General features: G+C 46.0%; 1 protein-coding gene across 1 annotated transcript; it reads right to left on the reverse strand.

The window, feature by feature from the left end:
* Nucleotides 1–31,007: 31,007 nt before the first annotated feature.
* prdm14 (PR domain containing 14) lies at nt 31,008–38,368 on the reverse strand. The gene is made up of 7 exons (XM_082965517.1): nt 37,699–38,368; nt 36,342–36,425; nt 35,841–36,111; nt 35,347–35,549; nt 34,684–34,785; nt 32,107–32,326; nt 31,008–31,888 (listed from the first exon to the last, which is right to left on the reverse strand). The coding sequence occupies exons 1-7, from the start codon at nt 38,305–38,307 to the stop codon at nt 31,707–31,709; spliced, it is 1,671 nt and encodes a 556-aa protein (XP_082821643.1). The 5' UTR covers nt 38,308–38,368; the 3' UTR covers nt 31,008–31,706.
* Between the last annotated feature and the right edge of the window lie 33,721 nt (nt 38,369–72,089).

A 72,089-nucleotide genomic window follows, 5' to 3' on the forward strand; every position in this document is an offset into this window, starting at 1 on the left:
GTAGTGCTGTAATGTACCAGTATATCTCAGTGTTGCTGTAATGTACCAGTATATCTCAGTGTTGCTGTAATGTACCAGTATATCTCAGTGTTGCTGTAATGTACCAGTATATCTCAGTGTTGCTGTAATGTACCAGTATATCTCAGTAGTGCTGTAATGTACCAGTATATCTCAGTGTTGCTGTAATGTACCAGTATATCTCAGTGTTGCTGTAATGTACCAGTATATCTCAGTGTTGCTGTAATGTACCAGTATATCTCAGTGTTGCTGTAATGTACCAGTATATCTCAGTGTTGCTGTAATGTACCAGTATATCTCAGTAGTGCTGTAATGTACCAGTATATCTCAGTGTTGCTGTAATGTACCAGTATATCTCAGTGTTGCTGTAATGTACCAGTGTATCTCAGTAGTGCTGTAATGTACCAGTATATCTCAGTGTTGCTGTAATGTACCAGTGTATCTCAGTAGTGCTGTAATGTACCAGTATATCTCAGTGTTGCCAGTCTTGTTGGTCTCCTCAGATATTCCGTTCTCAACACATCATCTATCAATCACCAAAGTCAGCCCAGTGTTTATCATTTCATACAGGTGTTATGACATCTGAAGATCTCTTTCAGAGGAGAGACATAACTAACTAATAAACCACTGTAGCCATCCTCTCCTGGCCCCTCTGCTGTAAACTAGTTTGGTAAATGTGAGCGACAGATATTATTGAGTGTGTTGCCGTCCAGAGGCCTTCTGTCCATCATATAGGTGTGTGTTTGTATGTTGAGGGGTTAAGAGGTTAATGCGGTACCATGCAGCTCTCTCATGCTCGCTCATCCCCCAGATCAGCCATGAGGGAATTGCTTATTATTCCTGAGTGGCTGGCTAGCGGCCCTGCAGCTTGAGGGGATAGGAGGAGAGGAAAGAAAGCAGAGTGCTTATTAGCTAATCCAGTACAGAGGCCTCAGTCTTCTATAGCTTCTCTCTCCCCCTGTTCTCTTTCCCCCCTCTCCCTCCTCTCCCTCTCACCCCTCTCCCCTTCTCTTCTTTCCCCCTTCCCCTCCTCTCCTCTCACCCCTCTCCACCCTCTCCCCCTCCCTCTCACCCTCTCCCACTCTCCCTCTCTTCCCTTTCCCCTTCCTCTCTTCCCCTCCCTCTCTTCCCCTCTCTTCCCTTTCCCCCTCCCTCTCTTCCCCTCCCTCTCTTCCTCCTCTCTTCCCTTTCCCCCTCCCTCTCTTCCCCCTCCCTCACTTCCCCCTCTTTTCCCTTTCCCCCTCCCTCTCTTCCCCCTCCCTCTCTTCCCCCTCTCTTCCCTTTCCCCCTCCCTCTCCTCCCTCTCCCTTTCTCCCCTCTAACTCTTCTACGCGTTCCTCCCTCTCCCTCTCTCCCCTCTCTCCCCCTTATCTCTCTCTCCCCTCTCCCCTCATCGCTCTCTTCCCTCTCCCTTTCCCCCCTTTCCCCTCTCTCACCTCTCCCCCTTCCCCTTCCCCTCTCTTCAACAGTAGCAGAGACTGCAAACACAACCCTGTTTGACTAGTGAGGGGGCTGAGAGGCGGACAGAGAGACACCATCCTTCTCCAGTATTAGTACTGCTACCTCTAAGTGTTGGTCTATGTGGACAGCTTTAGGGATTAGTAGTGGAAACAGAAGACCTGATCTCTTCCAGCCAGGACCAGGGCTGTACTGTCATTGGGTATGAGGCTGCACGCATGAGACGGACAGACGGACGGACGGACGGACGGACGGACGGACGGACGGACGGACGGACGGACGGACGAGACAGACAGACAGACAGACAGACAGACAGACAGACAGACAGACAGACAGACAGACAGACAGACAGACAGACAGACAGACAGACAGACAGACAGACAGAGGGATGGGGCTAGAGAAATGTAACAAATGTAGGACAAAGTTACCATTCTTTCAAGATACATGTGAAGTAGAGATACCCATGGGGGGTAGACAGGACATGCAAACAGTTTGAGCTCATTAGCTACAGCACAACATGATCTAAAAGAGAAAGGAAACTTCCTGTCTCTGATCTCTCCTGACTCCTCCCTAACCCTGATCTCTCCTGACCCCTCCCCAACCCTGATCTCTCCTGACTCCTCCCCAACCCTGATCTCTGATCTCTCCTGACCCCTCCCCAACCCTGATCTCTCCTGACTCCTCCCCAACCCTGATCTCTGATCTCTCCTGACTCCTCCCTAACCCTGATCTCTCCTGACTCCTCCCCAACCCTGATCTCTGATCTCTCCTGACTCCTCCCTAACCCTGATCTCTCCTGACCCCTCCCCAACCCTGATCTCTCCTGACCCCTCCCTAACCCTGATCTCTCCTGACCCCTCCCCAACCCTGATCTCTCCTGACCCCTCCCTAACCCTGATCTCTCCTGACCCCTCCCCAACCCTGATCTCTCCTGACCCCTCCCCAACCCTGATCTCTCCTGACCCCTCCCTAACCCTGATCTCTCCTGACACCTCCCTAACCCTGATCTCTCCTGACTCCTCCCTAACCCTGAAATCTCCTGCCCCTCCCTAACCCTGATCTCTCCTGACCCCTCCCTAACCCTGATGTCTCCTGACCCCTCCCTAACCCTGATCTCTCCTGACCCCTCCCTAACCCTGTCTCTGATCTCTGACAGTCCCCCCAGTACAGTAACCAGTCCCTACTGTCCCCCCAGTACAGTAACCAGTCCCTACTGTCCCCCCCAGTACAGTAACCAGTCCCTACTGTCCCCCCAGTACAGTAACCAGTCCCTACTGTCCCCCCAGTACAGTAACCAGTCCCTACTGTCCCCCCAGTACAGTAACCAGTCCCTACTGTCCCCCCAGTACAGTAACCAGTCCCTACTGTCCTCCCCAGTACAGTAACCAGTCCCTACTGTCCCCCCAGTACAGTAACCAGTCCCTACTGTCCCCCCAGTACAGTAACCAGTCCCTACTGTCCCCCCCAGTACAGTAACCAGTCCCTACTGTCCCCCCCAGTACAGTAACCAGTCCCTACTGTCCCCCCCAGTACAGTAACCAGTCCCTACTGTCCCCCCAGTACAGTAACCAGTCCCTACTGTCCCCCCAGTACAGTAACCAGTCCCTACTGTCCCCCCCAGTACAGTAACCAGTCCCTACTGTCCCCCCCAGTACAGTAACCACAGTCCCTACTGTCCCCCCCAGTACAGTAACCAGTCCCTACTGTCCCCCCAGTACAGTAACCAGTCCCTACTGTCCCCCCAGTACAGTAACCAGTCCCTACTGTCCCCCCAGTACAGTAACCAGTCCCTACTGTCCCCCCAGTACAGTAACCAGTCCCTACTGTCCTCCCCCAGTACAGTAACCACAGTCCCAACTGTCCCCCCCAGTACAGTAACCAGTCCCTACTGTCCCCCCCAGTACAGTAACCAGTCCCTACTCTCCCCCCCAGTACAGTAACCAGTCCCTACTGTCCCCCCCAGCACAGTAACCAGTCCCTACTGTCCCCCCAGTACAGTAACCAGTCCCTACTGTCCCCCCAGTACAGTAACCAGTCCCTACTGTCCCTCCCAGTACAGTAACCAGTCCCTACTGTCCCCCCAGTACAGTAACCACAGTCCCTACTGTCCCCCCCAGTACAGTAACCACAGTCCCTACTGTCCCCCCAGTACAGTAACCACAGTCCCTACTGTCCCCCCCAGTACAGTAACCAGTCCCTACTGTCCCCCCCAGTACAGTAACCACAGTCCCTACTGTCCCCCCCAGTACAGTAACCAGTCCCTACTGTCCCCCCCAGTACAGTAACCAGTCCCTACTGTCCCCCCAGTACAGTAACCAGTCCCTACTGTCCCCCCCAGTACAGTAACCAGTCCCTACTGTCCCCCCCAGTACAGTAACCACAGTCCCTACTGTCCCCCCCAGTACAGTAACCAGTCCCTACTGTCCCCCCAGTACAGTAACCAGTCCCTACTGTCCCCCCAGTACAGTAACCAGTCCCTACTGTCCCCCCAGTACAGTAACCAGTCCCTACTGTCCCCCCCCCAGTACAGTAACCAGTCCCTACTGTCCTCCCCCCCAGTACAGTAACCAGTCCCTACTGTCCCCCCAGTACAGTAACCAGTCCCTACTGTCCCTCCCAGTACAGTAACCAGTCCCTACTGTCCCCCCAGTACAGTAACCAGTCCCTACTGTCCCCCCAGTACAGTAACCAGTCCCTACTGTCCCCCCAGTACAGTAACCAGTCCCTACTGTCCCCCCCAGTACAGTAACCAGTCCCTACTGTCCCCCCCAGTACAGTAACCAGTCCCTACTGTCCCCCCAGTACAGTAACCAGTCCCTACTGTCCCCCCCAGTACAGTAACCAGTCCCTACTGTCCCCCCAGTACAGTAACCAGTCCCTACTGTCCCTCCCAGTACAGTAACCAGTCCCTACTGTCCCCCCAGTACAGTAACCAGTCCCTACTGTCCCCCCAGTACAGTAACCAGTCCCTACTGTCCCCCCAGTACAGTAACCAGTCCCTACTGTCCCCCCAGTACAGTAACCAGTCCCTACTGTCCCCCCAGTACAGTAACCAGTCCCTACTGTCCCCCCAGTACAGTAACCAGTCCCTACTGTCCCTCCCAGTACAGTAACCAGTCCCTACTGTCCCCCCAGTACAGTAACCAGTCCCTACTGTCCCCCCAGTACAGTAACCAGTCCCTACTGTCCCTCCCAGTACAGTAACCAGTCCCTACTGTCCCCCCAGTACAGTAACCAGTCCCTACTGTCCCCCCAGTACAGTAACCAGTCCCTACTGTCCCCCCAGTACAGTAACCAGTCCCTACTGTCCCCCCAGTACAGTAACCAGTCCCTACTGTCCCTCCCAGTACAGTAACCAGTCCCTACTGTCCCTCCCCCCAGTACAGTAACCAGTCCCTACTGTCCCCCCAGTACAGTAACCAGTCCTTACTGTCCCCCCAGTACAGTAACCAGTCCCTACTGTCCCTCCCAGTACAGTAACCAGTCCCTACTGTCCCCCCCCAGTACAGTAACCAGTCCCTACTGTCCCCCCAGTACAGTAACCAGTCCCTACTGTCCCCCCAGTACAGTAACCAGTCCCTACTGTCCCCCCAGTACAGTAACCAGTCCTTACTGTCCCCCCAGTACAGTAACCAGTCCCTACTGTCCCTCCCAGTACAGTAACCAGTCCCTACTGTCCCTCCCAGTACAGTAACCAGTCCCTACTGTCCCCCCAGTACAGTAACCAGTCCTTACTGTCCCCCCAGTACAGTAACCAGTCCCTACTGTCCCTCCCAGTACAGTAACCAGTCCCTACTGTCCCCCCCAGTACAGTAACCAGTCCCTACTGTCCCCCCAGTACAGTAACCAGTCCCTACTGTCCCCCCAGTACAGTAACCAGTCCCTACTGTCCCCCCAGTACAGTAACCAGTCCCTACTGTCCCCCCAGTACAGTAACCAGTCCCTACTGTCCCCCCAGTACAGTAACCAGTCCCTACTGTCCCCCCAGTACAGTAACCAGTCCCTACTGTCCCCCCCCTAGTTATCTGTCCTGCTGCTCATTTTATCACACACTGGAATAACAGAGGAGAGTTGACAATGGCTTTGTGCATAGCGACACACAGAGAGGGCCAATAGCAAGCCAGAAGTCTTTTGTTTTGGGGGGGGTGATGCACGGGGAAGGAAACCGACTTACACTTTCTAACGTCACCAATCACAGCACGGCATGGGAACCGACAACATCTGAATCGACCACAGAAAACGACTCAGTGGTTTAACCTTTACTGTTTTGATTGGCTGAAACTAAATTAATGAAACTTAAAACAGAAGTTTGCAGGGAATGTCCTGTAATTGAGCATCAAAATCATGAATCATTCATTTGTGTCATAATAAATCAAACCCTTAAGGAAAAGTCCTCTCTCTCCTTGTTCTGTCCTCCTCTCTCTCCTTGTTCTGTCCTCCTCTCTCTCTCTCCTTGTTCTGTCCTCTCTCTCTCTCCTTGTTCTGTCCTCTCTCTCTCCTTGTTCTGTCCTCTCTCTCTCCTTGTTCTGTCCTCTCTCTCTCCTTGTTCTGTCCTCTCTCTCTCCTTGTTCTGTCCTCTCTCTCTCCTTGTTCTGTCCTCTCTCTCTCCTTGTTCTGTCCTCCTCTCTCTCCTTGTTCTGTCCTCTCTCTCTCCTTGTTCTGTCCTCTCTCTCTCCTTGTTCTGTCCTCTCTCTCTCTCTCCTTGTTCTGTCCTCTCTCTCTCCTTGTTCTGTCCTCCTCTCTCTCTCTCCTTGTTCTGTCCTCTCTCTCTCCTTGTTCTGTCCTCTCTCTCTCCTTGTTCTGTCCTCTCTCTCTCTCCTTGTTCTGTCCTCCTCTCTCTCTCTCCTTGTTCTGTCCTCTCTCTCTCCTTGTTCTGTCCTCTCTCTCTCTCCTTGTTCTGTCCTCCTCTCTCTCTCTCCTTGTTCTGTCCTCTCTCTCTCCTTGTTCTGTCCTCTCTCTCTCCTTGTTCTGTCCTCCTCTCTCTCCTTGTTCTGTCCTCTCTCTCTCCTTGTTCTGTCCTCTCTCTCTCCTTGTTCTGTCCTCTCTCTCTCTCCTTGTTCTGTCCTCTCTCTCTCCTTGTTCTGTCCTCCTCTCTCATCTTGTTCTGAGAAGATCGGTGAAACTCTTAGGAGATTTTTTATGTTTAATATAACCTTTATTTAACTGCGCAAGTCAGTTAAGATTTTTTTTTTATTTACAGTTACAACCGACGCTGGACCAATTGTGCACCGCCCTATGGGACTCCCAATCACTGACGGTTGTGATACAGCCTAGAATCAAACCAGGGTCTGTAGTGATGCCTCTAGCACTAAGATGCGGTGCCTTAGACCGATGTGCCGCTCGGGAGGCCAAGAAAAGAAAAGATACTAATTGAATAGACATTTCAAGCTGGGAAGTGAGGTTGAGGTTCGATCAAAACTCTGCTACGCTGGTTGCTTTTACATTGGCCCAGCCTCTGTGATTTGATTCAGACTTTAGCTGAGGTTTCTGGGAAGGGGGGTAAGGGAGGTGGTGGTGAGAGTCTGAAGTGTGTTGTCCCATGGGAGAGGCTAACAGTGGAACCCCACACCAGCCCCAATGGAGAAGGGTGTGACCATCTGCCTCCCTGGCTGGCTGTAACACACACACACACACACACACACACACACACACACACACACACACACTCCCCCCTAGTCTGATCATCTGGGCTCTCCTTCTCTTCTAGCTCTACAATGTGGAGGGGCTTTCCCCCTTGTTTGATCTGCCTGCTATTCATCCATCCTGTCAGCTGTATGCAGGCTGTGTTCAGGCCATTGAGGCTGGATGTGTCTCTGGGATTACTGTGGTGTGCTCCTCTCTACTGTCTACCGTCCCTGTGGAAATCACCAGCAGATAACAGCCCCAAACCGCCAGCCTGAGCCCTCAGAGACTTAGGCTGCGGACCAAACGGCTCCCTATTCTCTATATACAGACCCTTATTGGCCCTGGTTAAATGTAGTGCACTACATAGGGAATAGGGAGCCATTTGGTACACTTAACAGTCTGTTCCCAAGCTGTTCATCCACCTGAAGAGATGGAGGGTTAGGGTTAGGGTTAGGGTTAGCCTGAAGAGATGGAGGGTTAGGGTTAGGGTTAGGGTTAGCCTGAAGAGATGGAGGGTTAGGGTTAGGGTTAGGGTTAGCCTGAAGAGATGGAGGGTTGGGGTTAGGGTTAGGGTTAGCCTGAAGAGATGGAGGGTTGGGGTTACCCTGAAGAGATGGAGGGTTAGGGTTACCCTGAAGAGATGGAGGGTTAGGGTTAGGGTTAGGGTTACCCTGAAGCGATGGAGGGTTAGGGTTAGGGTTACCCTGAAGCGATGGAGGGTTGGGTTTACCCTGAACAGATGGAGGGTTGGGGTTAGGGTTAGGGTTAGCCTGAAGAGATGGAGGGTTGGGGTTACCCTGAAGAGATGGAGGGTTGGGGTTACCCTGAAGAGATGGAGGGTTAGGGTTACCCTGAAGCGATGGAGGGTTAGGGTTACCCTGAAGCGATGGAGGGTTGGGGTTACCCTGAAGAGATGGAGGGTTAGGGTTACCCTGAAGAGATGGAGGGTTAGGGTTAGGGTTACCCTGAAGAGATGGAGGGTTGGGGTTACCCTGAAGAGATGGAGGGTTAGGGTTACCCTGAAGAGATGGAGGGTTAGGGTTACCCTGAAGAGATGGAGGGTTAGGGTTAGGGTTACCCTGAAGAGATGGAGGGTTGGGGTTACCCTGAAGAGATGGAGGGTTAGGGTTACCCTGAAGAGATGGAGGGTTAGGGTTAGGGTTACCCTGAAGAGATGGAGGGTTGGGGTTACCCTGAAGAGATGGAGGGTTAGGGTTAGGGTTACCCTGAAGAGATGGAGGGTTAGGGTTACCCTGAAGAGATGGAGGGGCCATTTCAGAAGAAGATTCATTTAAATTCAAACTTTCATACATTCATTCCTACGTCAATCCCAACACACAGGTGGAGGGTTGGGTAGATAGATAGAGGGATGGAGAAGTGGAGAGGTGGAGGGATGGAGAAGTGGAGAGGTGGAGGGATAGAGGGATGGAGAAGTGGAGAGATGGTAGATAGAGGGATGGAGAAGTGGAGAGGTGGAGGGATAGAGGGATGGAGAAGTGGAGAGATGGTAGATAGAGGGATGGAGGGGTGGAGGGATGGGTACATAGATAGAGGGGTGGAGGGATGGACGGATAGATAGATAGATAGATAGATAGATAGATAGATAGATAGATAGATAGATAGATAGATAGATAGATAGATAGATAGATAGATAGATAGATAGATAGATAGATAGATAGATAGATAGATAGATAGATAGATAGATAGATAGATAGATAGATAGATAGATAGATAGATAGATAGATAGATAGATAGATAGATAGATAGATAGATAGATAGATAGATAGACAGATAGATAGATAGATAGATAGATAGATAGATAGATAGATAGATGCAGAGGGGGGTCTGGTTATAGTGGTGTTTATGAGATCACTCAGCTAAGAACCTGGAGGTAGTCTGACCTGGAGGTAGTCTGACCTGGTGGTAAACTGACCTGGGGGTAGTCTGACCTGGGGGTAGCCTGACCCGGTGGTAGTCTGACCTGGTGGTAAACTGACCTGGGGGTAGTCTGACCTGGGGGTAGTCTGACCTGGTGGTAGTCTGACCTGGAGGTAGTCTGACCTGGAGGTAGTCTGACCCGGGGGTAGTCTGACCTGGGGGTAGTCTGACCTGGAGGTAGTCTGACCTGGAGGTAGTCTGACCCGGGGGTAGTCAGACCCGGGGGTAGTCTGACCCGGTGGTAGTCTGACCTGGAGGTAGTCTGACCCGGGGGTAGTCTGACCCGGAGGTAGTCTGACCTGGTGGTAAACTGACCTGGGGGTAGTCTGACCTGGGGGTAGTCTGACCTGGTGGTAGTCTGACCTGGGGGTAGTCTGACCCGGGGGTAGTCTGACCTGGGGGTAGTCTGACCTGGAGGTAGTCTGACCTGGAGGTAGTCTGACCTGGAGGTAGTCTGACCTGGGGGTAGTCTGACCTGGAGGTAGTCTGACCTGGAGGTAGTCTGACCTGGTGGTAGTCTGACCTGGGGGTAGTCTGACCTGGTGGTAGTCTGACCTGGAGGTAGTCTGACCCGGTGGTAGTCTGACCCGGTGGTAGTCTTAGAGCTTTAGACTACTCTACACACACACTGCATACTGAATGACTGGTTGCTATTAGAAGATCAATACAAGGTAACAGATCAGACGGACCACACTAAACCTTACTGCCCATATACCACACAGAGAGGAGAGGAGAGGAGAGGAGAGGAGAGGAGAGGAGAGGAGAGGAGAGGAGAGGAGAGGAGAGGAGAGGAGAGGAGAGGAGAGGAGAGGAGAGGAGAGGAGAGGAGAGGAGAGGAGAGCTTCTCATAAATAAATTGTTCCTATTAAAAATTCCTCTTATGGGGCACATATTGGTGATTGGTTATATGATAAAACATTGTGGTCTAATATCATATTATGGTTTATCAATCTCATACCTAAATTATTCATAGCAACATTTTATAACAATACAATTCCTGTAGTCACGTTGGGGCAGCACTTTAAAGAGCTCCTAATACCTGCATGTAAATAATGAAATTCAACAGCACACACTTTCCTGTGTGTCTTAATATATTGACTTGTAGTACAGTTTAATATAAAGATCATTTACATTTTGAAACATCGTTGTTGGAATGTCAACACTCTAAGAAAACTTCTTCAAGCGTGTAACAAACGGTATTCACAGAAGGCCACATCGACTAGCAAACAAAAAGCCATGTCCTTCCGAATCCCCCTCCACCAAGACATGGATTAACACGTTATCTCAGATAAATCAGTACATCTGAAGGATCTATTTGAACAAAAAGGAAAGATGAATACGACTTTGTTGGATGGGGCAGAGGGACAGATTTCAACAGTAGAGGATGGATGGGGCAGAGGGACAGATTTCAACAGTAGAGGATGGATGGGGCAGAGGGACAGATTTCAACAGTAGAGGATGGATGGGGCAGAGGGACAGATTTCAACAGTAGAGGATGGATGGGGCAGAGGGACGGATTTCAACAGTAGAGGATGGATGGGGCAGAGGGACGGATTTCAACAGTAGAGGATGGATGGGGCAGAGGGACAGATTTCAACAGTAGAGGATGGATGGGGCAGAGGGACAGATTTCAACAGTAGAGGATGGATGGGGCAGAGGGACAGATTTCAACAGTAGAGGATGGATGGGGCAGAGGGTTCAGATTTCAACAGTAGAGGATGGATGGGGCAGAGGGACAGATTTCAACAGTGGAGGATGGATGGGGCAGAGGGACAGATTTCAACAGTGGAGGATGGATGGGGCAGAGGGACAGATTTCAACAGTGGAGGATGGATGGGGCAGAGGGACAGATTTCAACAGTAGAGGATGGATGGGGCAGAGGGACAGATTTCAACAGTGGAGGATGGATGGGGCAGAGGGACAGATTTCAACAGTGGAGGATGGATGGGGCAGAGGGACAGATTTCAACAGTGGAGGATGGATGGGGCAGAGGGACAGATTTCAACAGTAGAGGATGGATGGGGCAGAGGGACAGATTTCAACAGTAGAGGATGGATGGGGCAGAGGGACAGATTTCAACAGTGGAGGATGGATGGGGCAGAGGGACAGATTTCAACAGTAGAGGATGGAGGGGGCAGAGGGACAGATTTCAACAGTAGAGGATGGATGGGGCAGAGGGACAGATTTCAACAGTAGAGGATGTATGGGGCAGAGGGACAGATTTCAACAGTAGAGGATGGATGGGGCAGAGGGACAGATTTCAACAGTAGAGGATGGATGGGGCAGAGGGACAGATTTCAACAGTAGAGGATGGATGGGGCAGAGGGACAGATTTCAACAGTAGAGGATGGATGGGGCAGAGGGACAGATTTCAACAGTAGAGGATGGATGGGGCAGAGGGACGGATTTCAACAGTGGAGGATGGATGGGGCAGAGGGACAGATTTCAACAGTAGAGGATGGATGGGGCAGAGGGACGGATTTCAACAGTAGAGGATGGATGGGGCAGAGGGACAGATTTCAACAGTGGAGGATGGATGGGGCAGAGGGACAGATTTCAACAGTAGAGGATGGATGGGGCAGAGGGACAGATTTCAACAGTAGAGGATGGATGGGGCAGAGGGACGGATTTCAACAGTAGAGGATGGATGGGGCAGAGGGACAGATTTCAACAGTAGAGGATGGATGGGGCAGAGGGACGGATTTCAACAGTAGAGGATGGATGGGGCAGAGGGACAGATTTCAACAGTAGAGGATGGATGGGGCAGAGGGACAGATTTCAACAGTGGAGGATGGATGGGGCAGAGGGACAGATTTCAACAGTGGAGGATGGCATCTCCCGTCTGTTGAAGGGTAAAGAGAATCACGAGAAAAAGCTGGACATTTTGTGGAATCGTGTCGAAGAATTTGACAACATAAATTGGTGAGATTGGTTCATCTGAAAGAGGGAAGTGTGGCTGGCGGTGGACTAATCTTGTGTTTGCAGAAAATCATCGCAGAAGCATTTGGATTTGACGACAGACACGAATTTGAAATCGAATGAACCCATCGAAGCTTGTTTGAAGTCATGGCTTGGTTTCTGACATGCACTGTCAGCTGTGGGACCTTATATAGACAGGTGGGTCTCTTCCAAATCATGTCCATTCAACTGAATTTACCACACGCAGACTCCAATCAAGCTGTAGGATGGTCAATGGAAACAGGATGCACTTGAGCTCAATTTCAAGTCTCATAGCAAAGGGTCTGAGGGTATTTCAATTTTTTATATATATATTTGCAAAAATTCTACAAATGTGCTTCCGCTTTGTCATTGTGGGGTATTGTGTGTCGATTGCTGAGGATTTTTATTTATTTAATCAATTTCAGAATAAGGCTGCAACGTAACAAAATGTGGAAAAAGTCAAGGGGTCTGAATACTTCCTGAATGCCCTGTCTTTAGCCAATCACTGGCAGATGATCTTACATCCTTTCTTCCCTGTGGCTCAGTTGGTAGAGCATGGTGTTTGCAACGCCAGGGTTGTGGGTTCAATTCCCACAGGGGGCCAGCACAGAAAAAAAATGTATGAAATGTATGCATTCACTACTGTAAGTCGCTCTGGATAAGAGCGTCTGCTAAATGACTAAAATGTAAAAAATGTAAAAATGAGATCGAAGACAAAGGCTCAACTGAAAGGATTTCTACAGGGAAACCTCTACAGCATTATACTAGAGGGGAAGAAATGAAAGGGGAGAAGATTAGAAACTGAGATATCTGTCTTGGAAAGGGATTTTGCGAGACAATTTGTAAAAAAAAAAATGTATTTAACTAGGCAAGTCAGTAAAAAACAAAAAAAGGCCTCCTGTGGGGATGGGGGGCTGGGATTTAAAAAAAAAATATATATATATATATATATAGGACAAAACTCACATCACCACAAGAGAGACAACACAACACTACATAAAGAGAGACCTAAGACAACCACATAGCAAAGCAGCAACACATGACAACATGGTAGCAACAACATGACAACAATATGGTAGCAACACAACATGGTAGGAGCACAAAACATGGTACAAACATTATTGGGCACAGACAACAGCACAAAGGGCAAGAAGGTAGAGACAACAATACATCACGCAAAGCAGCCACAACTGTCAGTAAGAGTGTCCATGATTGAGTCTTTGAATGAAGAGATGGAGATAAAACTGTCCACTTTGAGTTTTTGCTGCAGCTCGTTCCAGTCGCTAGCTGCAGCGAACTGGAAAGAGGAGCGACCCAGGGATGTGTGTGCTTTGGGGACCTTTAACAGAATGTGACTGGCAGAACGGGTGTTGTATGTGGAGGATGAGGGCTGCAGTAGATATCTCAGATAAGGGGAAGTGAGGCCTAAGAGGGTTTTATAAATAAGCATCAACCAGTGGGTCTTGTGACAGGTATACAGAGATGACCAGTTTACAGAGGAGTATAAAGTGCAGGGATGTGTCCTATAAGGAGTGTCGGTGGCAAATCTGATGGCCGAACGGTAAAGAACATTTAGCCGCTCGAGAGCACCCTTACCTGCCGATCTATAAATCTCCGTAATCTAGCATGGGTAGGATGGTCCCCCCCCCCCCATAAATACCTTTCTCCCTTCCCCTCTCTGACCCTACTGAAGGACTTGAATAGCCTGTGTTAAATATAGAGAGTCTGGGAACATCAAACAAATGGGGAAAAGGAACCATATTTTGTTAATAAAACCAGTTGGAAATATGCTTGGGAACGTAATGAGTATGTATGTCAGTTCGGTTGTCATCTGAGACATTATGACTGATGACAGGACGACATAAACTGTACCTGGGAAAGTATACACCCTCTAGTTATCAGAGTAACATGGAATTGTTATGCAATTGAAATGTTTGATATTGAAATTGTTTGTTAGGAGATTAAATGTAATTTTAGCTTCCAAATGAGAGATTTGGGTTTTCATAAGGAACGTGCCCTGCTTGATCAGTGGCCCACCCCTGTGAAGAGGAGGGGTTATAAATTATTAAACACATCCACCCCCTCTCCACTATATAAGCCTTTGACGAAAAGGTAACCACGTTGTTCCAGTACGTGAGTTCTGCAGCCTCTACGTTAGAAGGACACACGTCAAGACGTTTTCTGTATGACATCATGTGTATTCGGTGTATTTGTAATTCTGTGTGATATGTTTAGGTATTTAGTAAATAAATAATTAAACCCAATTTTGTATTGCTGATTCAACTTGTTAGCCAGGGTTCGTGAAGATAGCCAAGAATTTACAACTTTCATTATGAGACTGAAAATAAGATAAGGGTTAATATTGACTGCTATCGATGTAAAATATTACTAAGTATTTTAAGAGTTTATTCGGAAGATAACGGCTCTATAAACGTTCTTCCGTGGTGCCCCGACTTTCTAGTTAATTACATTTACATGATTAGCTTAATCAGGTAATATTAATTACAGAGAAAGGATTTTATAGGTTAGCATGTCATATCACTTAATCCGGCATAGCCAAAGACACGACACAGGGTTAGTTTGGCAGCTGGGGTGAAAGAGGAGCGATTACGATAGAGGAAACCAAGTCTATATTTAACCTTAGGCTGTAGCTTCAATATGTGCTGAGAGAAGGATAGTGTACTGTCTAGCCATACTTGCATGAGTTGACTACCTCGAACTCTAAACCCTCAGAGGTAGTAATCACACCTGTGGGGAGAGGGGCATTCTTCTTACCAAACCACATGACCTTTGTTTTGGAGGTGTTCAGAACAAGGTTAAGGAGAGAGAAAGCTTGTTGGACACTACGAAAGCTTTTTTGTACAGTGTTTTAACACAAAATCCGGGGAGGGGCCTGCCGAGTATAAGACTGTATCATGGGCATATAAATGGATGAGAGCTTCCTACTGCCTGAGCAATGTTGTTGATGTAAATTGAGAAGAGCGTGGGGCCAAGAATCGAGCCTTGGGGTACTCCCTTGGTGACAGGCAGTGGCTGAGACAGCAGATGTTCTGACTTTATACACTGCACTCTCTGAGAGAGGTAGTCAGCAAACCAGGCCAAAGACCCCTCAGAGACACCAATACTCCTTAGCCGGCCCACAAGAATGGAGTGGTCTACTGCATCAAAACCTTTGGCCAAGTCAATAAAAATAGCAGCACAACATTGCTTAGAATCAAGGGCAATGGTGACATCATTTAGGACCTTTAAGGTTGCAGTGACACATCCATAACCTGAGCGGAAACCAGATTTCATACCAGAGAGAATACTATAGACATCAAGAAAGCCAGTCAGTTGATTATTGACAAGTTTTTACAACACTTTTGATAAACAGGGAAAAATAGAAATTGGTGTATAACAGTTAGGATCAGCTTGATCTCCCCCTTTAAATAAAGGATGAACCTTGGCTGCCTTCCAAGCAATGGGAACCTCCCCAGAAAGGAGAGACAGGTTAAAAAGGTCAGAGATAGGCTTGGCAATGATAGGGGCAGCAACCTTAAAGAAGAAAGGGTCTAAACCATCTGACCCAGATGTTTTTTGTGGGTCAAGTGTAAGGAGCCCCTTTAGCACCTCGGATTCAGTAACCGCCTGCACGGAGAAACTTTGTAGCGGGGCAGGGGAAAAAGAGGGAGGAGCATCGGGGCTAGTCGCATTAGAAGGGAGATGAGGAAATGTTGGACAGACAAGGAGACATGGCTGAGTCAAATAGGAATCCTGACTTAATGAAGTGGTGATTAAAGAGCTCAGCCATGTGCTTCTTGTCAGTAACAACCACATCATCAACATTAAGGGACATGGGCAGCTGTGAGGAGGAGGGCTTATTCTCCAGGTCTTTCACCATTTTCCAGAACATCTTGGGGTTAGAGCCACAGAGAGAGAACTGCTCCTTAAAGTAACTAACTTTGGGCTTCCGGATAACCTGAGTGCACTGATTTCTCTTTTGCCTGAACGAGAGCCAGTCAGCCTGAGTATGGGTGTGCCGAGCCTTTCGCCAAATGTAATTCTTGAGGTGGAGTACGGTCGAACCAGTGGAGTACGGTCGAACCAGTGGAGTACGGTCGAACCAGGGGAGTACGGTCGAACCAGGGGAGTACGGTCGAACCAGTGGAGTACGGTCGAACCAGGGGAGTACGGTCGAACCAGGGGAGTACGGTCGAACCAGGGGAGTACGGTCGAACCAGGGGAGTACGGTCGAACCAGTGGAGTACGGTCGAACCAGGGGAGTACGGTCGAACCAGGGGAGTACGGTCGAACCAGTGGAGTACGGTCGAACCAGGGGAGTACGGTCGAACCAGGGGAGTACGGTCGAACCAGGGGAGTACGGTCGAACCAGGGGAGTACGGTCGAACCAGGGGCTGAACCTGTTTTTAATTCTAACTTTCTTTATGGGGTTGTGTTTGTTAACAATACCACTGAAGATATAAAACAAGAAGCTCCAAGCTCATTTGACAGAGGGGATCAAGCTGATTCTATACCATTTTACAGAGGCCAGTTCATGAAGGAAGGTTTGCTCATTAAAGTTTTTTAGCAAGCGTCTATGACAAATCAGGACAGGTCGTTTCACTGAGCAGCCATTATGAACACAGGATGTAAAACACTGATCACTAAGGTCATTACAGAAAACACCAGACTGATACCTATAAGGATTATTTGTGAGGATAACGTTGAGTAGCCTTTTCTGGGTGTTTGGAGTCATACCTTGTGGGATTGGTAATAATCTGAGAAAGATTTAGGGAGTCCCGTTGCTTTAGGACTTGGTCCGGTGGTTTAAGTATGTCCCAGTTTAGGTCACCTACCAGGACAAATTCAGACTTAGTGTAAGGGGCCAGGAGAGAGCTTAGAGCAGGAAGGGTACAGGCCGGTGCTGATGGAGGACGATAGCACCCAGCAACAGTCAACAAAGAGCTATTTGAAAGTTTAATGGTTAAAACCAGCAAATCACATTGTTTGGGGACAGACTTGGTGGAGACAACCGAGCACTGAAGGTGATCCTTGGTTAAGATTGCCACTCCACAACCTTTGGAAGATCTGTCTTGCCGAAACAGTTTATAACCAGAAAGGTTAATATCAGTGTTCAAAACACTCTTTCTAAACCATGACTCAGTAATGACCAACACATCTAGATTGGGGCTGTGAACCCTCAAACCACTGAGGAAACGTATTGTTATTATAAACTGGTTACCAATATAATTAGAGCAATAAATATAAATGTTTTGTCATACCCTGATATACCACGGCTGTCAGCCAATCAGCACTCAGAGCTCAAACCATCCAGTTTATAATTCAGTATATACATATACAATGAGTACAGCAATATGTAAACATTATTAAAGTGACTAGTGTTCCATTATTAAAGGGACCAGTGATTCCATGTCTATGTACTGTATATAGGGCAGCAGCCTCTAAGGTGCAGGATTGAGAAACCAGGTGCTAGCCGGGTAGTGATGGCTATTTAACAGTCTGATGGCCTTGAGAAAGAAGCTGTTATTTCAGTCTCTCGGTCCCAGCTTTGATCCACCTGAACTGACCTCGCCTTCTGGATGGTAGCGGGGTGAACAGGCCGTGGCTCGGGTGGTTGTTGTCCTGTGACATCGGGTGCTGTACGTGTCCTGGAGGACAGGAAGTGTGCCCCCGATGATGCGTTGGGCAGACCGCACCACCCTCTGGAGAACCCTGCGTTTGCAGGCGGTGCAGTTGTCGTACCAGGCGGTGCAGTTGTCGTACCAGGCGGTGCAGTTGTCGTACCAGGCGGTGATACAGTCCAAAAGATTGCTCTCAATTGTGTATCTGTAAAAGTTAGTGAGGGTCTTAGGGGCCAAGCCGAATTTAGCCTCCTGAGGTTGAAGAGGCGCTGTTGCGCCTTCTTCACCACACTGTCTGTGAGGGTGGACCATTTAAGATTGTCAATGAGGTGTGCGCCGAGGAACTTGAAGCTTTCCACCTTCTCCACTGCGGTCCCGTCGATGTGGATAGGGGCATGCTCCCTGTGCTGTTTCCTGAAGTCCACAATCAGCTCAGTTTTGTTGACTTTGGGGGAGAGGTTATTTTCCTGGCACCACTCCGCCAGTGTCCTCACCTCCTCCCCGGAGGCTGCCTCGTCATTATTGGTAATCAGGCCTACTACTGTTATATTGTCTGCAAACTTGATGATTGAGTTGGAGGCGTGCATGGCCACACAGTCGCGGGTTAACAGGGAGTACAGGAGGGGGCTGAGCACGCAACATTCTGGAGCCCCAGTGATGAGGATCAGCGAAGTGAAGATGTTGTTTGCTACCTTCACCAGCTGGGGGTGGCCCGTCAGGAAGTCCAGGACCCAGTTGCACAAGTCAGGGTTCAGACCCAGTTGCACAGGGCGAGGTTCAGACCCAGGGCCCCGAGCTTAATGATAAGCTTGGAGGGTACTATGGTGTTGGAGGCTGAGCTGTAGTCAATGAACAGCATTTTTACATAGATATTCTTCTTCTGTGGATCTATTCGGGAGGTATGCAAATTGAAGTGGGTCTAGGGTGTCAGGTAAGGTAGAGATTATATGATCCTTAACTAGCCTCTCAAAGCACTTCATGATGACAGAAGTGAGTGCTAGGAGGCAATAGTAATTTAGTTCAGTTACCTTTGCTTTCTTGGGTACAGGAACAATGGTGGACATCTTGAAGCAAGTGGGCAGAGCAGACTGGGATAGGAAGAGATTGAATATGTCTGTAAACACTCCAGCCAGCTGCTCTGCGCATACTCTGAGGACGCGGCTAGGGATGCCGTCTGGGCCGGCAGCTTTGCGAGGGTTAACGAGCTTAAATGTCTTACTCACGTCGGCCACGGAGAACGAGAGCCCACAATCCTTGGAAGCGGGCCACGTTGGTGGCACTCTGTTATCCTAAAAGCGGGTGAAGAAGGTGTTCAGCTTGTCCGGAAGCAAGATGTCGGTGTCCACAACGTGGCTGGTTTTCCCTTTGTAATCCGTGATTGTCTGTAGACGCTGCCACATATGTCTCATGTCTGAGCCATTGAATTGCGACTCCACTTTGTCTCTGTACTGACGTTTTGCCTGTTTGATTGCCTTACGGAGGGAATAACTACACTGTTTGTATTCAACCATATTCCCAGTCGCCTTGCCATGGTTAAATGTGGTGGTTTGCACTTTCAGTTTTGTGCGAATGCTGCCATCTATCCACGGTTTCTGATTTGGTTAGGTTTTAATAGTCCTATACATTTCCTGATGAACTCAGTCACTGTGTCCATGTATATGTCAATGTTATTCTCAGAGGCTATCCGGAACATATCCCAGTCCGCATGATCAAAACAATCTTGAGGCATGGATTCCGATTGGTCAGACCAGCAATGAATAGACCTTGGCACGGGTACGTCCTGTTTGAGTCTCTGCCTATAGGAAGGGAGGAGAAAAATGGAGTCGTGATCTGATTTACCGAAGGGAAGGCGGATGAGGGCCTTGTAGGCATCCCGTATGGGGTAGTGGCAGTGGTCGATCATTTTTGCAGCGTGAGTACAACAGTCAATATGTTGATAGAACTTCGGTAGAGTTTTCCTCAAATTTGCTTTGTTAATGGGAAAATATCAAACTTTTTTTTATAGGGAAAGATCAACATAATTAAAATGGTTTAATTATATTTCTGCAATGTTACCTATGAATATTCCGGACCGGTACTGATATTCTGTCACATAGTCTAACAGGGGAGAGGTCTGTTGATAATCTGTCACATAGTCTAACAGGGGAGAGGTCTGTTGATAATCTGTTACATAGTCTAACAGGGGAGAGGTCTGTTGATAATCTGTTACATAGTCTAACAGGGGAGAGGTCTGTTGATAATCTGTTACATAGTCTAACAGGGGAGAGGTCTGTTGATAATCTGTCACTTAGTCTAACAGGGGAGAGGTCTGTTGATAATCTGTCACATAGTCTAACAGAGGAGAGGTCTGTTGATAATCTGTTACATAGTCTAACAGGGGAGAGGTCTGTTGATAATCTGTCACTTAGTCTAACAGGGGAGAGGTCTGTTGATAATCTGTCACATAGTCTAACAGAGGAGAGGTCTGTTGATAATCTGTTACATAGTCTAACAGGGGAGAGGTCTGTTGATAATCTGTCAATTTTACAGTGGAGAGGTCTGTTGATAATCTGTTACATAGTCTAACAGTGGAGAGGTCTGTTGATACTCTGTTACATAGTCTAACAGGGGAGAGGTCTGTTGATAATCTGTTACATAGTCTAACAGGGGAGAGGTCTGTTGATAATCTGTTACATAGTCTAACAGAGGAGAGGTCTGTTGATAATCTGTTACATAGTCTAACAGGGGAGAGGTCTGTTGATAATCTGTTACATAGTCTAACAGGGGAGAGGTCTGTTTATAATCTGTTACATAGTCTAACAGGGGAGAGGTCTGTTGATAATCTGTTACATAGTCTAACAGGGGAGAGGTCTGTTGATAATCTGTTACATAGTCTAACAGGGGAGAGGTCTGTTGATAATCTGTTACATAGTCTAACAGGGGAGAGGTCTGTTGATAATCTGTTACATAGTCTAACAGGGGAGAGGTCTGTTGATAATCTGTTACATAGTCTAACAGAGGAGAGGTCTGTTGATAATCTGTTACATAGTCTAACAGGGGAGAGGTCTGTTGATAATCTGTCAGTCTAACAGGGGAGAGGTCTGTTGAAACTCTCTACCCGATTTTGTTACACTCAAAAGAGGTGTGGAGAACAGTACACAAGGACAATATGTGCAATTTCACATGTAAAACAAGGATACGCATCATTGTGTACAATCCTAGACTACGGATAGGAAAGAAGTCTGTGTATAGGAATCAATGGCTAATGAAAGGAATTCATACTATAGGTGATCTGTAGAATGAAGATGTTTTAATGTCGTACTCAGATTTGGTACAAAGTTATGATGTGGGAGACAAGGGACATTTCTAGAAATGTTTACAATTGAGGGAATGTTTGTTAACCGGCTATCAACAACATCCATGAAAGAACCCAATAGCGGAGCATTTGGAATTACCCCAAAATAAAGCAGCCATTTTGTTACTCAATATTTAGTCATCTGTAGAGTAAAGACTGTAAAAACCTCAGAACAATATGGCAAACTTAAGACCTTAAGTGTGAAATTGAGGATGATACCTGGTTGAAGATATTGTCCAGCTCAGGGGGGAACATAAGGGAAGCCAGGAGGGAATTGACTCGATATAAGGAATTTGCACGAATCACTGTTGGTATGGGTACAGCAGCTAGAGTAATCCTTAGAATCTGGAAGGACCTCTCCTACTCTGAAACAGTAGATAGAATCACTGTTGGTATGGTTACAGCAGCTACAGTAATCCTTAGAATCTGGAAGGACCTCTCCTACCCTGAAACAGTGGATAGAATCACTGTTGGTATGGTTACAGCAGCTAGAGTAATCCTTAGAATCTGGAAGGACCTCTCCTACTCTGAAACAGTAGATAGAATCACTGTTGGTATGGTTATAGCAGCTACAGTAATCCTTAGAATCTGGAAGGACCTCTCCTACCCTGAAACAGTGGATAGAATCACTGTTGGTATGGTTACAGCAGCTAGAGTAATCCTTAGAATCTGGAAGGACCTCTCCTACCCTGAAACAGTAGATAGAATCACTGTTGGTATGGTTACAGCAGCTACAGCAATCCTTAGAATCTGGAAGGACCTCTCCTACCCTGAAACAGTGGATAGAATCACTGTTGGTATGGTTACAGCAGCTAGAGTAATCCTTAGAATCTGGAAGGACCTCTCCTACCCTGAAACAGTGGATAGAATCACTGTTGGTATGGTTACAGCAGCTAGAGTAATCCTTAGAATCTGGAAGGACCTCTCCTACCCTGAAACAGTGGATAGAATCACTGTTGGTATGGTTACAGCAGCTAGAGTAATCCTTAGAATCTGGAAGGACCTCTCCTACCCTGAAACAGTGGATATAATCACTGTTAGAGGTAGCATCTTATGCTAGGATCACTGGTAGAAACAACAATTCTAGAATCTGGACACATTTTATTTGTTGTGTTGTTTGGAAGACTGGGAGGTGATGACTGTAGCTTGTGAACCCATTTACAGTGAGGGGAAAAAAGTATTTAATCCCTTGCTGATTTTGTACGTTTGCCCACTGACAAAGAAAGGATCAGTCTATAATTTTAATGGTAGGTTTATTTGAACAGTGAGAGACAGAATAACAACAAAAAATCCCGAAAAACACGTCAGAAATGTTATAAATTGATTTGCATTTTAATGAGGGAAATAAGTATTTGACCCCCTCTCAATCAGAAAGATTTCTGGCTCCCAGGTGTCATTTATACAGGTAACGAGCTGAGATTAGGAGCACACTCTTAAAGGGAGTGCTCCTAATCTCAGTTTGTTACCTGTATAAAAGACACCTGTCCACAGAAGTAATCAATCAATCAGATTCCAAACTCTCCACCATGGCCAAGACCAAAGAGCTCTCCAAGGATGTCAGGGACAAGATTGTAGACCTACACAAGGCTGGAATGGGCTACAAAACCATCGCCAAGCAGCTTGGTGAGAAGGTGACAACATTTGGTGCGATTATTCGCAAATGGAAGAAACACAAAAGAACAGTCAATATCCCTCGACCCGGGGCTCCATGCAAGATCTCACCTCGTGGAGTTGCAATGATCATGAGAACGGTGAGGAACCAGCCCAGAACTACACGGGAGGATCTTGTCAATGATCTCAAGGCAGCTGGGACCATAGTCACCAAGAAAACAATTGGTAACACACTACGCAGTGAAGAACTGAAATCCTGCAGCACCCGCAAGGTCCCCCTGCTCAAGAATACATATACATGCCCGTCTGAAGTTTGCCAATGAACATCTGAATGACTCAGAGGACAACTGGTGAAAGTGTTGTGGTCAGATGAGACCAAAATTGAGCTCTTTGACATCAACTCAACTCACCGTGTTTGGAGGAGGAGGAATGCTGCCTATGACCCCAAGAACACCATCTCTACCATCAAACATGGAGGTGGAAACATTATGCTTTGGGGGTGTTTTTCTGCTAAGGGGACAGGACAACTTCACCGCATCAAAGGGACGATGGACGGGGCCATGTACTGTCAAATCTTGGGTGAGAACCTCCTTCCCTCAGCCAGGGCATTGAAAATGGGTCGCGGATGGGTATTCCAGCATGACAATGACCCAAAACACACGGCCAAGGCAACAAAGGAGTGGCTCAAGAAGAAGCACATTAAGGTCCTGGAGTGGCCTAGCAAGTCTCCAGACCTTAATCCCTTAGAAAATCTGTGGAGGGAGCTGAAGGTTCGAGTTGACAAACGTCAGCCTCGAAACCTTAATGACTTGGAGAAGATCTGCAAAGAGGAGTGGGACAAAATCCCTCCTGAGATGTGTGCAAACCTGGTGGCCAACTACAAGAAACGTCTGACCTCTGTGATTGCCAACAAGGGTTTTGCCACCAAATACTAAGTCATGTTTTGCAGAGGGGTCAAATACTTATTTCCCTCATTGAAATGCAAATCATTTTATAACATTTTTGACATGCGTTTTTCTGGATTTTTTTGTTGTTATTCTGTCTCTCACTGTTCAAATAAACCTACTATTAAAATTATAGACTGATCATTTCTTTGTAAGTGGGCAAACGTACAAAATCAGCAGGGGATCAAATACTTTTTCCCCCCACTGTAGTTCTGTTGCTTGTGAACCCATTTAATTCTGTAATGTAGCTTGTGAACCCATTTAGTTCTGTATTGTAGCTTGTCAACCCATTTAGTTCTGTACTGTAGCTTGTCAACCCATTTAGTTCTGTACTGTAGCTTGTGAACCCATTTAGTTCTGTACTGTAGCTTGTCAACCCATTTAGTTCTGTACTGTAGCTTGTCAACCCATTTAGTTCTGTACTGTAGCTTGTGAACCCATTTAGTTCTGTACTGTAGCTTGTGAACCCATTTAATTCTGTACTGTAGCTTGTGAACCCATTTAGGTCTGTACTGTTGCTTGTGAACCCATTTAGTTCTGTAGCTTGTCAACCCATTTAGTTCTGTACTGTAGCTTGTCAACCCATTTAGTTCTGTACTGTAGCTTGTGAACCCATTTAGTTCTGAACAGTAGCTTGTGAACCCATTTAGTTCTGAACAGTAGCTAGTGAACCCATTTATGGCTTTGGGGTAGAAGCTGGTTAGAAGCCTCTTGGACCTAGACTTGGCGCTCCGGTACCGCTTGCTGTGCGATAGCAGAGAGCAGTCTATGACTAAGGTGGCTGAAGTCTTTGACAATTTTTAGGGCCTTCCTCTGACACCGCCTGGTATAGAGGTCCTGGATGGCAGGAAGCTTGGCCCCAGTGATGTACTGGGCCGTATGCATTACCCTCTGTAGTGCCTTGCAGTCAGAGGCCGAGCCGTTACCATACCAGGCGGTGATGCAACCAGTCAGGATGCTCTTGATGGTGCAGCTGTATAACTTTTTGAGGATCTGAGAACCCATGCCAAATCTTTTTAGTTTCCTGAGGTTTTGTCGTGCCCTCTTCACGACTGTCTTGGTATGCTTGGACCATGTTAGTTTGTTGGTGATGTGGACACCAAGGAACTTGAAGCTCTCAACCTGCTCCACTACAGCCCCGTCGATGAGAACGGGGCCGTGCTCGGTGCTCCTTTTCCTGTAGTCCACAGTAATCTCCTTAGTTTTGATCACGTTGAGGGAGAGGTTGTTGTCCTTGTACCACACAGTCAGGTCTCTGACCTCCTCCCTATAGGCTGTCTCATCGTTGTCGGTGATCAGGCCTACCACTGTTGCGTCATCAGCAAACTTAATGATGGTGTTGGTGTCGTGCCTGGCCGTGCAGTCATGAGTGAACAGGGAGTACAGGAGGGGACTGAGCACGCACCCCTGAGGGGCCCTCGTGTTGAGGATCAGCGTGGTGGATGTGTTGTTACCTACCCTCACCACCTGGGGGCGGCCTGTCAGGAAGTCCAGGATCCAGTTGCAGAGGGAGGCGTTTAGTCCCAGTGTCCTTAGCTTAGTGATGAGCTTTGAGGGCACTATGGTGTTGAACGCTGAGCTGTAGTCAAGGAATAGCATTCTCACATAGGTGTTCGTTTTGTCCAGGTGTGAAAGGGCAGAGTGGAGTGCAATAGAGATTGCATCATCTGTGTATCTGTTGATGCGGTATGCAAATTGGAGTGGGTCTAGGGTTTCTGGGATAACGGTGTTGATGTGAGCCATGACCAGCCTTTCAAAGCACTTCATGGATACAGACGTGAGTGCTACGGGTCGGTAGTCATTTAGGCAGGTTACCTTCGCTTTCTTTGACAGGGACTATGGTGGTCTGCTTGAAACATGTTGGTATTACAGACTCAGACAGGGAGAGGTTAAAAATGTCAGTGAAGACACTTGCCAGTTGGTCAGCGCATGCTCGCAGTACACATCCTGGTAATCCGTCTGGTCCTGCGGCCTTTAATGTTAATGTTGACCTGTCTTACTCACATCGGCTGCGGAGAGCATGATCACACAGTCATCCAGAACAGCTGATGCTCTCATGCATGTTTCAGTGTTACTTGCCTCGAAGCGAGCATAGAAGTTATTTACCTCGTCTGGTAGGCTGGTGTCACTAGGCAGCTCTCGGCTGTGCTTCCCTTTGTAGTCTATAATAGTTTGCAAGCCCTGCCACATCCGACGAGCGTCGGAGCCGGTGTAGTACGATTCGATCTTAGTCCTGAATTGACTCTTTGCCTGTTTGATGGTTCGTCGGAGGGTTTAGCAGGATTTCTTATAAGCTTCCGGGTTACACCACACAACTCGAGGTGTTATATATATTTTTTAGATGCACCCCTCTCCCCAACGGAATTTATTTTTCACATGACCCTCCCTTGTAATGTCAAAAATAATGGCACACCCTCCCACCTCATAGAATTAACTCAAAATAATGTTTACGACCACAAATAACATTAACTGTAGCCACCCTTTGTTTATAAACATGGATATCAACATTGCTACTTCAGCATGCTGTTGTGGCATGCAGGGCTACGGGCCAGAAGGTTGAGGGTTTACCGATCACAGCTCAGCCGGCTGCAGACAACGATCAGCTAGGGGGGAATCAGATTTGAAATCAGACTTAACAAAGCTATAAATGCAACATGTAAAGTTTTGGTAAGCTGAAATAAAAGATCCCAGAAATGTTCCATACTCACAGAAAGCTTTTCTCTCAAATTGTGTGCACAAATTTGTTTTACATCCCTGTTAGTGACAATTTTTCCTTTGCCAAGATAATCCATCCACCTGACAGGTGTGGCATATCAAGAAACTGATTAAACAACATGATCATTAAACAGGTGCACCTTGTGCTGGGGACAATAAAAGACGAATCTAAAATGTGCAGTTTTCTCACACAACACAATGCCACAGATGTCTCAAGTTTTGAGGGAGTGTGCAATTGGCATGCTGACTGCAGGGATGTCCAACAGAGCTGTTGCCAGTGAATTTAATGTTAATTTCTCTACCACAAGCCACCTCCAATGTCGTTTTAGAGAATCTGGCAGCACGTCCAACCGGCCTCACAACCGCAGACCAGGTGTAACCACGCCAGCCCAGGACCTCCACATCCGGCTTCTTCACCTGCAGGATGAGACCAATCTGAGGGGGGGAGTATTTCTGCCTTTAATAAAACGAATTCCGTTTGGCTGGACCTGGCTCCCAATTGGGTGGGCCAATGCCCTCCCAGGCCCACCCATGGCTGTGCCCCTGCCCAGTCATGTTAAATACATAGATTAGGGCTTTTTACATTTATTTAAATTGACTGATTTCCTTCTATGAACTGTAACTCAGTAACATCTTTGAAATTGCTGCATGTTGCATTTATATTTTTGTTCAATATATATTTATAATTCTATAAAATATATGCAACAAATTTTCCACCAACAAATTTTCTGTGCCAATGCATCACACAATCAATAAGCAAAGCATACCGACTTAGAGCACTTCAATATCATGGTTTGCATCTTCAGCACCATGATCAAATAGACTACGTCAATCTGGATAAACATAAAATACATCCCTCCCTACCGTGTAGATCTACCCAACATCAACAGATCACTGGCATTAGCAGACTTCCTCATATCTCATCCTGTTCTCTCCGTTCACTGCCTCTTCACGGATGTTGAGAGGTTGTATAGGCAGGACAGAGAGGGTGGACCCAGACCAATGAAGGTTGATTTAGGCCTGTGGACAGACAGTTATTGAGGTAACATATTTCCTCCATCTGAAGTGTGAGAGGGCTGTTAAACAGTAGGCTGAGGTCTGACCTCTGACCTATAGGGTAATCAGTTAGTATTGATCCCAAATGGAACCCTAAAACCTATATAGTGCACTACTCTATGTGCCCTGGTCAAAAGTAGTGCACTATATATGGAATAGGGAGCCACTAGGGAGGTAGTTATTGTCTGTAACCAGTCAGGGTTAGGGATCTGAGGGACTGGCCGACATGGGGCATCAGCCGAACACTCACAGCTCTCTCTCTCTCTTTCTCTGTCTATTTTCCCCATCTCTCTCTCACTGTCTCTCTTTTCCCCCTGTCTCTCTCTCGCTCTCTCTCTCTCTCTTTTCTCCATCTCCCTCTCTCTCTCTCTCTCTCTTTTCCCCGTCTCCCTCTCTCTCTCTTTTTCCCGTCTCCCTCTCTCTCTCTTTTCCCCCTCTCCCTCTCTCTCTCTTTTCCCCATCTCCCTCTCTCTCTCTTTTCTCCGTCTCTCTCTCTCTCTTTTCCCCGTCTCCCTCTCTCTCTCTCTTTTCCCCATCTCCCTCTCTCTCTCTCTCTTCCCCGTCTCCCTCTCTCTCTCTCTTTTCCCCGTCTCCCTCTCTCTCTCTCTTTTCCCCATCTCTCTCTCTCTCTCTTTTTTCCCCGTCTCCTCTCTCTCTCTTTCCCCCGTCTCCCTCTCTCTCTCTCTCTTTTTTCCCCGTCTCCTCTCTCTCTTTTCCCCGTCTCCCTCTCTCTCTCTTTTTTCCCCGTCTCCTCTCTCTCTCTTTCCCCCGTCTCCCTCTCTCTCTCTCTTTTCCCCGTCTCCCTCTCTCTCTCTCTTTTCCCCGTCTCCCTCTCTCTCTCTCTCTTCCCCGTCTCCCTCTCTCTCTCTCTTTTCCCCGTCTCTCTCTCTCTCTTTTCCCCGTCTCCCTCTCTCTCTCTCTTTTCCCCATCTCTCTCTCTCTCTCTTTTTTCCCCGTCTCCTCTCTCTCTCTTTCCCCCGTCTCCCTCTCTCTCTCTCTCTTTTTTCCCCGTCTCCTCTCTCTCTTTCCCCCGTCTCCCTCTCTCTCTCTCTCTTTTTTCCCCGTCTCCTCTCTCTCTGCTCGGAATTAGCTTGCAAAAAAACTGAATAGTCTGCAGGAAACCAGACGTTAAATTACATTTCAATTTAGTCTGCCAGTTGTCCGTAGAGTTGGTCCATATGCAGAGGGTTAAGGTGGGGATAAGGGACAGTCAGAGAGGAGCAGAGCAGAGGGGAGAGGGTTAAGGTGGGGGTAAGAGACAGTCAGAGAGGAGCAGAGCAGAGGGGAGAGGGTTAAGGTTGGGGTAAGAGACAGTCAGAGAGGAGCAGAGCAGAGGGGAGAGGGTTAAGGTGGGGGTAAGAGACAATCAGAGAGGAGCAGAGCAGAAGGGAGAGGGTTAAGGTTGGGGTAAGAGACAGTCAGAGAGGAGCAGAGCAGAGGGGAGAGGGTTAAGGTGGGGGTAGGAGACAGTCAGAGAAGAGCAGAGGGGAGAGGGTTAAGGTGGGGATAAGGGACAGTCAGAGAGGAGCAGAGCAGAGGGGAGAGGGTTAAGGTGGGGGTAAGAGACAGTCAGAGAGGAGCAGAGGGTTAAGGTGGGGGTAAGAGACAGTCAGAGAGGAGCAGAGCAGAGGGTTAAGGTAAGGGACAGTCAGAGAGGAACAGAGGGGAGAAGGTGAGGGTAAGGGACAGTCAGAGAGGAGCAGAGGGTTAAGGTGAGGGTAAGGGACAGTCAGAGAGGAGCAGAGGGTTAAGGTGAGGGTAAGGGACAGTCAGAGAGGAGCAGAGGGTTAAGGTGGGGGTAAGAGACAGTCAGAGAGGAGCAGAGGGTTAAGGTGAGGGTAAGGGACAGTCAGAGAGGAGCAGAGGGTTAAGGTGGGGGTAAGAGACAGTCAGAGAGGAGCAGAGCAGAGGAGCAGAGGGTTAAGGTGGGGGTAAGGGACAGTCAGAGAGGAGCAGAGCAGAGGAGCAGAGGGTTAAGGTGGGGGTAAGAGACAGTCAGAGAGGAGCAGAGGGTTAAGGTGGGGGTAAGGGACAGTCAGAGAGGAGCAGAGCAGAGGAGCAGAGGGTTAAGGTGGGGGTAAGAGACAGTCAGAGAGGAGCAGAGGGTTAAGGTGGGTAAGGGACAGTCAGAGAGGAGCAGGGGGTTAAGGTGGGGGTAAGGGACAGTCAGAGAGGAGCAGAGGGTTAATGTGGGGGTAAGGGACAGTCAGAGAGGAGCAGAGGGGAGAAGGGAGGGAGGGAGACCTCATTGTCTCCCCTCCCCAGCCCATGGTCCCCTGGCTCTCAGACCACCTCATTGTCTCTCCTCCCCAGCCCATGGTCCCCTGGCCCTCAGACCACCTCATTGTCTCTCCTCCCCAGCCCATGGTCCCCTGGCCCTCAGACCACCTCATTGTCTCTCCTCCCCAGCCCACTGTCCCCTGGCCCTCAGACCACCTCATTGTCTCTCCTCCCCAGCCCACTGTCCCCTGGCCCTCAGACCACCTCATTGTCTCTCCTCCCCAGCCCATGGTCCCCTGGCCCTCAGACCACCTCATTGTCTCTCCTCCCCAGCCCACTGTCCCCTGGCCCTCAGACCACCTCATTGTCTCTCCTCCCCAGCCCATGGTCCCCTGGCCCTCAGACCACCTCATTGTCTCTCCTCCCCAGCCCACTGTCCCCTGGCCCTCAGACCACCTCATTGTCTCTCCTCCCCAGCCCATGGTCCCCTGGCTCTCAGACCAACTCATTGTCTCTCATCCCCAGCCCATGGTCCCCTGGCTCTCAGACCAACTCATTGTCTCTCCTCCCCAGCCCATGGTCCCCTGGCTCTCAGACCAACTCATTGCCACTTCATTTGTTCCTACTGGGGTTTGTTCATTTTCCCACTGCCAGCATCCCCCTAACCCATCACACACACACACTATCCTCCTCGCTGTCCGAAAAGGGCAGGCTTGGAGCACACACACACACACACACACACACACACACACACACTATCCTCCTCGCTGTCCGAAAAGGGCAGGCTTGGAGCAAACACACACACACACACACACACACACACACACACACACACACACACACACACACACAGTATCCTCCTCGCTTGGAGCACACTGTTGAATTGTGTAGGCCACTGCTGAGACCACTCAGGTGGAACTGAAGGATGTCTCCTTTCTCCCATGAAGGAGAGAGAAAATGATGGATTGTTCTTGTTAAATTAAACAAGAATCATTCTAATATGTGATACAACTAAAGTAACGAATTTGTATCCTTAACGTTGCGTTATAGCTCGTTATACAGTAACATCGCTACTCTGCTTCCGGGGGTCAGAACAGTCTGATTTAAAAACATTACCGATCAGGAAATTAAGTCTGAATGAAATGTGTGATAAATGTAAAATGCTAAACCGTCACCTGAATGTGTAGATGTTATTGCTCTACTCTTAAGTCTTGGAATCGAAAATGAATCAGACACAACTATTCAACTCTATAGAATGAATTATATATATGAGGATATTTGTCGAATTATTTTCGGGGTGGAACGAAAACCGTTAATATAGTCTATCCAGAATTGAATATCATTGTGTTTCGATATTTTACCTATTTCTTACAGTATGTTAGATGAATTAAATCTACCCTCCTCCCAAAAATGTTTATCTAGCCAATTAGATTGTAAAATCAACCTCATTGTTCGATGCGAATAATGTTTGTTAACTAATCAAAGGCAATATCTTTACAAACAAAGTAACCCAATCTTGACTTTATATTTATTTCATGCTATTATTTAATTCATATTTATTAGACTGCCAATGCTTTTTGAACAATGAAATACAGAGATACACATTACAGTGACCGCTTTGGCAGCCTACAAGAGACGAGAAACAGACAGTCAAACGTTAAAGAAAAAAACGGTTAGCTATGTGACAGTGAAATAGGATGATTTTAGCAAGAGGTAGTATGATAAATATTGTATGCAGATAAAATAACACGTTTAAATTGATAAACGATTGATTGGGGATGTATGTATAAATGCAAAACGTTTATACAGTATTTATCCTACATAATAACACTAATCAAAGCTTATTTAAAATGTGAACTATAAGAATTTGTGATCACGAACGTTAATAAACGTAACATTTCGTTAAAGTCTTGCATTATTAAGCTTCATTGACCAACACCAATAATAACACAATCCCACTAATAACAGAAGTTTTTAGCCACAAACAACACGTATTAATCCCATCAAAACAGATTCAAATAAATAAATAAATTGGCCAAAAAAACAAAAAAAAATTACAGTGTGTCATACAATACAATACGTTGTATTAAATATATTTTCCCCCAATAGTTATTATTCTAAAACATCAAACGTGTCGCTTTTGAACGTGTTACAGCGATTTGATCTCTACTCGATATTTTCCGTAACAAATTCTAGAATAAGAAATGATCTTTCTCCGGAACGCTTTTAATTCCAGGGTCGATATTCTTGGTTGAGAATCGTCAGGCCTGTGTAAAAGTTCTCCTCCGTTAGTCTTTGCGTCCTGCAGTCCTTGGTGAATGAAAACATCGTCGTCGTCGTCGTTGTATCCTCCAAAGATCCGTTTAGTGAGATGATCGGAGGAACTGCGCTTTCCGACACAGGGCCTTCTGTCAATAACGGAAATATAACACTTTAGAACGACCATCCATATATATATATATATATATATATATATTAGGCAATTTAGGTTAGTCACATAAGTCAGCTTTATATTTCTATATGTATCCAGTGATTTTTGGTTTTGCACTCCAGATATAGGCCTTACACCTTGGTACAACCAAAACCTGTTCTATTCCTTCCATATCTATCGACAATCAGATCTTACTTTTGTGACTCTTCGTGTGGTTCTTGAGTTCTGTCGCTTCTTGGAAGGTGCTGCCACACACGTCGCACGGGTACAGTTTATCGTTGGCGTGGGTGCGTCGGACGTGGCTGTCGTGCGCGGCGTGCGAAGCAAACGCTCTCCCGCAGTGTTTACACTTGAAGGGCCGCTCTCCGGAGTGCTGGCGGATGTGCGTGCGCAGGATGCTGGAAGCGGTGAATGCCTAGAACAACGTAGAGGAGACATAGAAGTTTGAGAACACGAGTGAACTCAATAGGTTTCCGGTTCTGATAGAACGGGTAGAACGGGATACTTTGATAGCCGTGGGTTGTTTGGCAAGACTTACACGTCGGTCAATACGGCAATAGACGTGACACCAAATGCAGGTCTGGCAAATTCATGCTCTGTAAATCGAACATCTGGATTCAATTCGATTTCAAATAGCTTTTCATTTAGAGAAGATTTTAAAAAGAGCAGATAACTAGCATATAGTCTAACGTGTCATTGTTAAACAGGGGACTTGGGTTAAAACAGAGTAGGCGACATAAAACTAAGGAGGAGGTTGTTATTTCCTACTAACAACAAAGAAAACGTCTGTTCCTCATAGAGCCGTCAATTCAGAGCGTAATCTCGGGGAGTGGGGGAACAATAGTGGGGGTGGGGGTGGGTGGAGGGGGACGGGGGTGGGGGGGGGGGCGGGGGGGAACGGGGGGACGGTACATCTGGCGCTAATCACCATGGAAGTGTCTCGGTGGAGCGTGCCTGCACCCGGAGACAATAACGAGGGCGCTCGCGCCAAATGCACCATGAAATGAGGAAGCTTCTAAATGATGAGATCGGGGTCTGCAAACCTACACCCCCACCGACTCAATGACACAGGCTGTTCTTCTACCCTTGTTACAGTAGATACAGGCTGTTCTTCTACCCTTGTTACAGTAGATACAGGCTGTTCTTCTACCCTTGTTACAGTAGATACAGGCTGTCCTTCTACCCTTGTTACAGTAGATACAGGCTGTCCTTCTACCCTTGTTACAGTAGATACAGGCTGTTCTTCTACCCTTGTTACAGTAGATACAGGCTGTTCTTCTACCCTTGTTACAGTAGATACAGGCTGTTCTTCTACCCTTGTTACAGTAGATACAGGCTGTTCTTCTACCCTTGTTACAGTAGATACAGGCTGTTCTTCTACCCTTGTTACAGTAGATACAGGCTGTTCTTCTAGCCTTGTTACAGTAGATACAGGCTGTTCTTCTACCCTTGTTACAGTAGACACAGGCTGTTCTTCTACCCTTGTTACAGTAGATACAGGCTGTTCTTCTAGCCTTGTTACAGTAGATACAGGCTGTTCTTCTACCCTTGTTACAGTAGACACAGGCTGTTCTTCTACCCTTGTTACAGTAGATACAGGCTGTTCTTCTACCCTTGTTACAGTAGATACAGGCTGTTCTTCTACCCTTGTTACAGTAGACACAGGCTGTTCTTCTACCCTTGTTACAGTAGATACAGGCTGTTCTTCTACCCTTGTTACAGTAGATACAGGCTGTTCTTCTAGCCTTGTTACAGTAGATACAGGCTGTTCTTCTACCCTTGTTACAGTAGATACAGGCTGTTCTTCTACCCTTGTTACAGTAGATACAGGCTGTTCTTCTACCCTTGTTACAGTAGATACAGGCTGTTCTTCTAGCCTTGTTACAGTAGACACAGGCTGTTCTTCTACCCTTGTTACAGTAGATACAGGCTGTTCTTCTACCCTTGTTACAGTAGATACAGGCTGTTCTTCTAGCCTTGTTACAGTAGACACAGGCTGTTCTTCTAGCCTTGTTACAGTAGACACAGGCTGTTCTTCTACCCTTGTTACAGTAGATACAGGCTGTTCTTCTACCCTTGTTACAGTAGATACAGGCTGTTCTTCTACCCTTGTTACAGTAGATACAGGCTGTTCTTCTACCCTTGTTACAGTAGATACAGGCTGTTCTTCTAGCCTTGTTACAGTAGACACAGGCTGTTCTTCTACCCTTGTTACAGTAGATACAGGCTGTTCTTCTACCCTTGTTACAGTAGACACAGGCTGTCCTTCTACCCTTGTTACAGTAGATACAGGCTGTTCTTCTACCCTTGTTACAGTAGATACAGGCTGTTCTTCTACCCTTGTTACAGTAGATACAGGCTGTTCTTCTACCCTTGTTACAGTAGATACAGGCTGTTCTTCTAGCCTTGTTACAGTAGACACAGGCTGTTCTTCTACCCTTGTTACAGTAGATACAGGCTGTTCTTCTACCCTTGTTACAGTAGACACAGGCTGTTCTTCTACCCTTGTTACAGTAGATACAGGCTGTTCTTCTACCCTTGTTACAGTAGATACAGGCTGTTCTTCTACCCTTGTTACAGTAGATACAGGCTGTTCTTCTACCCTTGTTACAGTAGATACAGGCTGTTCTTCTACCCTTGTTACAGTAGACACAGGCTGTTCTTCTACCCTTGTTACAGTAGATACAGGCTGTTCTTCTACCCTTGTTACAGTAGATACAGGCTGTTCTTCTACCCTTGTTACAGTAGACACAGGCTGTTCTTCTACCTTACCTTGTTACAGTAGACACACTTGTAAGGTCGCTCTCCAGAGTGCACCCGCATGTGTTTGTTGAGACTGGAGGACTGAGAGAAACTCTTTCCGCACACCGAACACTGTGAAGAGACAGGTGACGCGTTGAGTATGGGGAAATGTTGTCGTATGCAAACACCGAGTACGCTAAGACTACTGTACCTTAGTATCTGTATCTTAGTCAATACCGCTCTGACATCGCTCATCCATATATTTATATATTCTTAATTCCATTCCTTTACTTAGATGTGTGTGTGTGTGTGTGTGTATTGGGTATATGTTGTGAAATTGTTAGATATTACTTGTTAGATATTGCTGCACTGTCAGAGCTAGAAACACAAGCATTTCGCTACACCCGCAATAGCATCTGCTAAACACGTGTATGTGACCAAATAACATTTGATTTGAGTGACCATTCAGTTAGAGATTTAGGAGAGGAGAGGGGAGATTAGAGAAATCAGCAGACATTAAGTAGGTCCTATGGGAAATGTGCTGTTATTTAACACTGAAACAGGGGGTGAAATATAAGGACTAGGCTTGAAACAAACTAGAGATTTAGGGAGAAAGTAGACCTGTAGCCTAATGCAAAACGGAGCTGTTTTTCAGCACCACTCGTATTATTTAGTCATTGTTTAGCATTTTACCTTATGTGGTCGGTGTTTCTCGTGAACGTGTAGGATATGAATCCTCAGTCGGTCTCTCTTCTCGAACGACCTGTTGCAGAGGTGACACGGGAACTTCCGGTCGCCCTGGTCCACGCAGCGCGTGTACTTCAGATGCTTGTCTCTGTAATATTGATAGGCGAACACTTTGCCACACCGATCACACTTAAAACCCTCTCCAGAATCTGAAATAAAAACGAAATGTTATCAGGAAAAACAGTGGTGGATTTTCAGTGACAAGGCTGCTTCTACAAATAAACACGCGTGGTACATTTATATAATAATATACATTTATATAATAATATACATTTATATAATAATAGAATACAGACTAGAAGAGAATAAGACCCTTTACAGCATTGTGACATCTAAGTTAAAATATATTCCACAAATAAAGTTCCCACCGGGGAAGATAAAGTTATTATATTCGAATAAAGATACTTCTGATTCTCTGATTGTATATTAAATGTCCTTACCTTCATGAGGAAGCATAACGTTCCCCTCCTCAGGCGAGTCTTTCAGAGTGAGAGGAATCCCCAGGAACTGAACGTAGCAGTCCCCGTACCAGACCAGCAGCTCCTGGCCCGGCTGGACCTCCTTACAGGCCTCGTAGAAGATCTGGCCCTTACTCTGTAACGCGATGAGGTTCTGCTCCTCCGGGAAGCGCGCGCACTTCACCAGCGACATCCAGTTACCGGAAGAGCCCCGGCCATCCACGAAGTGACTCAACCTGCCATTCTCAAACACCTGGATTAAAAGGACACAGAGAAAATGTTGTTAAACCTATTATATTGCACGAAAATGTAGGAGGATACAAGTTGTTTGACAGTACGGGATTTGAATTAATTGGTAATCTAGCATCTCGTATTAGGCGGTTTACTCACCAAATAAAAACACAAATAAGGTTACAACTTTTAGCTCACAGTAAATAAATAACACACACAATATTTTGCACTTAATTAAGCAATTAAACTGACCTCCCACATCAGAGTGTTGTCGTCATATGTTTTAATCTCGCTCGTATTGACCAGTTTCCCCTGAAATGGGCCGAACCGGGTTCCCTTGGTGACGGCGCTCTTCACCGCAAAAACTCCGTAGTGGGACAAACTACCGTAACTCGTCTGTTGGATAGTTAACTCTGGAAGTGACATTTGAAAACACGTTCAAGTTTAACACCTTTTACACAACTTCACAAGTACAGACAGAACATTCTAACAGAGAGAAAGGAGAGAGAGAGAGAGAGGAGAGAGAGAGAGAGAGAGAGAGAGAGAGAGGAGAGAGAGAGAGAAAGGAGAGAGAGAGAGAAAGGAGAGAGAGAGAGAGAGGAGAGAGAGAGAGAGGAGAGAGAGAGAGAGAGAAAGGAGAGAGAGAGAGAGAGAGAAGGAGGAGAGAGAGAGAGAGAAAGGAGAGAGGAGAGAGAGAAAGGAGAGAGAGAGCGAGAGGAGAGAGAGAGAGGAGAGAGAGGAGCGAGAGAGAGAGAGAGAGGAGAGAGAGAGAGAAGGAGAGAGAGAGAGAGAGAGAGAGAGAGAGAGAAAAAGGAGAGAGAGAGAGAAAGGAGAGAGAGAGAGAGAGAGAGAGAGAGAGAGAGAGAGAGAGAGAGAGAGAGAGAGAGAGACGAGAGAGACAGAGAGAGAGAGAGAGAGAGAGAGAGAGAGAGAGAGAGAGAGAGAGAGAGAGAGAGAGAGAGAGAGAGAGAGAGAGAGAGATGTTTCCCAAGCCAATAAATCCCTTTGAGTTTAATTGAGAGAGTTCCTACCTTCTGGAAGTTCAAGCGCCTGAGTATTCAAGGTGAGTAGCTCGCTGTTACAAACTGTTGAAGAAAAAGTTAACAATGCTGCTGGTCAATGATGAACATTAAGGCCTCAACAAATCAAACACAACATGACGGGCAATATGGACTGTTTTTACAGACATAGAATAAACCTCCTGGAATTGACAGTTTGGTTTGATGATATAGACTATTCTTTAAATAGACATACACATGGACTAAGGTAAATAAATCTATAATCATCAAATCCCAGCTAGAAATACAGAATTAGTGCCTATATGAACTGAGAGAATCTCCAGCCCCAATTAGCAATATCATGCGATACATTTACATTTAAGTCATTTAGCAGACGCTGTTATCCAGAGCGACTTACAAATTGATACAGTTGTAGTGCATCTAATTATTTAAACTTGTTACACTGCCATAAACCTGTTAGGACAGCTGAAGCAATAACACACGTTTGCTTTTTAAGATAAATGACCCAGTTTCGATAACATTTCAAAGGTAATTGTGTGACAGCGATATGGAAGAGGCTTTATCTGTCTACCTGAGTTCCCGGTCAGGGCTATTCCTGAGATAGCGTGACCGGTATTCTGCTCTTGTCTCCCGGTATATCCGTACAGCACCGTGAACAGATCGTCCTCACTGAAACTATAAGTGCGCGTTTTCTTCGATGATAATTCGGTTCCTCTGAGGTGGAACAAACTTGCTTTGGACGGCGAGACGGAGTGAACAGAAGACCTCTCGCTCGAAGCGGGACTGCTGAAGTCTGATAACGGCCCAGTAACGTGCTCGGTCGCCGCTGCCAGCTCCCCGTGCTTGGAGTAAATCGTTTGTCCCACTCCCGGTATCATCCGATTGAAATACGGGATGTTCGAGACGTTGAAAATCTGTTCATGGAGCACGTTAACGGCGTGGCCGCCGTGGCCGAAGAATGAGGGGTTACCGGCGGTGAAGTTGAACGGCATGACTGCCTGGGTGTCGGTAACTAGCCGTCCCAGAGACTTGAGCGGGTGGAGGGGATGCTGAGAGCTCCTGAAGATGTCCATGTAATGGTGAGCTCCGGGCAGCGGGGCAGCGTAGTAACCCGAGCCCCGGACAGGGCTGCCTTTGAGGGGGTTGGAGTGGAACGGCTTGTCCTTCACGGCGGGGATGCTGGAAACAGACACAGACATCACAGCAGGCGAGGAGGCAGAGCCGATCTGAGATGATTTGAATCGGAATGGTGTAGCTATTCTACCTGGAGAGAGAAAGAAATGAAGAGATTTTAGCTCCATCTCCAGATATATTTGACATATTTTCGTTTCTGAAATGAAAATATACCTCTCTAGTTTAGTTGATCGTATTTTTAAAGATTAATAAACAGATTTCAAATAGGGAACATAATCAAATCCTTTAGCAATAAAGTAAATATATTTAGGTAACGAACAAATTGCGTATGATTGTTAGATCACATTTAGGAGAATAACATTGTAATCATGAACATTTTCTCAATCAAAATATTTCTGTGTGAATCTACAATAAGAATGTAATTTAACGAAAGAAAATGTTGCATTTCAATTATCGCACAATATGAAAAAAAAAATGTTTTTACCTACTGGGCAATAATACAAATCTTATTTAGCAACATCAATTTAACAAGATCGAACTTCTGTAGAAATTGATATTTATAAAATCCTAAATGGTAATTAAATTAAAAGCTACACATATTTTTGTCATTTTACAAATTCACGAACATATTCCATGGAGAGCACTGATTTTTACCAAACGAAAACGATTTTTTTTTTTTTGCATCCTACTGAATTCACAGAACTTATCCTACAGCATCCTACTGAATTCACAGAACTTATCCTACAGCATCCTACTGAATTCACAGAACTTATCCTACAGCATCCTACTGAATTCACAGAACTTAGCCTACAATCTAAAACCAGCTGTTGGGAGAAAAAAAAATCCAGTTCGCAAAAATACACAACGGAAATTCATCAATATATTTAAACTGGTGCTTGTGCCTGCAAAAGTAAACTACTTTAAATTGGTACTTGACTGTGCATCCCTGTAAACGAGCAGGACGAGTTGTAGATGCCGTGGCCCCCCTGTCACAGGGCGAGTAGTGGGTGGGTGGTAGTCAGCAGTTATCTGGGACAAATCAGGGTCACGACACCCAAATTAAAAGAACACCGGGTCAGCGGCAGAGGTCAACATTAATGAAGCTATCACAACTCACCACTCCTTTAAAAAGCATTAGGGCGTTATAGGGCGAACCCGGTTCAATGGCTATTAACGGGTAACAATAGGGTCAATAAGGAACTTCATTTAATGTATCTGTATAATATTGGTTATAGAAATAAGAAACTAAAGTGATGAGGATTACAAGAAACATAGGCCTAAGGAAATGTTTTGCCTGAAAGTGATTTTACACATAGTAGGTTAATAATAATATCATAACATTTCAAACCAGTTAAAACATATATATTTTTTTGCGAAATATAAAACTTAAATATCTGACTTACCTCAAATGAGATTATTTATACGTCTGAAGTCGGTGTAGTCGAATCCATCCCACGTTACAAATTTTAAAAAAATTTTTTGGGGGAAAAGACAACCGAATATTTGTCTACAACACTTGTTGATATATGTTTGGCATATTGTTAATATATAATATGAAGGTAAAGTAGAGAGGAAAGACCGGAGTAGTAGGATAGTTTCTGTCTGTGTGTGTGTGTGTGTTTGTTGTTCTGTGTCCTACTGAACAGAAGGCTGTATACAGAACCGCTAAGTGTAACGGACTCTGGTCTCTGCCTGCTATTGGTCAGAGATCAGCTCGGGTCATTCCGTCTCAAACCCCAGGAGGCTTTCACCTTTTCACCGTACGATTACAACCCCCCTACAACACGCATGCAGGCACACAGACCTTTTTACATTGTCATTAAAAATGCAAAAAACGTGTCGGAAAAAATAAATAAAAGTATTTTGTTAGGCTTACAGTTAGCCCAAACCAAACTGCGAGCAACAACTTTAATTTAAAAATCAAACATCAACTCGATTTATGTTCCTCATTACTTTTATTGTTGATAAATGAGGAAGATGAGGATATTGCCTATAAAACATTAGTTAAAAAAACACAAAAAAAAAAACGTCGCCACAGAAATCCTATGTAGGCTAATAATCGATTATGTTGCTTACTTCTATAATGTATAAATGCACCTAATTCCGTTAATAAAAATACTATTAAGGTAAAGTCTTGTTATTATGCCACTGGGAAGAAAATCCATAGGTGTAAGTGTTTGCAGTAGCCTATAAACCGGCGTTTCCCAAACTCGGTCCTTGGGACCATTAAGAATGCATGTTTTGGTTTTAGCTCTAACTACACAGCGGAATGAAATTATCAAAACTTGATGATTAGCATAAAACTATTTTTTTGAAATACCAGCGAGGACAAAAAACCAAACCTGCACCGAGTTAATTTTAAAATGTAACCTTTACTTTACTAGGCAAGTCAGTTAAGAATAAATTATTATTTACAATGACAGCCTAACGAGGAACAGTGGGTTACCTGCCTTGTTCAGGGGCAGAACGACAGATTTTTACCTTGTCAGCTCGGTGATTCAATCCAGCAATGTTTCGGTTACTGGCCCAACGCTCTAACCACTAGGCTCCCTGCTGGTTACTGGCCCAACGCTCTAACCACTAGGCTACCTGCTGGTTACTAGTCCAACGCTCTAACCACTAGGCTACCTGCTGGTTACTGGCCCAACGCCCTAACCACTAGGCTACCTGCTGGTTACTAGTCCAACGCCCTAACCACTAGGCTACCTGCTGGTTACTGGCCCAACGCCCTAACCACAAGGCTACCTGCTGGTTACTGGCCCAACGCTCTAACCACTAGGCTCCCTGCTGGTTACTGGCCCAACGCTCTAACCACTAGGCTACCTGCTGGTTACTGGCCCAACGCTCTAACCACTAGGCTACCTGCTGGTTACTGGCCCAACGCTCTAACCACTAGGCTACCTGCTGGTTACTAGTCCAACGCTCTAACCACTAGGCTACCTGCTGGTTACTGGCCCAACGCTCTAACCACTAGGCTACCTGCTGGTTACTGGCCCAACGCTCTAACCACTAGGCTACCTGCTGGTTACTGGCCCAACGCTCTAACCACTAGGCTACCTGCTGGTTACTAGTCCAACGCTCTAACCACTAGGCTACCTGTTGGTTACTAGTCCAACGCTCTAACCACTAGGCTACCTGCTGGTTACTAGTCCAACGCTCTAACCACTAGGCTCCCTGCTGGTTACTGGCCCAACGCTCTAACCACTAGGCTACCTGCTGGTTACTGGCCCAACGCTCTAACCACTAGGCTACCTGCTGGTTACTGGCCCAACGCTCTAACCACTAGGCTACCTGTTGATTACTGGCCCAACGCTCTAACCACTAGGCTACCTGCTGGTTACTGGCCCAACGCTCTAACCACTAGGCTACCTGCTGGTTACTGGCCCAACGCCCTAACCACTAGGCTACCTGCTGGTTACTGGCCCAACGCCCTAACCACAAGGCTTCCTGCTGGTTACTGGCCCAACGCTCTAACCACTAGGCTACCTGCTGGTTACTAGTCCAACGCTCTAACCACTAGGCTACCTGTTGGTTACTAGTCCAACGCTCTAACCACTAGGCTACCTGCTGGTTACTGGCCCAACGCTCTAACCACTAGGCTACCTGCTGGTTACTGTCCCAACGCTCTAACCACTAGGCTTCCTGCTGGATACTGTCCCAACGCTCTAACCACTAGGCTACCTGCTGGTTACTAGTCCAACGCTCTAACCACTAGGCTACCTGATGGTTACTGTCTCAACGCTCTAACCACTAGGCTACCTGCTGGTTACTGGCCCAACGCTCTAACCACTAGGCTACCTGCTGGTTACTGGCCCAACGCTCTAACCACTAGGCTACCTGCTGGTTACTGGCCCAACACTCTAACCACTAGGCTACCTGCTGGTTACTGCCTCCCCCCTCTAACCACTAGGCTACCTGCTGGTTACTGCCTCCCCCCTCTAACCACTAGGCTACCTGCTGGTTACTGGCCCAGCGCTCTAACCACTAGGCTACCTGCTGGTTACTGGCCCAACGCTCTAACCACTAGGCTACCTGCTGGTTACTGGCCCAAAGCTCTAACCACTAAGCTACCTGCTGGTTACTGGCCCAACGCTCTAACCACTAGGCTACCTGCTGGTTACTGGCCCAACGCTCTAACAACTAGGCTACCTGCTGGTTACTGGCCCAACGCTCTAACCACTAGGCTACCTGCTGGTTACTGGCCTAACACTCTAACCACTAGGCTACCTGCTGGTTACTGGCCCAACGCTCTAACCACTAGGCTACCTGCTGGTTACTATTCCAACGCTCTAACCACTAGGCTACCTGCTGGTTACTGGCCCAACGCCCTAACCACTAGGCTACCTGCTGGTTACTAGTCCAACGCCCTAACCACTAGGCTACCTGCTGGTTACTGGCCCAACGCCCTAACCACAAGGCTACCTGCTGGTTACTGGCCCAACGCTCTAACCACTAGGCTACCTGCTGGTTACTAGTCCAATGCCCTAACCACTAGGCTACCTGCTGGTTACTGGCCCAACGCCCTAACCACAAGGCTACCTGCTGGTTACTGGCCCAACGCTCTAACCACTAGGCTCCCTGCTGGTTACTGGCCCAACGCTCTAACCACTAGGCTACCTGCTGGTTACTGGCCCAACGCTCTAACCACTAGGCTACCTGCTGGTTACTGGCCCAACGCTCTAACCACTAGGCTACCTGTTGGTTACTGGCCCAACGCTCTAACCACTAGGCTACCTGCTGGTTACTGGCCCAACGCTCTAACCACTAGGCTACCTGCTGGTTACTAGTCCAACGCTCTAACCACTAGGCTACCTGCTGGTTACTAGTCCAACGCTCTAACCACTAGGCTACCTGCTGGTTACTGGCCCAACGCTCTAACCACTAGGCTACCTGCTGGTTACTGGCCCAATGCTCTAACCACTAGGCTACCTGCTGGTTACTGGCCCAACGCTCTAACCACTAGGCTACCTGCTGGTTACTGGCCCAACGCTCTAACCACTAGGCTACCTGCTGGTTACTGGCCCAACGCTCTAACCACTAGGCTACCTGCTGGTTACTGGCCCAGCGCTCTAACCATTAGGCTACCTGCTGGTTACTGGCCCAACGCTCTAACCACTAGGCTACCTGCTGGTTACTGGCCCAACGCTCTAACCACTAGGCTACCTGTTGATTACTGGCCCAACGCTCTAACCACTAGGCTACCTGCTGGTTACTGGCCCAACGCTCTAACCACTAGGCTACCTGCTGGTTACTGGCCCAACGCCCTAACCACTAGGCTACCTGCTGGTTACTGGCCCAACGCTCTAACCACTAGGCTACCTGCTGGTTACTATTCCAACGCTCTAACCACTAGGCTACCTGCTGGTTACTGGCCCAACGCCCTAACCACTAGGCTACCTGCTGGTTACTAGTCCAACGCCCTAACCACTAGGCTACCTGCTGGTTACTGGCCCAACGCCCTAACCACAAGGCTACCTGCTGGTTACTGGCCCAACGCTCTAACCACTAGGCTACCTGCTGGTTACTAGTCCAATGCCCTAACCACTAGGCTACCTGCTGGTTACTGGCCCAACGCCCTAACCACAAGGCTACCTGCTGGTTACTGGCCCAACGCTCTAACCACTAGGCTCCCTGCTGGTTACTGGCCCAACGCTCTAACCACTAGGCTACCTGCTGGTTACTGGCCCAACGCTCTAACCACTAGGCTACCTGCTGGTTACTGGCCCAACGCTCTAACCACTAGGCTACCTGTTGGTTACTGGCCCAACGCTCTAACCACTAGGCTACCTGCTGGTTACTGGCCCAACGCTCTAACCACTAGGCTACCTGCTGGTTACTAGTCCAACGCTCTAACCACTAGGCTACCTGCTGGTTACTAGTCCAACGCTCTAACCACTAGGCTACCTGCTGGTTACTGGCCCAACGCTCTAACCACTAGGCTACCTGCTGGTTACTGGCCCAATGCTCTAACCACTAGGCTACCTGCTGGTTACTGGCCCAACGCTCTAACCACTAGGCTACCTGCTGGTTACTGGCCCAACGCTCTAACCACTAGGCTACCTGCTGGTTACTGGCCCAACGCTCTAACCACTAGGCTACCTGCTGGTTACTGGCCCAGCGCTCTAACCATTAGGCTACCTGCTGGTTACTGGCCCAACGCTCTAACCACTAGGCTACCTGCTGGTTACTGGCCCAACGCTCTAACCACTAGGCTACCTGTTGATTACTGGCCCAACGCTCTAACCACTAGGCTACCTGCTGGTTACTGGCCCAACGCTCTAACCACTAGGCTACCTGCTGGTTACTGGCCCAACGCCCTAACCACTAGGCTACCTGCTGGTTACTGGCCCAACGCCCTAACCACAAGGCTTCCTGCTGGTTACTGGCCCAACGCTCTAACCACTAGGCTACCTGCTGGTTACTAGTCCAACGCTCTAACCACTAGGCTACCTGTTGGTTACTAGTCCAACGCTCTAACCACTAGGCTACCTGCTGGTTACTGGCCCAACGCTCTAACCACTAGGCTACCTGCTGGTTACTGTCCCAACGCTCTAACCACTAGGCTTCCTGCTGGATACTGTCCCAACGCTCTAACCACTAGGCTACCTGCTGGTTACTAGTCCAACGCTCTAACCACTAGGCTACCTGATGGTTACTGTCTCAACGCTCTAACCACTAGGCTACCTGCTGGTTACTGGCCCAACGCTCTAACCACTAGGCTACCTGCTGGTTACTGGCCCAACGCTCTAACCACTAGGCTACCTGCTGGTTACTGGCCCAACACTCTAACCACTAGGCTACCTGCTGGTTACTGCCTCCCCCCTCTAACCACTAGGCTACCTGCTGGTTACTGCCTCCCCCCTCTAACCACTAGGCTACCTGCTGGTTACTGGCCCAGCGCTCTAACCACTAGGCTACCTGCTGGTTACTGGCCCAACGCTCTAACCACTAGGCTACCTGCTGGTTACTGGCCCAAAGCTCTAACCACTAAGCTACCTGCTGGTTACTGGCCCAACGCTCTAACCACTAGGCTACCTGCTGGTTACTGGCCCAACGCTCTAACAACTAGGCTACCTGCTGGTTACTGGCCCAACGCTCTAACCACTAGGCTACCTGCTGGTTACTGGCCTAACACTCTAACCACTAGGCTACCTGCTGGTTACTGGCCCAACGCTCTAACCACTAGGCTACCTGCTGGTTACTATTCCAACGCTCTAACCACTAGGCTACCTGCTGGTTACTGGCCCAACGCCCTAACCACTAGGCTACCTGCTGGTTACTAGTCCAACGCCCTAACCACTAGGCTACCTGCTGGTTACTGGCCCAACGCCCTAACCACAAGGCTACCTGCTGGTTACTGGCCCAACGCTCTAACCACTAGGCTACCTGCTGGTTACTAGTCCAATGCCCTAACCACTAGGCTACCTGCTGGTTACTGGCCCAACGCCCTAACCACAAGGCTACCTGCTGGTTACTGGCCCAACGCTCTAACCACTAGGCTCCCTGCTGGTTACTGGCCCAACGCTCTAACCACTAGGCTACCTGCTGGTTACTGGCCCAACGCTCTAACCACTAGGCTACCTGCTGGTTACTGGCCCAACGCTCTAACCACTAGGCTACCTGTTGGTTACTGGCCCAACGCTCTAACCACTAGGCTACCTGCTGGTTACTGGCCCAACGCTCTAACCACTAGGCTACCTGCTGGTTACTAGTCCAACGCTCTAACCACTAGGCTACCTGCTGGTTACTAGTCCAACGCTCTAACCACTAGGCTACCTGCTGGTTACTGGCCCAACGCTCTAACCACTAGGCTACCTGCTGGTTACTGGCCCAATGCTCTAACCACTAGGCTACCTGCTGGTTACTGGCCCAACGCTCTAACCACTAGGCTACCTGCTGGTTACTGGCCCAACGCTCTAACCACTAGGCTACCTGCTGGTTACTGGCCCAACGCTCTAACCACTAGGCTACCTGCTGGTTACTGGCCCAGCGCTCTAACCATTAGGCTACCTGCTGGTTACTGGCCCAACGCTCTAACCACTAGGCTACCTGCTGGTTACTGGCCCAACGCCCTAACCACTAGGCTACCTGCTGGTTACTGGCCCAACGCTCTAACCACAAGGCTACCTGCTGGTTACTGGCCCAACGCTCTAACCACTAGGCTACCTGCTGGTTACTAGTCCAACGCTCTAACCACTAGGCTACCTGCTGGTTACTGGCCCAACGCTCTAACCACTAGGCTACCTGCTGGTTACTGTCCCAACGCTCTAACCACTAGGCTTCCTGCTGGATACTGTCCCAACGCTCTAACCACTAGGCTACCTGCTGGTTACTAGTCCAACGCTCTAACCACTAGGCTACCTGATGGTTACTGTCCCAACGCTCTAACCACTAGGCTACCTGCTGGTTACTGGCCCAACGCTCTAACCACTAGGCTACCTGCTGGTTACTGGCCCAACACTCTAACCACTAGGCTACCTGCTGGTTACTGCCTCCCCCCTCTAACCACTAGGCCACCTGCTGGTTACTGGCCCAGCGCTCTAACCACTAGGCTACCTGCTGGTTACTGGCCCAACGCTCTAACCACTAGGCTACCTGCTGGTTACTGGCCCAACGCTCTAACCACTAGGCTACCTGCTGGTTACTGGCCCAACGCTCTAACCACTAGGCTACCTGCTGGTTACTGGCCCAACGCTCTAACCACTAGGCTACCTGCTGGTTACTGGCCCAACGCTCTAACCACTAGGCTACCTGCTGGTTACTGGCCCAGCGCTCTAACCACTAGGCTACCTGCTGGTTACTGCCTCCCCCCTCTAACCACTAGGCTACCTGCTGGTTACTGGCCCAACGCTCTAACCACTAGGCTACCTGCTGGTTACTGGCCCAACGCTCTAACCACTAGGCTACCTACTGGTTACAGCAGGGAAACCCTGCTATAAACGAACAAATCAATTTCCGTTAGAACCAACAGGCCTATAATAATTTAAGAAATTATTCAGACGACCATAAAAACCCTCATCAGAAACTATCCAAAAGTTTCACGCAGAACTTTTGATTTTTATTTGAAAAAGTCAGTTTGGTGGAAACACACCACTGGTGGGGAAAAAAACGCATATTTTCTTTATGCGGATTTGAGTTATTTCAATATTTCCAACCAGAGGTTTGTTTCCATCAAAACGAATTTGTGGATAAAAGGTTGTGCGTGGTGACGTAGTGCACAAAAAAAAAACAAAAACGTTTGCACTAAAGTTCTCATGTACGAAATAAATAAAAAAAACTAGGTTTAATGTGTTTCCATTGCGTTTTACACTCTTGTCAGTGATTTTGTCACACAAATTGTTCCGATAAATGGCAAACTTTGCCCAATCTGGTTTTTCACGCAAGCTCTCTAAACAACAGTTCTTTGATACGTTGATCCGATGAGATGGATAACAGCAAGATCATTCTTATTTATTAATTGGCAGCTAAGCACCAATCATCATCATGTCACTAGCTAGGTTTTGCCATCCAATTGCCGACAGATTTTCATGCGAATAACTCTAGAATCTGTATAAATGAAATATGCACCTTTCCCCACCAGTGGTGTTTCCACCAAATGTACTTTTTTTGCGGATAAAAATCAGTGTATGATAAAGTTGTACACACAAAATGTACGTTTTTATAAAAAAAAAATATGTTTCCATCTCATTTTCAACTCTACCAACAGTTTATCACAAAAACTGTTACTTTTAATTAGCAAATGTGCCTAATCTGGTTTTGGCGCATGCGCTCCGTAACCAACAGCTCGCAGATACAGCGCGGGTAGGACAGTCTGCATGATGAGGTTATTATGGATAGGAGAGGGAATATTTTTATTTGTCAAACGGCAGTGAAGCATGTCACCAGAATAACACCCTCGATATTTATTTGAAATTAGCATCAAGATCACCGTGCACTTTCACCACCCTGTGAAGTTCATCATAAATTATTTAATCTGCAGCCTCATAAACGGCTTGGTTTCCGGAGTTTTAGTGGGACTACTACACACCAAATAATCATCGCGACTCAAAATGTACTTCTATATGATGGTTATTACATCAATATTTGCGCATATATCCGTTTTTTTTTGCATAATTAATTTTTACCGACATAAAAAAAGATCCCACCACGTCAAACGAACAATGTACCTGTCGGCATTTATTATATTGTACCGAAACTTCCTGTTTCCGTCAAAGCGGTCATGGTTGTTTTGTCCTCCTCGCACCTTTCATCGAGAATACTGATGTGTATCCGACCGTGGAACACTTTTCAAATATGTCACACTCCCTTTAAATCAACTTTAGTTTTTTTTTGTCAGAGGATTAAAAACATGCACACTTTTGAAAACAATACGCTAATTATATATTTTTTGTAACTATAAAATGTCCTGGACAAATAACTTCATTTGTTTTGATGACTTTACACATTTAGTTTTGGGATCCACCCCTGTGAAACGTAATTTGCCTAATGAAGCGGAAGTGGAGAAGGACGGTCTCATTTTCATCCACGTTCCCCTCTCCTCGATTACCTTTGACCTTTTGTCAAAAGACGGCGAGAGGACGCAGGAGGTGAGCAAATGTAATGGATAAAAGACCAGTGAAATGTGTACTTGCAAGATCTCCCCTCAAAACAAGTGCAGCATCTATACAAATATATTAAAATATAAAATATAGAGGGACTACATTCAATGTTGCAATAACAGAATTCTTTATTTACAATGGTATTATTCAACATTAAAATTGCAAATAGCATCAGCTGAAGCCTTATTAGTTAACAACTTGCATATATAACTGTGTTTAAACTTCTGTCGGTATACCTAACTTTTTCATAAAATGCTCAACACTAAATATTACAAAACGGTGATGGGTGAGCGAACAAACAGTGTGATGTTTCTAGCGAACAATACGGCTGGAAGAATGCATCTCAGAGCAGTGGTTAACAACAAAGCTTTCATTCTCCAGAAAGTCCATAGAATATATGACATATTGCTTCAATATCCCATTGCATCGTTTTTTTTCTCCATACAAACAGTTCTGTGACGAGGGGAAATGGAATTATGCAAATACAGCCTTTAACCAATCACAGATATGAGAGAGAGACTGTGACATCACCACCAACCAAGATGTGTTGAGCATTGATTTATCACCCATTTAATAATGTACATTATCACAATACAAATATAATACAGACAGCCTTATAATATACAAGAACGGGAACAGACAGTCTAAGGCAATATGCTACATTATTAGCATTAAGGTTCTTGCATTTTAGCGCTAAGAAAATTAGCAGACTATACAAAAACAGGACATATAAAAAAAAAATATAAAAAAAAAAAATTAAAGTTAAATAGAGGAATTATTTCGTAAATTGTTTTAAATTCAATTTTTTTTTTGTTGTGGCAAATAGTTTGTTTGCTCCAAGTACTGATACAAATTCTTTCAAAAAAAATGCATTACCTCATGGCTTGTATTCATTTTAAAATCTTAACAAATCTTTGGAAATTTGCAAAGGGGCGAGGGTAGTGATTTGTTTTGACATCCAGCTTTCATCAAAAGTGTGATCGATAAATTGTGATAAATCGTACACCAAAACAATGTGAATGCGCACCCTTCTCTGAGAGACAGAGCCCCATACCATAGAATTACAGATTACCATATGGAATCACTAAACGTTAGCAGCCCTATGCTCCAAAGTGCTATTTATTGTACCTCAGTGTCCAAAAAGGGACTGCTAGGACAAAGTACAGTATTCCCGAAATGTTTTCAGCGTAGAAATACTGATCTATCATCAGGTCCCCCCGTCCTTTGTCCATTCATTATAATGTAAAGACGAAACTGACCTTTGATCAGCTTTCTCCATGCCAATCCTAGCAGTTACCATTAGGGAAGTACACATAAAAACTGTTCTCAGACCTGGGCTTATGTGTAACTTAATCCATCAGGTTTGGGGCAGTTGTAGACCTAACAATCCAGTGAGAACAGTCTTTTACAGCTTCTCCAAGTGGTGGGTTGCATTCCAAAGGGGCTTCATTACATATATAGAGGACAACTTTTGACCAAGGCCCATAGGGCTCTATATAAGGAATTAGGATATCAGCTGAGGTGCAGCCCAGCACTTTTACAGCCTCTTCTGATCTGAGGTCAGCCATGACAATACATTCAATTTATCTCAGACCCTCATCAAATACATGTATTATGCTGTACACACACACACACACACACACACACACACACACACACACACACACCACACACACACACACACACACACACACCACACACACAGCGAAGAGGGCGTTGCATGTTTCTCTGAGGGTGATGGACTATCACACTGTCTGGGCTGCTAATAGGCTCTTTATCCGAAGCAGATTTAACAGTTTGAGGGCCTGTTTCACTGATGAAACATAAGTAAGTCCGCCTCTGTCCTTCATTTTGTAATGAAAGGCTGGTAGAATTCATAACCCAATTTACAAGGCATGGGATATTTGGCTTGTTGTCCATGGTAATGTCTAGCTTAACATCGTTAGAAATAGCAACGTTGCTAGCATGAGCGCCCGTCTGTTTGTGCCATCATGCCAACTCCTTGTCACTAATTGTCATGACAACACTGAGTTGCCATTGGCAGCAGCGGAACAAGAACACAAATATACGAGACCAGGCTACAACATTTCAGGATTAGAGGATGTCGTTTTGAGATCGGAATGTGACTTTGATGCAACAATGGCGCTAAAACCACTATACCAGTTAAAGGGACGAGGGAATATGATGTCACCATCCCCCATTACAGGGGACGAGGGAATATGATGTCACCATCCCCCATTACAGGGGACGAGGGAATATGATGTCACCATCCCCCATTACAGGGGACGAGGGAATATGACGTCATTATAACCGTTACAGGGGCGAGGGAATATGATGTCATTATAACCGTTACAGGAGCGAGGGAATATGATGTCATTATAACCGTTACAGGGGCGAGGGAATATGACATCATTATACCCGTTACAGGGGCGAGGGAATATGATGTCATTATAACCGTTACAGAGGCGAGGGAATATGACATCATTATAACCGTTACAGGGGCGAGGGAATATGACATCATTATACCCGTTACAGGGGCGAGGGAATATGACATCATTATACCCGTTACAGGGGCGAGGGAATATGACATCATTATACCCGTTACAGGGGCGAGGGAATATGACATCATTATACCCGTTACAGGGGCGAGGGAATATGATGTCATTGTAAATGGATCTGTTTATTATAGTTTTACTGCCTGAGGTCAAAGTTCAAACACTATGGCTAATTCACTGTCTGTCTGTCAGGGCAGGGTGGCAGAGCAAGCTCCTGATACAATACTTTAACATGCATTCTTCCTTTCCCTTTCTCTGCTCCTAGCACCGTGCTCCTAGCGCTCCTAGCACCGTGCTCCTAGCGTTCCTAGCACCCCTAGCACCGCGCTCCTAGCACCGTGCTCCTAGTGCTCCTAGCACCATGCTCCTAGCACCGTGCTCCTAGCGCTCCTAGCACCGTGCTCCTAGCGCTCCTAGCACCCCTAGCACCGTGCTCCTAGCACCGTGCTCCTAGTGCTCCTAGCACCGTGCTCCTAGCGCTCCTAGCGCTCCTAGCACCGTGCTCCTAGTGCTCCTAGCGCTCCTAGCACCGTGCTCCTAGCGCTCCTAGCACCGTGCTCCTAGCGCTCCTAGCACCGTGCTCCTAGCGCTCCTAGCACCGTGCTCCTAGCGCTCCTAGCACCGTGCTCCTAGCGCTCCTAGCACCGTGCTCCTAGCGCTCCTAGCACCGTGCTCCTAGTGCTCCTAGCACCGTGCTCCTAGCGCTCCTAGCACCGTGCTCCTAGTGCTCCTAGCACCGTGCTCCAACCTCCAGCCATCTGAACCACATAGTTGATTCTGTGGACTCCATCCAGTATTACCTATATAGAACACCACTTCTGACCAGATCCCTACTGGCCCCAGACAAAAATACTGCACAATAAAGGGCATAGGGTGCCATTTGGGACACAGCCCATTACATGTGTGTCACTTATCCAGTCATGGCATACCAAGTGACTACTTAAAGGAAGGAAGAATTGGATGAGGGCCCAATAGGTCTCTGCTCTATCCTCGACTAGAAACCCGTGGTCAGAGAGGGAATGGCTGCATCCCAAAAGGCACACAGGATCCAGAGAGACTGGACAACATACCAGTTACTGTTGGGGCGGGGGGAATATGATGCCATAGGGCTCTGGTCAAAAGTAGTGCACTATGTAGGGAATAGTGTGCCATTTTATGATGCATCCTATCTGTTAATATGAGGGTTAATATCCAGGGTTCAGCACCACACTCCCTCCCTGCCGTCTCTAAACCCATGACAGCGCCGCTGCATAATCTGAGAGGAACGTTTAATCTGGATTAGAGTTTTTTTCAATACAAACCAGTAAAAGAAAAAGTAGCTGTTTTTTTAATACTGAGTCTGACGGAGCATAACATGTCCAGGAAAAAAAAATAGATTCTTAGTACTCGTTATTGCTTGTTTACTTACATCACACTGACAGACCAGAGCGGTTTGTACCTAGCAGCTTGTATGAAGCACCAAGACTCCAATCAACATCGAAAGCACACTTGTTCCATTTGATAGTTTTGTTGAGTTATATAACTGTATGGCTGTTGTTGAGTTTTGTCCCGTCTTTCTATCGTGGTGCTAGCTATACGCTCAAGGCTGAGATGCAAGCGATAATCTGTACACTGTATATACAGCCCGCCCTCGGCCTACACCCACCCACTAGAGCCCGGACAGAGATAAACCCACCCACTCCTGTATCATACCGGTCTGACTCTCCTCTTCTCAAACAAACTTATAGCGGATGGTAGTCCAGACCAGACAGGGAGAAAACACACAATAAATAGGAAAGGAAACTCTGTTGTTAACTTGTATGTACAATCTGTCTGTATTTGGTTTTCTTGAACCGCATGATATAATTTCATTAAGTTCTGATGAAACTACGGGGACCAAAAGTTAAATCCATAATATTTCAAATTGATAGAATATGACAGAAGGTCCATTTTTACGCAGTTTTTCCACCACTTTTTTTTACAAATAATCATCTTGTTTGCTGCGATAATAAATCGAAAATAACTTACCAAAAAAAAATCTATACAGAAAAATACAACTTAATTTAATACACTATAACCCTTTGGACTAAATTTGTCTAATTATAATACAAAGCATTATTTTCAAATCAAACCATTCATCTACTGTGCTTTTCAAGATCGGTTTTCAAAACCATTTCTCGTCAGCCACCCTCATCATCATTAGGAAAACCAAAAAAAGGCAAAAAAAGTCTGAAAGTCGTTAGCTGTTCCGCTCCCTCCCTCCGCTGTTCCGCTCCCTCCCTCCGCTGTTCTGCTCCCTCCCTCCGCTGTTCTGCTCCCTCCCTCCGCTGTTCTGCTCCCTCCCTCCGCTGTTCTGCTCCCTCCCTCCGCTGTTCTGCTCCCTCCCTCCGCTGTTCTGCTCCCTCCCTCCGCTGTTCTGCTCCCTCCCTCCGCTGTTCTGCTCCCTCCCTCCGCTGTCCTCCAGGATCTAAAACGTAACATTGGAGTCAGTTTGCTGCCATCGTGGAACGCAGAAAACGGTAGAAGGTAGAACGTGTTAGAACGTGAGAGGAACCCGAAGAAGAGGGGGAATCAAGCGAGGTGAAAAAAATAATAATAATAAAAACTGTTGACATTTTCTTGAGATGAGATTGCAAAAATGGCAGCTGACCACAGAGGAATTAAATTCATCTGAGGAGGATCCCACCGCTGCCATCAGTAGTCAGTCAACCCAGAGGGGCCTCTATGGGGCCTCCAGGCAAAGGGCGAGGGGCCTACTGTCAATCACCCAGAGGGGGAGGGGCCTTTCTGAAGAGGGAGGGGCCTATAGTCATACAGTAGAGTGGGAGTGGGCCTACAGTAACTCTGCGTCAATAACCAAGTGGGAAAGTGGTATTTACCACATACGACTGGGGAAAATCCTCTTGAACGCCCCTCAAACTGGCGGTAAACTAACTAGTGGTAAACTAACTAGTGGTAAACTAACTAGTGGTAAACTAACCAGTGGTAAACTAACTAGTGGTAAACTCATCCATCATCCCTGAGCTCCTACTTCTCCCACACGCTGACCTCTGATGTCACCTACTAAGGAAACGATCTCGATAACAGCATTTTTTTATGGCAGTTAAATGCAACAAAACATTATTTATAAAAAGAAATCTATTAAAAAAGGTTTTTGAACACTATAATTTGTTTTAAAAAGCTGTACTTTTTAGTTGATGGTTTGACGCAGCTTGTTAGCCATTAGCCAATCAGCATTTCTCAACGAGAAACTGGTATGTCCACCTTTCCACTTAGTTATGAATGTAGCATTAGTCACACTAAGGGGGAATGCAGACTGGACAGACAGAGACTGGTTCACGGGTTCTCCTTCAGAGAGGCGTTAGGTGTTCAAGGCTCGCCTCCCTAAACTCTGTGTAGTGCGGTACTTTCGACCAGGGCCCTGGCTCTGGTCAAAAGTAGTGCATTACGTAGGGAATAGGGCGCCATTTGGGATGAATCCAATAGAAGTCCCATCTTTTCTCTATCCCCCACTCCCCTCTTCACCCCTGGGTACTCCCCCTTCACCCCTGGGTACTGCCCCCCCCCCCTCCCCCTTCACCCCTGGGTACTGCCCCTCCCCCCTCCCCCTTCACCCCTGGGTACTCCCCCCCCCCTTCACCCCTGGGTACTCCCCCCCCCCCCCCTTCACCCCTGGGTACTCCCCCCCCCCCCCCCTTCACCCCTGGGTACTCCCCCCCCCTCACCCCTGGGTACTCCCCCCCCCCCCCCTTCACCCCTGGGTACTCCCCCCCCCCCCTTCACCCCTGGGTCCTACGGTGAGCCTCCTAGTAGGGACAGATACGAGGCAGAGTTTATGCCAGGTGGGTGAGGTTGGAGATCGGGTTGGGCTGGGTCAGGACACTGCCAGGTCCATTCAAAGAGCCGTTGGTTGATTGGTTGGTTGGTTGAAGATGAACCAGCGAGCTCATTGGATCCTGGGTATTAGCATCAAGGTGCTGGTTGGCTTAACGTTCCACCAGGGTTAGCAGTATTTCTGTAAACATATGAAGACAAAGAGAGTGGTTTCAGATACACTTATTACACACACCTTCACATATACTTAATTACACACATTTCCCATACACTTATTACACACATTTCCCATACACTTATTACACACATTTCCTATACACTTATTACACACATTTCCTATACACTTATTACACACATTTCCCATACATTTCTCATACACTTATTACATACATTTCACATACACTTATTACATACATTTCCCATACACTTAATTACACACATTTCCCATACACGTACTACATACATTTCCCATACACTTATTACATACACATTTCCCATACACTTATTACATACATTTCACATACACTTATTACACACATTTCACATACATTTCCCATACACTTATTACACACATTTCCCATACATTTCACATACACTTATTACATACATTTCACATACACTTATTACATACATTTTACATGCCCATCCAATTCACACACACTCAGATAGATTGATAAATTGTTATTTCACGATTAAAAACTCCCCTCTCCACACAGATGACCAAGTGGAGATGAACAAGGGGACCAACCCTCAACATAATCACCTCTATGCTCACACTAATGGTCGACGGTTTGAATAATTAACATCGTTTAAGTGCCAGTATAATTTCGATAGCTTGGCGTTGGAATAAATCAAGTGATTTTTTTAAACGTAACAGCCTGAAGTGCTCAAAGACAATCAAACTGTCCGTAGCTGCTGCTTGGTTAAATATTCATACTGGGTTAATAGGTTTAAAAGCAACAGAAGAGGCCCAACAACATTATACTCTGACTCTTTATTGACCGTGAGCCAGACCCCCTCCACGCCCCCCTCCCCAAACTGGGCCGTCGCGGTCACTTGGGGTGACGATGTCTCATAGTAATTGTTTTTAAGGTCAGCGTCCCTAAAGTTGGAAAATGTGTGATAGGGGTGACAAATCCATTGCTGTACTGCTATGACAAACAATGTCAGTATTTAATAAGTCACTACTCACTTATATACCCTTTTAAAGGGATACTTTGTGGATTTTGTCAAATATACCCTTTTATCTACTTCCCCAGAGACAGACGAACTCCCGGATACTATGTTTATGCCTCTGTGTCCAGTATGAAGGAAGTTAAGAGGTCATTTCGCAAGCCAATGCTAACTAGCATTGCACTGAACACTAGTTAGCAATAGTGCTAGCGCTAGTTAGCAACTTTCTTCAGACTGCAATGCGGAGACAAAAATGGTATCCCACGAGTTCATCTGACTCTGGGGAAGTAGATAAAAGGGCCTCGTTGCCAAAATCCAGAAGTATCCCTTTAATTGTATATCATCGGAAAGCTTAGATTCTCACAGCTATCGATCAGACATTTTCAGAATGTTTAGATCAACAGAATTTTGGCCTTTGACCGCCAGGGGTATATTTAATTATTTAATACATTTTTTATTTCACCTTTATTTAACCAGGTAGGCCAGTTGAGAACAAGTTCTCATTTACAACTGCGACCTGGCCATGATAGAGCAAAGCAGTGCGACAGAAACAACACAGAATTACACATGGGATAAACAAAACATACAGTCAGTAACACAATAGAAAAATCTGTATACAGTGTGTGCAAATGAAGTGAGGTAAGGCAATAAATAGGCCAATAGTGGCGAAGTAATTGCAATTTAGCAAATTAACACTGGAGTGATAGATGAGCAGATGAGGATGTGCAAGTAGAAATACTGGTGTGCAAAAGAGCAGAAAGACAAACACAAATATGGGGATGAGGTAGGTAGTTGGTTGGATGGCCTATTTACACATGGTCTGTGTACAGTCGTGGCCAAAAGTTTTGAGAATGACACAAATATTACATTTTCACAAAGTCTGCTGCCTCAGTTTGTATGATGGCAATTTGCATATACTCCAGAATGTTATGAAGAGTGATCAGATGAATTGCAATTAATTGCAAAGTCCTGTTTGCCATGCAAATGAACTGAATCCCCCAAAAACATTCCCACTGTATTTCAACCCTGCCACAAAAGGACCAGCTGACATCATGTCAGTGATTCTCTCGTTAACACAGGTGTGAGTGTTGACGAGGACAAGGCTGGAGATCACTCTGTCATGCTGATTGAGTTCGAATAACAGACTGGAAGCTTCAAAAGGAGGGTGGTGCTTGGAATCATTGTTCTTCCTCTGTCAACCATGGTTACTTGCAAGGAAACACGTGCCATCATCATTGCTTTGCACAAAAAGGGCTTCACAGGCAAGGATATTGCTGCCAGTAAGATTGCACCTAAATCAACCATTTATCGGATCATCAAGAACTTCAAGGAGAGCGGTTCAATTGTTGTGAAAAAGGCTTCAGGGCGCCCAAGAAAGTCCAGCAAGCGCCAGGACCGTCTCCTAAAGTTGATTCAGCTGCGGAATCGGGGCACCACCAGTACAGAGCTTGCTCAGGAATGGCAGCAGGCAGGTGTGAGTGCATCTGCACGCACAGTGAGGCAAAGACTTTTGGAGGTTGGCCTGGTGTCAAGAAGGAAAGCAAAGAAGCCACTTCTCTCCAGGAAAAACATCAGGGACAGACTGATATTCTGCAAAATGTACAGGGATTGGACTGCTGAGGACTGGGGTAAAGTCATTTTCTCTGATGAATCCCCTTTCCGATTGTTTGGGGCACCCGGAAAAAAAGCTTGTCCGGAGAAGACAAGGTGAGCGCTACCATCAGTCCTGTGTCATGCCAACAGTAAAGCATCCTGAGACCATTCACGACTGTACAGCTGCAGCGATGTGAGGGAGATATAAGTCTCCAACTTCAGTGATTTTTGCAATTCGTTCCAGTCATTGGCAGCAGAGAACTGGAAGGAAAGGAGGCCAAAGGAGGTGTTGGCTTTGGGGGTGACTAGTGAAATATACCTGCTGGAGCGCGTGCTACAGGTGGGTGTTGCTATGGTAACCAGTGAGCTGAGATAAGGCGGAGCTTTACGTAGTAAAGACTTATAGATGACCTGGAGCCAGTGGGTTTGGTGACGGATATGTAGCGAGGACCAGCCAACGACAGCATACAGGTCGCAGTGCTGGATGGTATATGGGGCTTTGGTGACAAAACGGATGGCAAGTTAGAACCATCCAGAGTAGTGATGCTAGTCGGGCGGGCGGGTGCGGGCAGCGATCGGTTGAAGAGCATGCATTTAGTTTTACTTGCATTTAAGAGCAGTTGGAGGCCACGGAAGGAGAGTTGTATGGCATTGAAGCTCGTTTGGAGGTTTGTTAACACAGTGTCCAAAGAAGGGCCAGATGTGTACAGAATGGTGTCGTCTGCGTAGAGGTGGATCAGAGAATCACCCGGAAAACAGGCCCTCCGATTTGACACACTGAACTCTATCTGAGGAGTAGTTAGTGAACCAGGCGAGGCAGTCATTGGAGAAACCAAGGCTGTTGAGTCTGAATTACCTGTATTAAATGACTTTAAAAAGGAGACCCTGATACATTTTAAACTTTGTTTGACAGGTGGTTCTGAAAGGCCATGAAATTACCTTTCAAATGATATATAATATAACAAAACTTTGAAAGCACCAGCAATCATTAATTAAAAAAAAGAGAATCACCCATATTGTGCCATTGGCCGAACGTTGTAAACTTAATAATATAGTTCCATGTAATGGGACAGCTATATTTTTGGATTATTATTTGGAACGGGTGAATTCTGTGATATCTACAAATCTTTTGTTAAAACCCCTTGTTCTAGCTGTGCGTGTGTGTGTGCAATGTGGTGCTTCCATCACCAAAGTTAAAATGCAAAAACACACCTGTTCAATTACATGGAATAATACGGCCAAGCTTCCAACATTGTAATATCAATGGCACTACATGTCAAAAAAAATAAATGTTTAAAACAAAAGTTATAGCTGGTGTTTTCAAATTAAATTATATATACATTTTGAAAAGGTAATTTTATGACCTTTCAAAACCACTTGGAAAACAACGTTTTTAAAGCTAATGTATACAGGTAATTCTGATATGTGCCCTAGAGGTCAAAGGTCAAAGTTCTGTTGAACTGAACATTCCAAAAAAAAACGTGTCTGATGGATAGCTGTGGATTTAAGCTTTCCGATGACATATGATTAAAGGGTATACACTGTCAGCAATAACCCTCTGACGGACAGTCCACACGGACCTGCCCTTTAAAAACACAGGGTACGTCCCGAATGCCACCTAAAAGTAGAGTACTATATAGGGAATAGGGTGCCATTTGGGATGCAAGATCGATTTGTGTACTACTCAGTCTGGCCACTACTAAGTGCACACTACTACTAATTACATCATCATCGTCGTCGTCATCTCAGCCTGGGTCAAACCCCCATAACTTTAGCTAGCATCATAAAGCTAATTAGACTAAATTATTCACTAGATGTTGTAGGGAGAAGGGGCGCAATTAAGTATACATACCTAGGCAGGGCGGGCAGAAACTGCATCCTAAGTGGCACCCTTTTCCATATAGTGCGCTACTTTTGACCAGGTCCCATAGGAAATAGTTTGCCGTTTGGGATGCAGCCTGGGTCTTGCTATTAGGCATTTTGTAATGCTTTTATCCTATCCGGGACCACATCCCCATTTTCGTTGTTTACTACTAAAACTCCTATGGGCTCCATTGCGTTTGTTTAGAACCAGTTAAGACTGGGCTTTATTGCCACTATGTCATGTTATGTCATGTCATGACAGGGCCACTCACAGTGGTTTTCTCGGGGGGTCATGGAGTTTCCTTGCACCCTCATTAGACCCCCTAATATTGTCTATGAGCTGTATACTGTATGTATGTTTACATACATTGCATTCGGGAAAATATTCAGACTTTTCCACTTTTTCCACATTAAGATACGTTAAAGCCTTATTCTAAAATGTATCAAATATTTTTTTCCCCCCTCATCAATCGACACACAAAATACCCCATAATGACAAAGCGAAAACAGGTTTTTAGAAATGTTTGCTAATTTACAACAACAAAAAATTATAAAACAGAAATACCTTATTTACATAAGTATTCAGAACCTTAGTTATGAGATTCGAAATTGAGCTCAGGTGCATCCTGTTTCCATTAATCAACCTTGAGATGTTTCTACAACTTGATTGGAGTCCACCTGTGCTAAATTAAATTGATTGGACATGATTTGGAAAGGCACACACCTGTCTATATAAGTTGACAGTGAATGTCAGAGCAAAAACCAAGCCATGAGGTCGAAGGAATTGTCCGTAGAGCTCTGAGACAGGATTGTTTTGAAGCACAGATCTGGGGAAGGGGTACCAAAACATTTCTGCAGCATTGAAGGTCCCCAAGAACACAGTGGCCTCCATCATTCCTGTTAGGGCTAGGGGGCAGTATTGACACGGCTGGATAAAAAAACGTACCCGATTTAATCTGGTTACTACTCCTGCCCAGTAACTAGAATATGCATATAATTATTGGCTTTGGATAGAAAACACCCTAAAGTTTCTAAAACTGTTTGAATGGTGTCTGTGAGTATAACAGAACTCCTATGGCAGGCCAAAACCTGAGAAGATTCCATGCAGGAAGTGGCCTGTCTGACAAGTTGTGTTTTATCTTGGCTCTTTTTATTGAAGACTGAGGATCTTTGCAATAACGTGACACTTCCTACGGCTCCCATAGGCTCTCAGAGGCCGGGAAAAAGCTGAAGGATATCGAGGCAGCCTCTGCCTGAAACACTTTATCGCGTTTGGATAGTGGCTGGTCAGAGTACTGTGGGCTTAGGCGCGTGCCTGAGTCGACCGAATGCTTTATTTTCTTTCCTCTGTTTACCTAAATGCAGATTCCCGGTCGGAATATTATCGCTTTTATACGAGAAAAATTGCATAAAAATGGATTTTAAACAGCGGTTGACATGCTTCGAAGTACAGTAATGGAATATTTAGACATTTTTTGTCACGAATTGCGATGCTCGTGACCCTTATTTACACTTCGGATAGTGTCTTGAACGCACGAACAAAACGCCGCTATTTGGATATAACGATGGATTATTTTGGACCAAACCAACATTTGTTATTGAAGTAGCAGTCCTGGGAGTGCATTCTGACGAAGAACATCAAAGGTAATCAAACTTTTGTAATAGTAAATCGGAGTTTGGTCAGGGCTAAACTTGGTGGGTGTCTAAATAGCTAGCCGTGATGGCTGGGCTATCTACTCAGAATATTGCAAAATGTGCTTTCACCGAAAAGCTATTTTAAAATCGGACACCTCGATTGCACAAAGGAGTTCTGTATCTATAATTCTTAAAATAATTGTTATGTTTTTTGTGAACGTTTATCGTGAGTAATTTAGTAAATTCACCGGAGGTTTGCGGGGGTATGCTAGTTCTGAACGTCACATGCTAATGTAAAAAGCTGGTTTTTGATATAAATATGAACTTGATTGAACAAAACATGCATGTATTGTATAACATAATGTCCTAGGTGTGTCATCTGATGAAGATCATCAAAGGTTAGTGCTGCATTTAGCTGTCTTCTGGGTTTTTGTGACATTATATGCTAGCTTGAAAAATGGGTGTATGATTATTTCTGGCTGGGTACTCTGCTGACATAATCTAATGTTTTGCTTTCGTTGTAAAGCCTTTTTGAAATCGGACAGTGTGGTTAGATTAACGAGAGTCTTGTCTTTAAAATGGTGTAAAATAGTCATATGTTTGAGAAATTGAAGTAATAGCGTTTCTAAGGTATTTGAAAATCGCGCCACGGGATTACACTGGCTGTTGCGTAGGTGGGACGATTTCGATGGTCACTCTGACAGAGCTCCAGAGTTCTTCTGTGGAGATGGTTGTCCTTCTGGAAGGTTCTTCCATCTATGTAGCACTCCACCCATCAGGCCTTTCTTGTAGATTGGCCAGACGGAAGCCACTCCTCAGTAAAAGGCACATGACAGCCCGCTTGGAGTTTGACAAAAGGCACCTAAAGGACTCTCAGACCATGAGAAACAAGATTCTCTGGTCTGATGACTCTTCGGCCTGAATGCCAAGGGTCTTGTCTGGAGGAAACCTGGCACCATCCCTATGGTGAAGCATGGTGGTGGCAGCATCATGCAGTGGGGATGTTTTTCAGCGGCAGGGACTGGGAGACCAGTCGGGATCGAGGGAAAGATGAACGGAGCAAAGTACAGTGAGGTCCTTGATGAAAACCTGCTCCAGAGCACTCAGGACCTCAGACTGGGGCGAAGATTTACCTTCCAACAGGACAATGACCCTAAGCACACAGCCAAGACAACACAGGAGTGGCTTCGGGACAAGTCTCTGAATGTCCTTGAGTGGCCCAGCCAGACCCTGATCTAACATCTCTGGAGAGACCTGAAAATAGCTGTGCAGCGACACTCCCCATCCAACCCGACAGAGCTTGAGAGGATCTGCAGAGAAAAATACAGGTGTGCCAAGCTTGTAGCATCATACCCAAGAAGGCTCGAGGCTGTAATCGCTGCAAAAGGTGCTTCAACAAAATGCTAAGTAAAGAGTCTGAATACTTATGTACATGTGATATTTCAGTTTCATATTTTCTTGTTTTTTTTCCTAACATTTCTTAAAACCTGTTTTTGCTTTGTCATTATGGGGTATTGTGATGTCATTATGGGGTATTGTGATGTCATTGTGGGGTATTGTGATGTCATTGTGGGGTATTGTGATGTCATTGTGGGGTATTGTGATGTCATTGTGGGGTATTGTGTGTAGATTGATGAGGGGAAAAAACTATTTAATCCATTTTAGAATAAGTAGCGAACCTACACAAGTTACTGGGGAATCCATGGCCAATAAGTAGCGAACCAACACAAGTTACTGGGGAATCCACGGCCAATAATTAGCAAACCAACACAAGTTACTGGGGAATCCACGGCCAATAAGTAGCGAACCAACACAAGTTACTGGGGAATCCACGGCCAATAATTAGCAAACCAACACAAGTTACTGGGGAATCCACGGCCAATAAGTAGCGAACCAACACAAGTTACTGGGGAATCCACGGCCAATAATTAGCAAACCAACACAAGTTACTGGGGAATCCACGGCCAATAAGTAGCGAACCTACACAAGTTACTGGGGAATCCACGGTCAAAAAGTAGCGAACCTACACAAGTTACTGGGGAATCCACGGCCAATAATTAGCAAACCAACACAAGTTACTGGGGAATCCACGGCCAATAAGTAGCAAACCAACACAAGTTACTGGGGAATCCACGCTGCCTACTTTCTATTCTACTATTCTACTCCAGTAACTGGACGCCACTCTGGTCTGGTGGGAGTGTGACCGCCGTGTCGTCTCGCCACAGCCAACTGTCCGGCGCTCTGCAGGGATCCTTCCTCGAAGGGGTCTCCCCCTTCACGAGAGAACGGAGGGGTCTCCCCCTTCACTAGAGAACGGAGGGGTCTCCCCCTTCACGAGAGAACGGAGGGGTCTCCCCCTTCACGAGAGAACGGAGGGGTCTCCCCCCTTTCACTAGAGAACGGAGGGGTCTCCCCCTTCACTAGAGAACGGAGGGGTCTCCCGCTTCACTAGAGAACGGAGGGGTCTCCCCCTTCACTAGAGAACGGAGGGGTCTCCCCCTTCAGTAGAGAACGGAGGGGTCTCCCCCTTCACTAGAGAACGGAGGGGTCTCCCCCCTTCAGTAGAGAATGGAGGGGTCTCCCCCTTCACTAGAGAACGGAGGGGTCTCCCCCCTTCAGTAGAGAATGGAGGGGTCTCCCCCCTTCAGTAGAGAATGGAGGGGTCTCCCCCTTCAGTAGAGAACGGAGGGGTCTCTCCCTTTCACTAGAGAACGGAGGGGGAGACTGATACATCGTTTGACATGTTTCTACGAATGTAAATATAACTTTTTTGGACTTTTCGTCGTGAAATTTTCGGCGCGCTTCCTACATTTGGAGTAGCTTACTGAACGTGCGAACAACAAGGAGGTATTTGGACATAAATTATGGACTTTATTGAACAAAACAACATTTATTGTGGACCTGGGATTCCTGGGAGTGCATTCTGATGAAGATCATCAAAGGTAAGTGAATATTTATAATGCTATTTATGATTTTAGATGACTCCAAAATGGCGGGTATCTGTATTGCCTGTTGTATTTTTCTGAGCGCAGTACTCAGATTATTGCAAAGTGTGCTTTCCCCGTGAAGCTTTTTTGAAATCTGTCACAGCGGTTGCATTAAGGAGATGTTCATCTATAATTCTTTGAATAACAGTTTAATATTTTATCAACGTTTATGATGAGTATTTCTATAAATTGATGTGCTCATTCACCGGAAGTTTTTGAAGGAAGAACATTTCTGAACATTACGAGCCAATGTAAAATGGGGTTTTCGGATATAAATATGAACTTTATCGAGCAAAACATACATGTATTGTGTAACATGAAGTCCTATGAGTGCCATCTGATGAAGATCAAAGGTTAGTGCTTAATTTGAGCTGTATTTCTGGTTTTTGTGATGCCTCTCCTTGGTTAGATAATGGCTGTGTGGCTTTTATTTTTTAGGCGCTGTCCTAACATAATCTAATGTTTTGCTTTCGCCGTAAAGCCTTTTTGAAATCAGACAATGTGGTTGGATTAACGAGAGTCTTATCTATAAAATGGTGTATAATACTTGTATGTGTGAGAAATTTGAATTATGAGATTTTTGTCATTTTGAATTTGGCGCCCTGCTATTTCACTGGCTGTTGAATAGTGTGTCCCGCAGGTGGGACGGTCACGTCCCACATACCCAAGAGAGGTTAACCGGTGCTCGACCAGTCGGCGAAAGCCAACATCACCCACAGCAGAGAACGGTTAATTGTCAAGGACAACGAATTCCATTATCTTGGCGTTAATGGATTTGGCCTTGGAGTTGTCTCGCTGAAATGTTCTTGCTCTTTCAAATGACTGCTGGACTTGTTGACTGCTCGATCCACACAGCAGACATTGTGGGCTAGGTTAGGAATGCTGTGTTGCACGTGTAGAGCAAAATTTTACGTAGCGTTATTACATCATGTACCTACTTTATATAGGTATTCACGGTAGCTTTGACATCGGTTTTTAACGTCGGCGTTAAACTAGACATCGTGCCGATACCGAATCTTGGCATTTTTAGCTAATATCGTCCGATTCCGATATGTTCACCGATATATCGTGCATCCCTAACTTGTACCAAATACAATGGTCTTCGGTTTAGAGATGTTCAGGACCAGTTTATTACTGGCCACCCATTCTAAAACAGACTGCAACTCATTGTTAAGTGCTGCAGTGATTTCATTAGCTGTGGTTGCTGACGCGTATCCGGGTTGAATCATCAGCATACATGGACTCACAGACTGAAATCTAACAGTACAGCTCCCACAATCTTCTTATTATCAATTTATTTCAACCAATCATCAGTCATTTGTGTCAGTGCAGTACATGTTGAAAGTCTGTTGTTAATAGATAAATACCATTGTATTTGAATAACTTTGGCTTCCCTCCGGGACTGAGAAAAAAACACTTCCTTTACATTCAAACCCGAAGTCTGTCAGATTTCCAGTCATTCCAATTCATTTAATATCCCTTGATCTTCAAGAATAGGACTTGGAAATGCGGGAAATATAGATTAGCCAGATTGTTTTACCTGAGCATAACCCAAAAACAAAGGACTCCTCTGTTGTTTATGCTGCTCTCATGGAATCGCATGCTTTAGCACTGCACTCTTAGACCAAATGGTTCCAAAAGGGTTCTTCGGCTGTCCCCATAGGAGAACCGTTTTTGGTTCCAAATAGAACACTTTTTGGTTTGAGGTAGAACCCTTTTTGAGTTCCATACAGAACCCTGTGTGGGAAGGGTTCTACATTGAACCCAAAAAGGGTTCTACCTGGAACCAAAAAGGGTTCTTCAAAGGGGTCTCCTATGGGGACAGCTGAAGAACCCTTTTTGGTTCTAGATAGCACCTTCTCTTCTAAGAGTGTACCGAGAAGTGCTATATGTGAAAAATGTATGCCATATTCTGCATTTACTGCAGGCCTGTTATTTCCCTTTTTGTTGGTGACACTTTGAGCTGTTTGAGCTGTTTTGAGCTGTTTAAGTCTAGCAAAAGTGTGTGAGTTTGAGCCTGTGTCCACTAGGCCTACGGATAAAAATATATATACTGCTCAAAAAAATAATGGGAACACTTAAACAACACAGTGTAACTCCAAGTCAATCACACTTCTGTGAAATCAAACTGTCCACTTAGGAAGCAACACTGATTGACAATAAATTTCACATGCTGTTGTGCAAATGGAATAGAAAACAGGTGAAAATTATAGGCAATTAGCAAGACACCCCCAATAAAGGAGTGGTTCTGCAGGTGGGGACCACAGACCACTTCTCAGTTCCTATGCTTCCTGGCTGATGTTTTGGTCACTTTTGAATGCTGGCGGTGCTTTCACTCTAGTGGTAGCATGAGACGGAGTCTACAACCCACACAAGTGGCTCAGGTAGTGCAGCTCATCCAGGATGGCACATCAATGCGAGCTGTGGCAAGAAGGTTTGCTGTGTCTGTCAGCGTAGTGTCCAGAGCATGGAGGCGCTACCAGGAGACAGGCCAGTACATCAGGAGATGTGGAGGAGGCCGTAGGAGGGCAACAACCTAGCAGCAGGACCGTTACCTCCGCCTTTGTGCAAGGAGGAGCAGGAGGAGCATTGCCAGAGCCCTGCAAAATGACCTCCAGCAGGCCACAAATGTGCATGTGTCTGCTCAAACGGTCAGAAACAGACTCCATGAGGGTGGTATGAGGGCCGACGTCCACAGAGGGGGGTTGTGCTTACAGCCCAACACCATGCAAGACGTTTGGCATTTGCCAGAGAACACCAAGATTGGCAAATTCGCCACTGGTGCCCTATGCTCTTCACAGATGAAAGCAGGTTCACACTGAGCACATGTGACAGACGTGACAGTCTGGAGACGCCGTGGAGAACGTTCTGCTGCCTGCAACATCCTCCAGCATGACCGGTTTGGCGGTGGGTCAGTCATGGTGTGGGGTGGCATTTCTTTGGGGGGCCGCACAGCCCTCCATGTGCTCGCCAGAGGTAGCCTGACTGCCATTAGGTACCGAGATGAGATCCTCAGACCCCTTGTGAGACCATATGCTGGTGCGGTTGGCCCGGGGTTCCTCCTAATGCAAGACAATGCTAGACCTCATGTGGCTGGAGTGTGTCAGCAGTTCCTGCAAGAGGAAGGCATTGATGCTATGGACTGGCCCGCCCGTTCCCCAGACCTGAATCCAATTGAGCACATCTGGGACATCATGTCTCGCTCCATCCACCAACGCCACATTGCACCACAGACTGTCCAGGAGTTGGCGGATGCTTTAGTCCAGGTCTGGGAGGAGATTCCTCAGGAGACCATCCGTCACCTCATCAGGAGCATGCCCAGGCGTTGTAGGGAGGTCATACAGGCACGTGGAGGCCACACACACTACTGAGCCTCATTTTGACTTGTTTTAAGGACATTACATCAAAGTTGGATCAGCCTGTAGTGTGGTTTTCCACTTTAATTTTGAGTGTGACTCCAAATCCAGACCTCTATGGGTTGATAAATTGGATTTCCATTGATTATTTTTGTGTGATTTTGTTGTCAGCACATTCAACTATGTAAAGAAAAAAGTATTTAATAAGATTATTTCTTTCATTCAGATCTAGGATGTGTTGTTTAAGTGTTCCCTTTATTTTTTTGAGCAGTATATATATATATATATATATATATATATATATATATTTTTTTTTTTTAAATCATCACGATTGAGCAAGAAAAGCCCCACTCGTGGTCTTCTTAAATTAAACTTGTTTTGGACAATATGGAGGACAATACCACTGAGAAGTTTAGAGTGATGAACTCCATCAAGCTGTTATTCTATAGGCTGGGATCAGTACTATACAGCTGTTATTCTATAGGCTGGGATCAGTACTATACAGCTGTTATTACTATAGGCTGGGATCAGTACTATACAGCTGTTATTCTATAGGCTGGGATCAGTACTATACAGCTGTTATTCTATAGGCTGGGATCAGTACTATACAGCTGTTATTCTATAGGCTGGGATCAGTACTATACAGCTGTTATTCTATAGGCTGGGATCAGTACTATACAGCTGTTATTCTATAGGCTGGGATCAGTACTATACAGCTGTTATTCTATAGGCTGGGATCAGTACTATACAGCTGTTATTCTATAGGCTGGGATCAGTACTATACAGCTGTTATTCTATAGGCTGGGATCAGTACTATACAGCTGTTATTCTATAGGCTGGGATCAGTACTATACAGCTGTTATTCTATAGGCTGGGATCAGTACTATACAGCTGTTATTCTATAGGCTGGGATCAGTACTATACAGCTGTTATTCTATAGGCTGGGATCAGTACTATACAGCTGTTATTCTATAGGCTGGGATCAGTACTATACAGCTGTTATTCTATAGGCTGGGATCAGTACTATACAGCTGTTATTCTATAGGCTGGGATCAGTACTATACAGCTGTTATTCTATAGGCTGGGATCAGTACTATACAGCTGTTATATCTATAGGCTGGGATCAGTACTATACAGCTGTTATTCTATAGGCTGGGATCAGTACTATACAGCTGTTATTCTATAGGCTGGGATCAGTACTATACAGCTGTTATTCTATAGGCTGGGATCAGTACTATACAGCTGTTATTCTATAGGCTGGGATCAGTACTATACAGCTGTTATTCTATAGGCTGGGATCAGTACTATACAGCTGTTATTCTATAGGCTGGGATCAGTACTATACAGCTGTTATTCTATAGGCTGGGATCTGTAATACGGAGCTGTTATTCTATAGGCTGGGATCAGTACTATACAGCTGTTATTCTATAGGCTGGGATCAGTACTATACAGCTGTTATTCTATAGGCTGGGATCAGTACTATACAGCTGTTATTCTATAGGCTGGGATCAGTACTATACAGCTGTTATACTATAGGCTGGGATCAGTACTATACAGCTGTTATACTATAGGCTGGGATCAGTACTATACAGCTGTTATTCTATAGGCTGGGATCAGTACTATACAGCTGTTATTCTATAGGCTGGGATCAGTACTATACAGCTGTTATTCTATAGGCTGGGATCAGTACTATACAGCTGTTATTCTATAGGCTGGGATCAGTACTATACAGCTGTTATTCTATAGGCTGGGATCAGTACTATACAGCTGTTATTCTATAGGCTGGGATCAGTACTATACAGCTGTTATTCTATAGGCTGGGATCAGTACTATACAGCTGTTATTCTATAGGCTGGGATCAGTACTATACAGCTGTTATTCTATAGGCTGGGATCAGTACTATACAGCTGTTATTCTATAGGCTGGGATCAGTACTATACAGCTGTTATTCTATAGGCTGGGATCAGTACTATACAGCTGTTATTCTATAGGCTGGGATCAGTACTATACAGCTGTTATTCTATAGGCTGGGATCAGTACTATACAGCTGTTATTCTATAGGCTGGGATCAGTACTATACAGCTGTTATTCTATAGGCTGGGATCAGTACTATACAGCTGTTATTCTATAGGCTGGGATCAGTACTATACAGCTGTTATTCTATAGGCTGGGATCAGTACTATACAGCTGTTATTCTATAGGCTGGGATCAGTACTATACAGCTGTTATTCTATAGGCTGGGATCAGTACTATACAGCTGTTATTCTATAGGCTGGGATCAGTACTATACAGCTGTTATTCTATAGGCTGGGATCAGTACTATACAGCTGTTATTCTATAGGCTGGGATCAGTACTATACAGCTGTTATTCTATAGGCTGGGATCAGTACTATACAGCTGTTATACTATAGGCTGGGATCAGTACTATACAGCTGTTATACTATAGGCTGGGATCAGTACTATACAGCTGTTATTCTATAGGCTGGGATCAGTACTATACAGCTGTTATTCTATAGGCTGGGATCAGTACTATACAGCTGTTATTCTATAGGCTGGGATCAGTACTATACAGCTGTTATTCTATAGGCTGGGATCAGTACTATACAGCTGTTATTCTATAGGCTGGGATCAGTACTATACAGCTGTTATTCTATAGGCTGGGATCAGTACTATACAGCTGTTATACTATAGGCTGGGATCAGTACTATACAGCTGTTATTCTATAGGCTGGGATCAGTACTATACAGCTGTTATTCTATAGGCTGGGATCAGTACTATACAGCTGTTATACTATAGGCTGGGATCAGTACTATACAGCTGTTATTCTATAGGCTGGGATCAGTACTATACAGCTGTTATTCTATAGGCTGGGATCAGTACTATACAGCTGTTATTCTATAGGCTGGGATCAGTACTATACAGCTGTTATTCTATAGGCTGGGATCAGTACTATACAGCTGTTATTCTATAGGCTGGGATCAGTACTATACAGCTGTTATTCTATAGGCTGGGATCAGTACTATACAGCTGTTATTCTATAGGCTGGGATCAGTACTATACAGCTGTTATTCTATAGGCTGGGATCAGTACTATACAGCTGTTATTCTATAGGCTGGGATCAGTACTATACAGCTGTTATTCTATAGGCTGGGATCAGTACTATACAGCTGTTATACTATAGGCTGGGATCAGTACTATACAGCTGTTATTCTATAGGCTGGGATCAGTACTATACAGCTGTTATTCTATAGGCTGGGATCAGTACTATACAGCTGTTATTCTATAGGCTGGGATCAGTACTATACAGCTGTTATACTATAGGCTGGGATCAGTACTATACAGCTGTTATACTATAGGCTGGGATCAGTACTATACAGCTGTTATTCTATAGGCTGGGATCAGTACTATACAGCTGTTATTCTATAGGCTGGGATCAGTACTATACAGCTGTTATACTATAGGCTGGGATCAGTACTATACAGCTGTTATTCTATAGGCTGGGATCAGTACTATACAGCTGTTATTCTATAGGCTGGGATCAGTACTATACAGCTGTTATTCTATAGGCTGGGATCAGTACTATACAGCTGTTATTCTATAGGCTGGGATCAGTACTATACAGCTGTTATACTATAGGCTGGGATCAGTACTATACAGCTGTTATTCTATAGGCTGGGATCAGTACTATACAGCTGTTATACTATAGGCTGGGATCAGTACTATACAGCTGTTATTCTATAGGCTGGGATCAGTACTATACAGCTGTTATTCTATAGGCTGGGATCAGTACTATACAGCTGTTATTCTATAGGCTGGGATCAGTACTATACAGCTGTTATTCTATAGGCTGGGATCAGTACTATACAGCTGTTATTCTATAGGCTGGGATCAGTACTATACAGCTGTTATTCTATAGGCTGGGATCAGTACTATACAGCTGTTATTCTATAGGCTGGGATCAGTACTATACAGCTGTTATTCTATAGGCTGGGATCAGTACTATACAGCTGTTATTCTATAGGCTGGGATCAGTACTATACAGCTGTTATTCTATAGGCTGGGATCAGTACTATACAGCTGTTATTCTATAGGCTGGGATCAGTACTATACAGCTGTTATTCTATAGGCTGGGATCAGTACTATACAGCTGTTATTCTATAGGCTGGGATCAGTACTATACAGCTGTTATTCTATAGGCTGGGATCAGTACTATACAGCTGTTATTCTATAGGCTGGGATCAGTACTATACAGCTGTTATTCTATAGGCTGGGAT

Source organism: Salmo salar, chromosome 19, assembly GCF_965601325.2.
Source record: "Salmo salar chromosome 19, fSalSal1, whole genome shotgun sequence".
NCBI classification, from domain to species: Eukaryota; Metazoa; Chordata; class Actinopteri; order Salmoniformes; family Salmonidae; genus Salmo; species Salmo salar.

What these genes read in the sequence shown, in the direction of transcription:
- prdm14 (XM_082965517.1), bottom strand. Translation starts at nt 38,307, where the DNA reads ATGTCTGTGTCTGTTTCCAGCATCCCCGCCGTGAAGGACAAGCCGTTC. An exon ending in CGTTATGCTTCCTCATGAAG is followed by an intron (nt 35,550 to 35,840) that starts GTAAGGACATTT and finishes TTTTTATTTCAG; the next exon opens with ATTCTGGAGAGGGTTTTAAG. An exon ending in AGAAACACCGACCACATAAG is followed by an intron (nt 34,786 to 35,346) that starts GTAAAATGCTAA and finishes GTCTCTTCACAG; the next exon opens with TGTTCGGTGTGCGGAAAGAG.